This window comes from Eulemur rufifrons, chromosome 20, assembly GCF_041146395.1.
Source record: "Eulemur rufifrons isolate Redbay chromosome 20, OSU_ERuf_1, whole genome shotgun sequence".
Lineage (NCBI taxonomy): Eukaryota > Metazoa > Chordata > Mammalia > Primates > Lemuridae > Eulemur > Eulemur rufifrons.
Genome location: NC_091002.1, coordinates 15,151,838 through 15,222,937, shown reverse-complemented (window position 1 = coordinate 15,222,937; position 71,100 = coordinate 15,151,838). Strand labels below are relative to the sequence as shown.

At 43.4% G+C, this 71,100-nt stretch overlaps 2 protein-coding genes across 5 annotated transcripts; both read left to right on the top strand.

Annotated features, from left to right (window-relative positions):
- The first annotated feature begins 31,117 nt into the window (after nt 1-31,117).
- Nucleotides 31,118-52,667, top strand: YWHAB (tyrosine 3-monooxygenase/tryptophan 5-monooxygenase activation protein beta). 4 transcript variants are annotated; one of them, XM_069495481.1, is made up of 7 exons: nt 31,118-31,300; nt 33,101-33,195; nt 45,382-45,684; nt 47,861-47,984; nt 49,157-49,320; nt 50,176-50,271; nt 50,548-52,667. In XM_069495481.1, exons 3-7 carry the CDS (start codon nt 45,385-45,387, stop codon nt 50,602-50,604), a joined length of 741 nt encoding a protein of 246 aa, XP_069351582.1. In that variant the 5' UTR covers nt 31,118-31,300; nt 33,101-33,195; nt 45,382-45,384; the 3' UTR covers nt 50,605-52,667. The 4 variants fall into 4 exon arrangements, with proteins under 4 accessions (XP_069351582.1, XP_069351581.1, XP_069351583.1 ...); XM_069495480.1 differs by having other exon boundaries at nt 45,371-45,684; nt 50,548-52,635; XM_069495482.1 differs by lacking the exon at nt 33,101-33,195.
- Nucleotides 52,668-54,183: 1,516 nt separating this feature from the next.
- On the top strand, nt 54,184-70,331 carry PABPC1L (poly(A) binding protein cytoplasmic 1 like). The gene is made up of 8 exons (XM_069495802.1): nt 54,184-54,376; nt 56,293-56,486; nt 60,212-60,327; nt 61,669-61,808; nt 61,961-62,055; nt 64,291-64,428; nt 66,072-66,167; nt 70,311-70,331. Exons 1-8 carry the CDS (start codon nt 54,184-54,186, stop codon nt 70,329-70,331), a joined length of 993 nt encoding a protein of 330 aa, XP_069351903.1.
- Nucleotides 70,332-71,100: the final 769 nt, after the last annotated feature.

Below are 71,100 nucleotides of genomic sequence, written 5' to 3'. Positions count from 1 at the left end.
AAAAGATGTGACTAAGCAAATTTCCAAATGAAGCAAAACAAATGGCCACTACGAAAAAATAAAATGTTTAGCCTCACTAGAAAGCAAAACAATAATAAGGGATGTTATTTTTCCTTGTCTGATTGGCAAGGTTTCCTTTTTTTTCTTTTTTTTCCTTCTCTTTCCTTCCTTCCTTGTTTCCTTCCTCCCATCCTTCCTTCCTTCCCTTCTCTCTCTCTCTCTCTCTCTCTCACCCTCTTTCTTTCCTTCTCAGGGGACTCATCCTCCAGGGAGGGTAAAGGCACTCCCAGGCACAGCTGGTGGCTCTGTGAACTGGTGCGGCTTTCCTGAAGGGCAATTTGGCAGACTATATTTAAAAATCCTAAACACAAGCACTCTTTTTGATCCAGCAATCCTACTTCTAGGAATTTCTTCTAAGGAAATAATTAGAAGTGAACACAAAGATGAATAAGAGCAGCTTAACATTTACTGGGTGTTCACGCCGCACCAGACAATATGCTAGCACTTTACACTTAACTCATTTCGCCCTTACAGCGACATGCCATGTCGTATTACTGAGGCTATTTTTAGGTGGGGAAACTGAGATTCGCAGAGGTGTTGTAAGTTGTTTAAGTTCAAGGAGCCGGTAGGTGACAGGATGAGGCTCAAAGCCTGATCTCTTTAACTCTAAAACCCGTGCTCTGAACTACGTTGCTATCCCACCCTCCGGAAACTGTGTGTAAAAAAGATGCTCATCACATAGTACTATTTAAAATAGCAAAAATTCACAAATAACTTAAATGTGCAAGAATTGAGGAATAACTTAAATAAAGGATATAGAATCATATGATAAAATGCACAGTACTTACAAATAAGCTCTGAAAGAACAATGACCTGGGGAAATATTCATAGTATAGTAAGTGAAAAAACATGATGTGTAACAGTTATGACCCATTTTAATTTTAAAACTGTATATATACTATTTTTATGAAGTTCAAAAATAGGAAAGACTAGTCTGTCATGATCAAGGGGAAAGGGAACGTTGATTAAGGTCGGTTGGGAACCTGCTGGGGTGCTGCAAATGTTCTATATCTTGGGGCACATGGGTGCAAACATACATAAAAATGAATCCAGTTGTAGAGTTAAAATTTGTGTGCTTTATGTAAGTTTACATAAGTCATATCTCACTGAAAAATACTTACATTAAAAATTCATTTTTAAATGAAAAAGCCCTGGAAAAGAAGAACAGAAAAATGTTAGCAATAATTGTTTTTTGTTTGTCTGCTTGTTTAATTTGGGAAGCCAGAAAAGAAAGTAATCATTGCTAAGCATAGTTTTCATTTTATTCTTTATGCTATTCCGTGTTTTCTTTCTTTCTTTCTTTTTTACAATGAGCCTCTATAATCGTTATAATTAGAAAAAAAATGATGTCAAGGTCTTTGGCGGGGCAGTGGGGGTAGGGGGCGGAGGAAAGAATATGCACGTAAGAGCCAGGCTGTAGTCCGCACCTGGAAGCCTAGAGGTGCATAGAGCTATTCAAGCTCTCCGGTCCTGGGCACTGACCTAAGTCTGGTCTTGTAGGCAGGACATCAGAGTTCCAAGGATAGAGAGAATGGAGAAGAGAAGCCCAGTGCTCAGCCCTGCTTGGAAGTTAAAGGTGAATGAGAGGCCCTGAGTAGCCTTAGATGGACTGGAAGCCACCCACCCAAGACAAATTCCTCCGACTTTAAAATCTAGCTGGGCAAATGCTGCACAGAGCCATCCTGGTCACAGCAACAACTCATTGTTAAGCTGCCAGTTGGATGCCTTGTTGCTCACTGGTGATGACATCAGGCCTCCAGGGAGCACATTGGCTGTCAATCAAAAGCCCTTTCTGGCAGCAATGAGCCATCTCTGCCACCTCTCTCTTTTAAAGGGACAGCTTCTGCCTGGGGACAGGAGCCAGGAGAGGGCCACCTTGGTTCTTTCTTTCCACTTAGAGTCTAATTCCAGGGCAGTGCAGAAATTAGGGAGATGCAAGGCAGGTTACTGTGGGTGCTTTCTGAAATCCCAGCTTCAGCTCACTTATGATAATAAAATCTTGTCAAGAACTGGATTGAAATAAAGAATTTGGATGTGAAAAAGCTTTGGTATATAAAATCATTGGTAAATAGCAAATAGGTTTAAATATACAATGAGGGAAAATAACAGAATTAGCTGATTCTTTCCATCTTTCTTACTAAGAAACACCAATTTTTATTGGGGCCATCAAATGTGCCTGGTTAAAAAAATAATTCCACATTCCCTAGCTTCTTTTGCAGCTAAGGGTGGCATATAACACAGTTATGGCCCTTGAGATATAGACCAGGAATTTGCAGAAAACTTTCCTTTCCTGATATAGTCATTTTCTCCTTTTCCCTGGATGGAACAAGAACATGACAGCTGGAGCTGCAGCAACTGTTTTGCAATCATGAGGAAAATCCCAGGAGAATTACATAGAACCCCAACCCTAGCATCTTTGAAACACTGGTTTGAACCAGTGATTGCAAGTGCCTAACTCTTAACTACTTGTTTATTTCAGCCACTGACTGCTGAGGCTTTCTGTAACTCATGGGTAAAAGCAATCTTTAACTGATCCACCCAACAATGTAAAAAATCATATAACTAATACAAAATGGGAAGTTTGGGGAGAAAAGATGGAACAGTTTCATTACATGTAGTCATCATCAGTTAGATAACCATATATATCTAAAATCGATATATATGGTTAAAAACAATGATGGTTACAACTTCAATGTTTTCCAGAGGGATCTTCTTAAAGAGCTAATATCTTTCTTTTGGTAGAAAAATAGCTATCCAAAATTCACAAATTCTTTCTTTACTTTCATTCTTAAAATTCCATCAAATCCAAGTAAAATAAATAAAATATCCTGCAAAAATTAAGAAGAGCATTATAACATGGAACAATTTTTATAAAAATTATTTCTAATCTATCTGTACACATGCATGGAAAGATATTTGGAATTATGTTCATCTCATTTGAATTATGCTCATTTCAAGGCTTTTTGTTTTTGTTTTTAAACCTTTTTTTTTTTTTTTTTTTGAGACAGAGTCTCACTCTGTTGCCCAGGCTAGAGTGCTGAGGCATCAGCCCAGCTCACAGCAACCTCAAACTCCTGGGCTCAAGTGATCCCACTGTCTCAGCCTCCCAAGTAGCTGGGACTACAGGCATGCGCCACCATGCCTGGCTAATTTTTTCTATATATATTTTAGTTGGCCAGATAATTTCTTTCTGTTTTTAGTAGAGACGGGGTCTCGCTCTTGCTAAGGCTGGTCTCGAACTCCTGACCTCGAGTGATCCACCCTCCTCGGCCTCCCAGAGTGCTAGGATTACAGGCATGAGCCACCGAAAGCCCAGCCTTGTTTTTAAACTTTTAATTTTGAAATGACTGTAGATCTACAGAAGAGTTGCAGAGATAGTACAGAAAGTTCCCATTTGCCCTTCACCCAACTTCTTCTAATTTAACATCTTACATAATCATGCTACATTTATAAAAATTAAGAAATTAACTTGGTAATTGGTATGATACTATTAACTACACTACATATTTCATTCATATTTTCCAGTTCTTCCACTGATGTCCTTTTTATGTTCCAGTTTCCAAACAAGGCTCCCACGTTGCATTTGGACGTCACGTCTCCTTAGTCTCCTCTGGCCTGTGACAGTTTCTTGGTCTTTCATAGCTTTGACACTTTTGAAGGGTAGTGGTCAGGTGTTTTGTAGAATGTCCCTCCATTTGGGCTCGTCTGGTATTTTCTCATGATCCAGCTGAGGTGGTGGGTTTGGGGAAGAATACCACAGAAGTCGTGTACCCTCCTTTTCACTTTATGTCGGGGGTACGTGATGTCTACATGACTTATCACTGGTGAGGTTGACCTTAATCATCTGACTTTTTTTTACTTTATTCTTTGTACTTTTACAGATTGCTTTAATTCTTTATAATGAGCACGTGAAAGGAGTGAACTCCATAAATGTGAGGGTTAAATTTTTTATTTGGAAGAGAGAACTGATGTCCAAGGCTTGGCTGGAAGAGGGGAGAGAAGATAAGTATAGCTGCAACATCAATGTTTAATGGGCCTGGAGGCTAGCCAGGGTGGCAGGGAAAGATGGAGATGACTACGAGATTTATGTAACTGCTAGGGGCGCAAAGAACGAGGGCCTCATACAGATATTTTTAATAGATTTCCCTTTAGCCCACAGCCCTGGGTGAGAGTTCGTGCTCCTCCACTAGCCTAGTTGGAAATAGTGTGACAGAGGAGAGCTGATTCTGCTGGAAAAGTGAGTGGGTACAGGAGCTAACATTGACTAAGCACCATCGATGTTCCAGGTGCTTCACCTCATTCATTTAATCTTCACAACTCTGCTAGCTAAGTAGCATGAGCATCTCCATTTTATGGGGAAACCGAGACTCAGAGAAGTGAAGTGACTTGCCCAAAGCCACAGTGCCAGTTAACCATCCAATATCTACCAGTCAATGTACTGGGTAGGCACAGGAAAGCCACTGTTTGAATCTAGATCTCTGTGACACCAAACCTATATTGTTTCTCTTTCAGTTTACACTGCCTGCTTCCCAGGAAGGATAGTGAGCAGGCACAGGAATTCCAATCACGGGGAAAGATGCTGAGTTCCCGCAACGGCAGCCTCACGGGATTTTTCATATTCTGCATAATCTCTTTGTCTCCTCATGGATCACAGAGTCACCTGGCGTGAATCCCAGGGTCGGGATCCCACTACCCTCTGGGTGACTTGGACAACTACCCTCTGTAATCAGATAGGGACGAGGGATTGGGGTAGTTAGGACAGCCTTTCCCCAGCCCCTTCTTGGCAGGATGCTGGGATGCAGGGAGAAAGAAAAAAAGAGATGGAGAGAGGGCAGAGGAAAATAGGGAGGGGGGAGAGAGAAACTGCTTGGCTTTAGATTTCTTCTTCCTGTTACCCCTAAGGCCAGCTCCCGTTTTGCCTCTTCTAAGGATGGACTTGAGCCAAAGAAAAACCCCTTTTTATTAAAGCTAGTTCACGTTTGGCTTCTGTAACTTGAAACCAACGTGGGCATCATTTACTATTGAGTGGTAACCATGCCGATGAAGATTTTTACGGTGACAGCGACAGAGATGGAGATGTTAGAAGTAGTAATGGTCATGGTGGTGATGCTGCTGCTGCGGCCACTGCCAGCATCAATCTTGATTGAATTGGTGGCGGCAACGGCAGCAGTGACGGTAATCGGGGTGGCGGCAGCGGTGGTGCTTTTGAGAGTGATGATGAATCTGGCAAAGGTGCCAGTTATTGGAGAGACTAAAGATCAAAATCCCTATTTCTTCAAAGTTTGTCTCTTTCTTTTATGCTTTGTGTTTCTACAATGGCCCTGGGGAGCGAAACGACTTAGAATTTCATCTTGTCAAGACCCGTGGATGAAAGCCTGACTGAAGAGTCGCAATACATTCATTTCACCGGTGAAGTCCTGCTGTGTGTATTTTTTTTTTTTTTAAACAATGCACACATTCCCTGGGGCTGTCATTTTTTCTGTTTGCCACGATATGTCATGGTTCTCTGTGCAATGTAGGAGCGTGATGACTTCAGACTTCTCAACACATCAAACCTGTGAGCAGAGTTTAACACGCCAACGTTGTGCCAGGAAGCCCTGAAGACTGCTGGGATGGATCCACCCTGCATCGACGTGGGCTTGTTGTTTTCAGCGAAAACGCGTGAGTATCAGGGCAGAGCGCATGTGCCTGTGAGTAAGCAGTCAGCGTGCCGGCGGGGTGTGTCAGGTGAGAGCCTGTAGCTTGTGCGTCTGTTTCTCTCTCCCAGTGTCTGCCTGGATCTCCTCCTTTTCCTCTTTCTCCCTCCCCAGAGTGAGGCAGGGAGGTAGGAGCGATGCTCACATTCCACTCCCAGCACCCACCACACTATAGTTTCAACAAAATAGCTCTTATCCTAGAGGTATTCTCGGACGAATGCAAAGTCCATTCATTCATTCAATTAATACGTCTTCAGCATCAACAATAAGCCATGCACTCATCTAGGTGCTAGAGATATAAGGTGGGGGAAAGACAAAAATCCCTGACGTCCCACAGCTGACATTCTAGTGGATTTCAACATGGCTCATTCTTATCACGTGGATGTGGATAAGAAGGTTCCCCATATCATCATTGCTTCTCTCTGTGACAAAATTATTAACTTTCACTAAAGTGTGGTATTAGGCCTGAATGGCAGGACAAAGTAGCTGGTTTAGAATTTTATTTAAAAAACTAAACTGTGAACAAAGTGCTTTCAGAGGCTGAGGATGCCAAGCGTTAAGCAGAAAAGGCAGAGGCATCCTGGTGTGCCCCTTCTGGTGGATTCTAGCTGTTGTTATGATTGTGATTAGTATTGAGGAAACTGAGGCTTAAAGAGGTTAATTGACTTGACCACGGACATTGTAAAGGGCAGAGCTAAGATTTTACCTAAGGTTAGTCTGATCCCAGAACCTGTGCCCCTGACCAGTTCTATACCCTCTGCACTGAACAGTTTTTTTCTTTTCTTTTTCTTCTTCTTCTTCTTTTTTTTTTTAACCCTCCAACATCCTCTCACCATTATTCAGGTACTAGAAGCCTCAGTTGCTTCCAGTAAACGACTCTTTCCAATGTCATCCAGAAAAACTGCCAGTCAAGGCATCCTGCCCTCCTTCAAATGAGGAATGGTTCGTGACCCAAACTATGTCATTCCAATGCTCATTTCTGCCACCCAGGCCTGCTGGAATTATGGCTATTTTTGCTTCCAAGTTGGTTTTCAGCCTTGCCTATGATTCTGTGAGCCTTCCCATATTCTTCCAACAAACGATCTTTTCCTCCAGTTACACACTTTTGTTGCATGCAACCAAATAACTGAACTGACACAGTTAAACCCTTTGAGTCCCAGTTTGGACTCCAAGGAAGTTTTGTCATCTGCTAACTAGAAAGAATAGCACCCACCTCACAGGAAGGAGATCTTGTGTACTTGCACCAAGCCTTGCCAACATCCCTGGTTTCTAGCCCCTTCTTCAGACTCTAACCTTCCAGGAGAAGCTTCCCTATTCTGCACCGGGGCTGCCAGACATGCAGATGCTGCACACTCAGCAAAAGAGGTGGAGGAGCCTGAGCTATATTGAGCTTTCCTGAGAACACATGGAAGCAGCCTCCTGTGCTCTGGCTGCCCAAGGTAATTAACAGTATTCTTGTTCAGAGCATGGATGGAACAGGTGATGGCTCAGCAAGTTCAGAATCACAGCCACAGCCAAACCCTCCACCCCCAGGTCTATTTTTGGGTCACCACAGATGCTTATTAAGGCCACATATCAGGATTACAGGGCAGAGAAGAGACTTTTCTTGGAGAACTTATCAGTTAGGATTGCACTGAGTTGCATAGAACAAATCTGACCAAATAAAGCTTCATTTTCTCACCTGACAAGAAGCCTGGAGGTAGGCAGGCCAGGCTGGTACAGTGGCGCAAAGAAATCCTTAAGGACCGAAGCTCTTTCTGTCTTCCTGCTCTGCTATCCTTAGCAGCTGGCTCTCACCCTCATAGTCACAAAATGGCTGCCTCATTTCCAGAAATCTTGCCTACATTCCAGGCAGGATTAAAAGCAAAGGCAAAGAGGAAAAGGCTTGTGCCTGCTGAGTTTTCCCACCCATTTGCATGAGGAAGACAAGAGATTCCCAGGAAGCCCTATCCATTTTTCCACTTACATCTCATTGGTCAGAACTGGGTGAGAGGACCATCCCCGGCCGCAAGGGAGTGTGGGAAGGTATTTTCAACTGGGCACATTGTCATTTAAACAAAATTAGGATTCTGTTACTGAGTAAGAAGGGGAGTGTATACACTGGTTAAGTCACTGGTAGTCTCTGTCACAGAAAGTGAGAGGGAGAATGGGTCATCCTTTGAGGACTGCCTCTGAGGGGCGGAGTCACAGGTTCTCAGGAACACAAGAGATGGACCCATTTCCAGAGCCCCTAGTGTGGACAGTTAATTCCTTTTTCCATGTAACCTAACATATTTACATGTTTGGGATGAGGACATTGATATTTTTCGGGGGCTGTTATTGTGCCTACCACATAAGCCAAAGACCAAGAGAGGCTAAATAATTTTCCCATGGTTATATGGCTAGAAAATGGCAGAGCCAGACTCTGAATGCAGACGGTCTGGTTACAGCACTCACACTGTTAACCACTGCACTGTATTTCCTTATCTCGTTGTCCCTCCTCAGCAACCCTACAGTGAGGTAGGTATTAGTGTGACCATCATGTGCATTTTACAGTTGAAGACATTACGACTCTTAGGGATGACATGGCTTGCCCAGAATCTACACAGCTCATGGAAAGCAGAGGAACCAGGTTAGTCGGGCTCAGATAAGAGAGAGACCCCAAACAAAAGAAACTGGCTGATCTGAGGGTGAGACTGTCATCCTTAAACCATGATTTCAAATATTTTTATTCACCCAACAGCTCTTCCCCACATATCCCTCAGTACTAGATTGCTTCCTTTCCTTTCTTCAGACCTCTTCTCAAATGTCAGCTGCCCAGGGACACCCTGACCACTCTATCCAAAATGGAGAGTTCTCATGTCCCTCTATCCTCTTGTCTCATCTTCTCTTATGGCTTGTCATGATTGTGCAATGTGTTGTTTATTTCTGGCACCTGTGCTACAATGAATGCTTCATGGGAGCAGGGGCCGTGTCTGTTCTGTGTGCTGCCCTGTTCCCGCACACCAGGCCCCCATAAATACTTTTAGTCTGAAAGGAATAACGACTTAATCCAGTCCCAACAGGCTCATCAATGGACTTTAGAATAAGCAAATGCTATTAGCTCATCTACTTTAGATATTGGGGCTCTTGAGATTTCAGTTGAACAAAAGGCTTTCACAGATATAAAGGTTGGATGACATGAGATTCTCCATGCTTTCTAGACTTGGTTCGTCACCAAAATTATAAGGGAAGTTTGTTTAAAATGCCAATACCCAGTGCCTAGTGAAATAAAAAATTCTCATTTAGTAGGTCTGGGGAGGGGTCCAGACACCAGTATTTTTTCAAAGCTCTTCAGGTGATGTCACTGTGCCTCCCATGTTTCAGATTCACAGCCCTGGACCTCCTAAAATGGAATCCCTGGAACAGAGGTTTTCAGCCTTGACAGAGCTCTGGAAAATACTGATGTTGGAGTCCCACCTCTAGAGATTTTGATGTAATTAGACTGGGTGAGGCCTGGGCATTGGATTTTTCATTTTAGTTATAGTTCTGAGCTCCAGAATTTCTATGTGGTTCCATACATTGTTTTCCTTATTTCCTTCTGTTCCTTGTCCATGGTTTCCTTTAGCTCTTTGAGCACATTAAGCTGATTTAAAGTTTTTGGCTAGTAAGTCCAATGTCTGGGATTCCTCAGGGATAATTTCTGTCAATTTATTGTGCTCCTTTGAACTATACTTTCCTCTTTCTTTGTATGTCTGTTGATTTCTTTTTTTTTCCCCCTTTTTTTGCTGAAAATTAGACATTTGAATATAGTAGTGCCCCTTTATCCATGGTTTTGCTTTCTGAGGCTTTAGTTACCTGCAGACCACTGTGGTCTGAAAATATTAAATGGAAAATTCCAGAAATAAACAATTCATAAGTTTTAAATTGCACACCATTCTGAGTAGTATGATGAAACCTCATCCTGCCCTGTCATCCTGCCCTGCCCCATGCAGGACATAAATCATCCCTTTGTCTAGTGTATTCATGCTGCATACACTACCTGCCTGTTAGTCAGTTAGTAGCTGCCTTGGTTATCAGATTGACTTGCAGTATTGCAGTGTTTGTGTTCAAGTTACCCTTATTTTACTTAACAATGGCCCCAAAGTGCAAAATTAGTGATGCTGGCAATTCAGATATGCCAAAGAGAAGCCATAAAGTACTTCCTTTAAGGGAGAAGGTGAAAGTTCTTGACCTAATAAGGAAAGAAAAAAAAAATCATATGCTGAAGTTGCTATGATTTATGATAAGAACAAATCTTCTATCAATGAAATTGTGAAGGAAAAAGAAATCCATGCTAATTTTGCTGTTGTACCTCAAACTGCAAAAGTTATGGTGACGGTGAGTGAAAAGTGTTTAGTTAAGATGGAAAAGGCATTAAATTTGCAAGTGGAAGACATGAAAAGAAATGTGTTCCAATTGATAGCAGTCAGGTTCAGTACTATCTGAGGTTTCATACATCCACTGGGGTCTTGGAACGTATCCTCTGTGGATAAGGGGGGACTACTGTATTATAATGTGGTAACTCTGAGAATAAGATTCTCTCCCTTCCCCAGAGTTTGCTGATTTTGATTGTTAAGGCTGTAGTTATCCATTTGTTTCGTGACTCTGCTAAATATTTCGCAAAGACTGTATTCCTTGTTGCATGTGGTCAGCGAAGTCTCTGTTCCTTTAGCTCATTCGTGTTCAGCTAATGTTTTGGTGGAGATCCCCTTGAACATCAGGAGGCAAAAACAAACAACACAACAAAGCAAAACACACCTCTTTCAGTCTTTGTAGACTGGCTCTGTGCTGGGGCACTCCTTCAGCACTAAGCCAAGCTGTTTACAACCCTTAGACTTCACTTCCTGCTTGCACAGAGCTGATTTTAAGTTGCTTTTTCTCGATTCAGCATTCACTTGGTTGCTGTACACCTTGGACAGTTTTCCAGAGTTCTGACAAAGTTGGTTCTGATAGTTTCTGCTTATTTCTTCAGTGTTTCTGTGGAAGGGCTTGAAGAGCCTGCTCTGCCATTTTGTTCCTGGGGGGCATAGGATTTCTAAAAGTTTCTCTGTGGATCCCACATGCAGCCACGGTTGACACCCACTGCCCTCAGAGTGAAATCTTGGCATCCCTGCTTTCAACAAGCTCCTCAGGTGATTCTGATGTAGCCAGTCCAAGCTTTGGGAGCCTGCAGATTAACTAACCCCTAGATCTGACCTTAGGGAGTCCACCTTCCGCGGATTTGCATTTGAATTCTGTTATCTTCCATTGGTTCCGGGAGCAGGACAGGATTAAGAGGTCAACCTTCCCATGAATGGCTCTCCACTCTCCCTGATGGCTGCCCACATGGTCCCTCCCCATGGAGACACCTAGTGGTGAGTGACTGCATTTGCGGTTCAAGGAGAGGAATTGGTTCATTGCTCCTGTTTGCTTCACAAAGGAATCAGAATGGAAATAAAGCAGGAGCAGGATGCATTAGATTCCTGCCTCTGAGTATGACAGTTCAATTGAAGTTTTTCAGTAGTAAATCTCTGTGGGGACTTCGTATCTGAGCCGCTTGCACCTGAGCTAGGTACCCCCAAATTACCAAGACTTCCAGCTATACAAGCTTTCAGATAAATAAATGCAGCTAAGAGGGTGAAGGCTGCTCGGTGCAGCTAAACTCTATGGGTTGCCCCCTCACAGAGATGACATTCTTGAAAAGTAAGTAGTTCTGGGATGACCAAGAAATGTCTTCCTGTCTCACAATGTGTGATCATGGACAAGGCTTTTATTATCTGAGTCTGTTTCCTTACCTGTATGGTGAAAATAATTAACCTGCCTCAATTCCTATTAGTGATATAGGAAATAATCACAATGTATTGTTTAGTAACAAAATAAAAAATAAAATAATAAAAATAAATGTACAGTTTGATCCTATTTTGTTTAAAATTATTTATCTATATATCTTTATACATATATTTATCCTTATATAAGTTATGTGTGTATATATATTTATGTCTATATGCATGGGCTGCTGTCTGGAATGGTGTTCATCAAACAGGTAGTGGGTTGGGGATGATTTCTGTGTCCTCTTTGCACTTCTCTAACTTGCTTATGATGTGCGCACAGTATTTTTACAAAAGAAAACTGGAAAAAAAAAAAAGAAAACTGGACTTTTGGGTCAAGAGGGCTGATTGAGCACATCTATTCATCTCTCCTGTCTCTAAGTATCCCACCAAAATGCCAAAGTAAGCATATTTCATAATTCTAATGAAAGCTATCAAAATAATAATAAGACCTACCTCTGGCTGGGTGCAGTGGCTCACACTTGTAATCCTAGCACTCTGGGAGGCCGAGGTGGGAGGATTATTTGAGCTCAGGAGTTCGAGACCAGCCTGAGCAAGAGCAAGACCCCGTCTCTACTAAAAATAGAAAGAAATTAGCTGGACAACTAAAAACATATAGGAAAACTTAGCCAGGCATGGTGGCGCATGCCTGTAGTCCCAGTTACTCGGGAGGCTGAGGCAGAAGGATTGCTTAAGCCCAGGAGTTTGAGGTTGCTGTGAGCTAGGCTGACGCCATGGCACACAGGGCTTGATAATTATTATCTGCGTTCCCCATCCTCTTATAGCTCTAAAATGAACACTATCATAGACGTTCTTAACCATTCTTGTGCCATGCCATGGGCCCTTTTGCAATCCGATGGAGCTTAAGGATGCCTTCTCAGCATAATATTTTTAAAAGAATAAAATCCTATACCTAGAATTACAAAAGAAATCATTTATATTGAAATATAGTTATCAAAATATTTGAAAAGCAAATCCGTCATAGAGTAACATGTGTGCTTCTATGTTACAAGATTTAGCAGCATATCTAATAAGGACCATAATTTCAAAGTTATGATGAACATAAATGCTATTTTGAAATAACTTCAACAATAGCAATGGGATAGGAAAATGCCTGATTTCTACTGGTGATGAAGTCACAATACTTACTACAGTTTGCTGCTTATGTTCATAATTGAAGGAAATGCTCAATTTAAGTTGAACTTTGTGAAAGTAGACTGGTTTTTCTCATCCAACTTGATGAATATCCTTATTTAGTAAAATATATGTTTCCATCTATCTTTGCCTAAGTCTGTTTATCTGTTTGTTCCCTTTCTTATGTGTTTTAGGCTTTCCTCAAATCTACGATGATCCTTGACTGTCTGCTCATATTGAAGGATGAGACTTACACTAGAATGTATTGGCAGCTGTATACATGTGACGAAGGTTTATTAACTGTGACCTTTGGTGTGACTATCCATTAGGGAGCCCCCAAGGTCAGGACCTTTAGGTCTTTCCCTCTGAGCTGGTCAAATTCTCAGGAAAGACTCTTCGACCTTATATTCAGGAGAGAATAATGCTCCCTTAGTATAATCCTGTGCAGTTTTTGGTTTTATGGGTTTTTTTAACCTACAAGTCTCATTATTTGTTCAGGCCTATTCAAGGTCAGCCTTCTGGAGTCTGGGTTGGGAAAGGAGCCTGAGAAGAAGGGGCTGAGCAGGGCACCTCTACCCTCCTCACATGACCTTCCACTTACTCCCTCTGCTTTCAGCGTGGCGCCCCTACCTGCCGTGGTGCTCGGCGTCTCCCGATCCAGATACCCTTTCTCTTGCTCTCTACAGCTGCGATGTCCAATATAGTAGCTTCAGGTCACACACAGCTATCTAAATTTAATTAAAATAAAATAAATTTTCAGTTCCTCAAGTCACATTTCAAGTGCTTAATAGCCACACAAGTGGCCATTAAGTGGTTGGCTACTGCATTGGATAGCGTGTAACATTCCCATCGCTGCAAAGAGTTCTATTGAACAGTGTTGCTTTAGAGCAGGGGTTGGCAAGTTTTTTCAGTAAAGGGCCAGATAGTAAATATTTTTGGCTCTGCACGCCATATGGACTCCACTGCATCTACTCCACTATGTCACTGTAGCATGAAAGCAGCCTCAGACAATACATGGAACACGTGTTGGAACACATGGCTGTGTTGCAGTAGAACTTTATTTATGGACACTGAAATCTGAATTTCATATCGTTTTCATGTGTCATAAAATATTATTCCCTTTTTGATTTTTTCGAACCATTTAAGAATGTGAAACTATTCTTAGCTTGCAGGCTGTATAGGCAGCAGGCTGGATTTGGCCCATGGACCATAGTTTGCTGACCCTTGTCCTAGTGCATTGCCTTTCAAAAAAAAAAAAATCCCTGTACTGTTATTATAGTGGGTTCAGAGAAGAAGTAGAGGTTAAGGTGTGCAATCTTCTTTTTTTTTTTTAACCTAGAAATCTGATTATCTATTCAGGGCTTGTTTTCTCCCTGCACTTTAGGATCATGAGCACAGAACCCCATCTTTCTTATTCACTGGTCCTCCACCAGGTGTCCAGCACAATGCTTGTAGATCATGCTGAATGATCAAATGCGCACCAAACCACCTTCTGTGCATAATTTGACTTTTCACTTAGATCTGCCTTCAGGAAAGAATGTGCTGGTCATGTTGCCGATGAGAATATTCCTGTCTGCTTAACAATTATATTTCTTGTCATTAATGAGCACATTGACATTCTGATTTTCCACCTGAGTCCCATGAGCTTGGTAAATGTAATTCCACCTCTGAGAGCAGACATCAGCTCCTAAGCCTGTGTAGAATCAAACAAGTCTTGGTTACAGAAGTGTACGTTGTACTTGAGTTTGATAACAAGACTTGTAAGAGAGGGGAATTAATCTGGAGGACATAAGTACTTGTAGAATTTTAAATGCTTCACTGAAATTGCCCTCTCAGCAAGATAAGGAAGAGTTTATACAGAATGTTAACATTGCTGTGGCTGTAGGAGGACAGTACGCAAGGGCACTGTTGGAAACCGGTTGGGTGGGGCAAAAGCCACAGGTTAGATTAAAACTACAGATGTTCCTGGAGAGTGGTTACCTCTGGGGGTTACTGACTGGGAGGGGGCATGAGGGAGCCTTCTGACATATTAGGAATGTTCTATATCTTGATCTGGTGGTGGTATCACAGGTATATACATGTGCACAATTTTATTCAGCTGTGCTTACAAGATATGGCACTTTACTGTATGTAAGTTCTTCCTTAACTTAAAAAAAAAGAAATTAATCATTAAGGAAAAAATGAGATATCACCTCACACTCATTAGGATGGCTACTATTAAAAAAACAAAAAATTGGCTGGACGTGGTGACTCATACCTGTAATTCCAGCACTTTGGGAGGCCGAGTTGGGAGGATCACTTGAGACCAGGAGTTTGAGACCAGTCTGGGCAACAGAGTGAGACCCCATCTCTATAAAAAATTATATGGGTATAGTGGTGAGCTCCTGTAGCCCCAGCTATTTGGGAGGCTGAGGCAGGAGGATTGCTTGAGTCCAGGAGTTTGAGGCTGCAGTGATCTACGATCACACCACTGTACTCCAGCCTGGGCAACAGAGTGAGACTCCATCTCTAAAAAATAAAAGATAAAAATAAATGTTGTAGAGGATGTAGAGAAATTGAAACCTTTGGACACTGTTGGGAATGTAAAGTGATACAACCACTATGGAAAACAGAATGTCGGTTCCTAAAAAATTAAAAATAGAAATACCATATGATACAGAAATTCCACTTCTGGGTATATACTCAAAAGAATTGAAAACAGAGTTTCAAAGAGACATTTATACACCAATGTTCATAGCAGCATTATTCATAATAGCCAAAGATGGAAGCAACCCAGTGTCCATTTATGAATGAATTGATAAACAAAGTGTAATACATACATACAATAGAATATTATTCAGCCTTAAAAAGAAATCAAATTCTGACACATGCTACAACATGGATGAACCTTAAGCACATTATGCTAAGTGAAATAAACTAGTCACAAAAACACAAATACTGTATGATTCTACTTATATACAAAGTACCTAGAGTAGTCAAATTCATAGAGACAGAAAGTAGAATGGGGCTTGTCAGGAGCTGGGGAGAGAAGAATGGGGAGACATTGTTTAATAGGTACAAAGTTTCAGTTTTGCAAGGTGAAAAGAGTTTTTTGGACAGATGGTGGTGTTCGTAGCACAAAAATGCAAATGTACCTAATACTACTGAACTGTATACTTTAAAATGGTTAAGATGGTATTATATGTATTTTACTATAATTTTTAAAAAGTAAGAAACAACAAATATATAATTTTTTCCTGATTATTGCAGTTACTGATTCCTTCCCCACGTTTAATAATATTTAACAAGACACTTGGCTTTCTGAGAGATATAACTGTGGGACTACACAGATTGTATAGACAATCTTTCAACCATAAGACTAGTAACAGTTTAACTAGTTAAGTTATAAAACATGTTTGTTAAAGAAAATTTTATCTGGTCACTTAAATTGTAAAAAGCAGAGACTGACCAGTTTTGTGTGGTTATTTTTGCCCAATAAAAAATGTGTAAATTCTTCACTGGGCAGAGAGCATTTCGGAATATACAGTCATGCTGGGGCCTCACAGTGGTTGGTACTATAGAGATGTAAGTTGTCTTTGATAGATCAGATCCAACCACCACTGCAAGCTTGGTTTCTCCCACACCTGCAAGACTGAGAGTGAGGCTTGAGCAAATACACCGTTATAAGGAAGTTCAACCTAAGAGGTGTCTTGGGAGACAAGCACACAGCCATAGCCGTAATCCTCGACCCTGTTGAACTTCTATGTCTACAGTAAATATGGACTACTATCTTTTCTTTTCTTTTTTTTTTTTTTTTGAGACAGGTTCTTGCTCTGTCACCCAGGCTAGAGTGCAGTAGCATCATCGTAGCTCACTGCAACCTCAAATACCTGGGCTCAAGCTATCGTCCTGCCTCAGCCTCCCAAGTAGTTGGGACTACAGGCATGTGCTACCATGCCCAGCTAATTTTTCTATTTTTTTTTTTTTTTTTTTTTTGAGACAGAGTCTCACTCTGTTGCCCAGGCTAGAGTGAGTGCTGTGGCGTCAGCCTAGCTCACAGCAACCTCAAACTCCTGGGCTCAAGGGATCCTCCTGTCTCAGCCTCCCGAGTAGTTGGGACTACAGGCATGAACCACCATGCCCGGCTAATTTTTTCTATATATATTTTTAGCTGTCCATATAATTTCTTTCTATTTTTTAGTAGAGGTGGGGTCTCGCTCTTGCTCAGGCTGGTCTCGAACTCCTGAGCTCAAACGATCCGCCCACCTCGGCCTCCCAGAGTGCTAGGATTACAGGCGTGAGCCACCGCGCCCGGCCTAATTTTTCTATTTTTTATAGAAACAAGGGTCTCACTCTTCCTCAGGCTGGTCTCGAACTCCTGGCCTCAAGTGATCCTCCCACCTCAGCCTCCCAGAGGGCTGGGATTACAGGTGTGAGCCACCGTGCCCCGCCAGGATTACTTCTTTAATGAAAAAAATTATGCATATTTCTAATCAAGCACTTACATAGTGTTTGCTATGTACCATTCACTTCCTTAGTATTTTATAAATATTAATTTCTTTAACCTTCATAAAAACCCTAAGAGGTAGGCACTGATATTGCCATCATTCCATTCCACAAATGAGGAAGTTGAGGCACAGACCTGTTAAGTAAGTGGCAGAGCTGGGACTTGAACCCAGCCAGTTGGCTCCTGTACCTGTGTCCTCAACCATTCTGCTGCTGCCAAGAAAGGCAGGATGTATGTCTTGATGTTGGGAATGTCTTAGTTTGTTCGTGTTGCCATAAGAAAACACCTGAGGCCGGGCGCGGTGGCTCACGCCTGTAATCCTAGCACTCTGGGAGGCCGAGGTGGGCGGATCGTTTGAGCTCAGGAGTTCAAGACCAGCCTGAGCAAGAGCGAGACCCCATCTCTACTAAAAATAGAAAGAAATTATATGGACAGCTAAAAATATATATAGAAAAAATTAGCTGGGCATGGTGGCGCATGCCTGTAGTCCCAGCTACTTGGGAGGCTGAGACAGGAGGATTGCTTGAGCTCAGGAGTTTGAGGTTGCTGTGAGCTAGGCTGACGCCACGGCACTCACTCTAGCCTGGGCAACAGAGTGAGACGCTGTCTCAAAAAAAAAAAAAAAAAAAAAAAAAAAAAAAAAAAAAAAAGAAAAGAAAACACCTGAGACTCTGTAATTTATAAAGAACAGAAATGTATTTTTTCACAGTTCTGGGGACTGGGAAGTCCAAGATCAAGGTGCCAGCAGATGCAGTGTCTGGTGAAGGCTGCTCTCTGCCTCCATGATGGCACCTTATTGCTGTATCTTCATATGGCAGAAGGGGGCAAGAAGGGACTAATGTGTCCTCACATGGCAGAAGAGATGGAAGGGCAAAAGGGGCCCAGCTAGTTCCCTCAAGCCCTTTTACAAGGGCACTAATCCCATTCATGCGGTCAGAGTCTTCGTAACTTAATCATCTCCTAACAGCCCACCTCTTAACATTATCACATTGGGCCTTAGGTTCCCACGTATGAATTTGTGGGGAGGACACATACATTCAAACCGTATCAGGAAGATAATTCCTTTGAGTTTCCTTTCTCCTTTTTCTCTCTCCTTCCCTGACTCTTTCTAGTCTTCCATTTCAAGGAGGAGAAATTGTGCAGTTCTGATCTGGACTGGTCAGATCCCACATTATAGATTTTTTTTTCTGGAATGATTTTACAGAGAGTTAAAAGGTCTCTAGAAGTGATTTTCAGACTTTCAGATTTTCCAGATTTATAATTTTGCCTTAAAAATGTTAGGCAAAGGCTGCTACGTTTAGTCATCATGGAGTAATAGAGACTAGATTTACCCTCCATTAAACAATTAGGAAAACAGGCAAAATTATATGAAACAACAGTTTTCATCTATTGGACAATAGACAGTGGAGGACTATGATTCTTGAGAGAAAGGAAATAAATGAGATGAGCCTCATGATTGCCCCTTACGACATGAAAAGTTTTCAGAATGCAGCTCAGAGTAGGAAAACCCAAACAAAGCCCAGGGAGGCCCAGGTGGCTAGAATTTATAGGGAAGCGTGTTGGAGAGGCGTTGAGAGCTCTCACCTTCAGAGATCTCCATGGGGTCTCCTCCTGAGTCTTTGTTTTTTTTTTTTTTTTTGAGACAGAGTCTCACTCTGTTGCCCAGGCTAGAGTGAGTGCCGTGGCGTCAGCCTAGCTCACAGCAACCTCAAACTCCTGGGCTCAAGCGATCCTCCTGTCTCAGCCTCCCGAGTAGCTGGGACTACAGGTGCTCAGCGAATTTTTTTTCTAATTTTAGTAGAGACAAGGTTTCATTCTTGCTCAGGCAGGTAGTGAACTCCTGAGCTCAAGAGATCCTCTCGCCTCAGCCTCCCAAAGTGCTAGGATTACTGGTGTGAGCCACCGTGCCCAGCCTGGAAACACTTCTTAACCTACCAGGGTCACATGGAGTCCCCATAAGGGGACCCACCTAAGCAATGACGCTAAATTCTCCCTAGATTACCGGCTATTCCGAACTTGCCTTTAAAAAAAAAAAAAAAAACTTAAAGGCAAGATTAAAGTGAACCCAAATGATTCCAAGTAACTTAACTGTGTTTCAAAACAAAGTTCAACATTATTTAAAGAATGCAACAAAATCCAGCATCCAACAACATAAAATTTACAATGTTCCACGCTATGAATTAGATTGTGCCCCTCCTAAAAATCACATGTTGAAGTCCTAACTCCGAAGGCAATGGTAATAGGAGACAGGGCCTTTGGGGAGGTAATTGGGTCATGAGTGTATAGCCCTCATGATGAGATCAATGCTCACATAAGAAGAGACATGAGTGAGATCTCTCTCTCTCTCTCAACCATGTGAAGATACAGTGAGAAGAAAGCCATCCACAAGACAGGAAGAGAACCTTCATCAGAACCCAACCATTTTGGCACCCTGATTTTGGACTCCCAGTCTCTACAACTGTGAGAAATATTAATAAATGTATGTTGTTTAAACTACACAGGTTACAGCATTTTGTTATAGCAGCCCTATTTCAACATATGAATCTGGGGGGGTTGCAAACATTCAGAGCATCCATAGCACTATTGTTCATATTGAAGGAGAAAATCAAAATGATTAACTGGTAGCATCAGATAGTGGGATTGGAGCTATGAAATGGGGGTGGGGGATGACTCCATTTTCACAGTAGCTCTCCTATGCTATTTAACGTTCATCATGTATATAAACTACTTTGATGAAAGTTTTTAACATTGTGTTTCAAATAATGTAGTCTTTGAGGTCACACACACAAGCTTTACCACATTGGGCAAGTTGCCATTGCTTAACTTCCCTGGGCTTCAGCTTCCTTTTCTATAAAGTAGGGTGATCTCTCCACTCCCTGGCCTTTTATGAGGATTAAGTGGAATTGTGTATGGCGAGAGTTTGGCAGAGCGCCTGGCACACAGCACATGCTGGCGAGATGGACAAGACCCAAATTGATGTCAGGTCCAGATCCATCCTGTGCAGGAGAGATTCAGGCCTTGAGTCCTGATGGAGAAGCAGAGACCTCAGGTTCTCAGAGACTCTCCAACCTACCTGCTTGTGACTGTTGAGCACGTGTGGCCCAGTCTTACCCACTGATTCTTGCAGAATCAGTCTGCAAGACCAGGCCTACAACCAGCTCCTGACTTCCAGCCCAGGGCCCTGCTGGCCACCCCTGCCGCCTCTGAATCATCAACTGCACTTGGCTCTGGACGTAGAGAAAAGAGAGCAATTGCAAAGAATTGAAACATTCTCTCCTGTGCAAGTTGTTTCTTTCTATGCTGGCAAGTCCAAGGTGTTCTGATAAAGGTCAAAAGTATTTATTTTCTTGAATACTCTGGAGGTGAGTCTGTGACACAGATGAGGGGAAGGGAGGGCGAGGAAAGGAGAAAGGGGAGGAGGAATGTTGCCAACTTTGATAGCTGAAAGGGCTTCTTTCTATCACAGGAAATGTTTGGGGGGCATAGAAACAACATCTGGTTTTCTATCAAAAATAGCAGAAATTATAATCGGGAAAATTAAGTTGTTGAACAGACCAATGCTGCGGTCAAGGCCACTCTCTTACTTATGCCCAACTGAGCTTTGCCAGCCCACTGGTCCCCTGACCCGCCCAGCTCCCCTGTGCTGTTCCCTCTGACTGCACCGCCAACCCCAGTGTCTTGGCCTGCCTGAGGCCTCCTCTAGGGCTCCTTCACAACGACCCTCCAGCTCTTCTTCCATGCACCAAACCACATCTTTCTGTTTTTGCACTTATCAAGCTGCGTGGAAATTGCCCTATACTCCTCTATCTCTCCCAGTGGACTGGAGTTCATACACTGGACCCTCGGGCTCAGGTCCGGCATTCAGATAGAATCACAATTTTTTTGGCCTGCACCATTTGGGCCCACATGATATTTTTAAATTGTTAGCATTCATTGCCAAAAACTGAAAATCAAGATATTTCACATAAAAATCCAGATTTCTAAGGCTGGGTGCAGTGGCTCAAGCTTGTAATCTTAGCACTCTGGGAGGCCAAGACAGGAGGATTGCTTGAGGAGTTCGAGACCAGCCTGAGCAAGAGCAAGACCCGATTTCTACAAAAAATAGAAAAATTAGCTGGGTGTTGTGGTGTGTGTCTGTAGTTCTGGCTCCTTGGGAAGCTGAAGCAGGAGGATCACTTGAGCCCAGGAATTTGAGGTTGCAGTGAACTGTGATGATGCCTCTGCACTCTACCCAGGGCTACAGAGCAAGGCTCTGTCTCAAAAAGAAAAAAATAAAATAAAATAAAAGTCTGGATTTCTGTCTTCTCTCGACAAACTGGAAATCCAACATGGATCCACTTCTCAGCCCTCTTGGCAGCAGCCCTTTTTGCAGAAAGCATGCCTTTTCCATTTCTCCTCAGTCCCCACTCCCTATCGTCTCCCTGACATTAGAGCCTCATGTCAAGAGCCATTTATCATCACTCTTGCAGTGTTGTTTTTTCTTACAAGAGATTAAATAAGAAAGTGAAATATTCCTTTTACTCATGTTCCTTCCTCACACCTGGCCCACTTCTGTCATTTACATGACCAGACTAGACTCTGTAGGTCCCTGGGAACTCCTTGAAAACAGATACAGTGCTATGTGTCTCTTGGTGGCTCCAACAGCCAGCATGGCGCCTGGCTCAGAGTCGATCTCCTGTAATGAATGCACCTCTTTTTGTTTTTTTGAGACAGAGTCTTGCCTTATTTCCTGGGCTAGAGTGCCGTGGCATCAGCCCAGCTCACAGCAACCTCAAACTCCTGGGCTCAAGTGATCCTCCTGCCTCAGCCTCCCGAGTAGCTGGGACTACAGGCACATGCCACCACACCAGGTTAATTGTTTTCTATTTTTAGTTGCCCAGCTAATTTTTTTTTTCTATTTTTAGTAGAGACAGGGTCTCGAACTCCCTACCTCAAGCAATCCTCCCGCCTTGGCCTCCCAGAGTGCTAGGATTACAGGCATGAGCCACTGTGCCCAGCTGAATGCAACTCTTGTTACTCGAAGAGAACCTCTTCATAAATTCTTTCATCTTCTTAATCATCCATTCAACCAACATTGTCTGAATTTGTGTGTCCATTTTCCTTCCTTAGTATTCTCTTTCTTTGGTGTTCTGGTTCCTCTTGAAACCCCAAATAATCAAAACCCCTCCCTAAATTGCCATTTCAGGTACCTCTTAAAAAACCTTGCTCTCAGTAGTTACATAAGACAGATCATAAAGAACCATTAATTGGCAGTGATAGTATTAATATTAGTAATAAGTAGCTATTGTTTATCGAAAACTTCCCATGTACCAGGAACTTTACATAGATTTCCTCATTCAAGCTTTACAACAACCCTGTGAGTCCTCATATTAGTCAGGGCTGTCAGTTGCAGGTTGCAGATAGGAAAAAACCCATAAACTCTCAAATGTCTTAAGCCAAAAAGTTCATAAAACTGAAAAATCAAATCTGGTATTCATTAAACTATTATGTGGCTGACATAATTCTAAGAATTTGACATTCCTTTAATCCTATAAATAATATTTTGAGGATGGTACTAACATTATTTCCATTTTGCAGATAGGGAAACTTGGGTACTGAGATTTCTACAATTTTACTGTGGTCATTCCCATCATAAGTCATTCTTTTTTGCTTCCCAGTATCTGAATCCCCTTCCTATGTTTAAGGAAATTGGACTTCATGGAACCCAGAGTTGAATTCCACAGGGGAGTCAGAAAATGCTATTTGACCACTTCCCCAGCCTCCCTTGCATCAAGTACATGAGTGTGTGACTTAGGCTTTGCCAATTAGGTGTTTCTGCTGTGGACTTGGATTTGCAAACTCATATGGAGAATGTTCTCTGGCAGGTGTGGTGGGAGCAGCAAGATCCTGTGACAACAATGGCATTGGGGTTACGGGCAGTATTGGGAGTCCAGAGCTGGAGGGTCAGCAGTGTTCCCCAGGACAATTCTGGTTGTCAATGGGAATGTAGACACCATTCCTCATTGTTCATCCTCTGAGTTTGGTTCCTTAGTGATTCTATGATCTACCCCATATGCTCTCAACACATTCCTTCACTGCCCTACTTCCCTCAGTCATTTTCTGTTGTTTACTAATTATAGTAGCAAAACTAGATTTTGAACCTAAATAGGCTGCCCCCTACAGTTTATACTTTTAGTCAGTATGCTATGTTGTTTCTGGAAGTATCCTTCACCTTCAGGCACAGTTGGCTCTAGGGCCTTAAATGATATTATTGAGTCACTCTATCTTTTTCTCTCAACTCTCCTCTCCTGTATGTTGGCTCTACCTTTTTTTTTTTTTTTTTGAGACAGAGTCTTGCTTTGTTGCCCGGGCTAGAGTGAGTGCTGTGGCATCAGCCTAGCTCACAGCAACCTCAAACTCCTGGACTTAAGTGATCCTCCTGCCTCAGCCTCCTGAGTAGCTGGGACTACAGGCATGCGCCATCATGCCCGGCTAATTTTTTCTATATATATTTTTTAGTTGGCCAGATAATTTCTTTCTATTTTTAGTAGAGACAGGGTCTCGCTCTTGCTCAGGCTGGTCTCGAACTCCTGAGCTCAAACAATCTACCTGCCTTGGCCTCCCAGAGTGCTAGGATTACAGGCGTGAGCCACCGCACCCGGCCTGTTGGCTCTACTTTTAATCACACTTTCCTCTTTCAAAGGCAAGATGGCCAGCAGCAACTCTAGGCTTATATTCCCACCAGCTCAGAACCAAAGCAGAGAAAAAGAGCTCCTCTTTCCCAATAGTTTCAGGAAAAGTCTTTGACCTGATTCTTATTGGCTCAGGTTGAGTTATTGACATACCTCTAAACCAATCACTGTGGGAAGGGTGGGCAGTGAGATAAACTGATTGGCCAAGCCGATATCACGGGTTCACCACCATACCCAGCGGCGTTCTCTCCCAAATCAAATAGATTGAGGTGGGAGTGGCGTGGGGTGATTCCCCAAAGAGAAATCAGGGGAAAGGATGCTGGGCAGACAAAAATAAAAACTACCTACTACATCTCTGCTTTTAAAGCGGAAGAAACTGAGGCTCAGAGAGCTTAACTAATTTGTTTAGTGTCACACAGCCAGGGGGAGGAGTTACAATTTGCCTGGCTCAGCTTTTGTTATTGCTTTTCCCATATGGCTTGCAATAGTGTTCTTGATTTTTTTCCCCCACTTTCCTGGTTTAGATGCTCACTATAAAAAAATTTAAATATATAAAGTTATATGGAAGAAAGTAAAATGCTTTGAAAACTTATCACCATATGATGATTACTGCTAACATCTTGGTGAGCATCTTTCATGCATGTCTTTACACACAAATGGGCAACAGAAGTAAACTTTTGCGTAAATCAGAACAAATAATAAACATTCTTTTAATCAAGGGCACCCTTTTTAACGTGATTTTTTTTCTTACCTATCCCTTTCCCATCCTCCATTAACCTCCCTTACTCCATACCTTCTGGCTCAAGATAATCCATGTTAACAATTGACGTGTATCTTTGCAGACTTTTCTCCAAACCGATACAATTGTACACACACACCTACATCGAAATCCTGCTCTTAATTCCTGCAATAGTCATTTTAACATGGTTGTATTTTGGGCACCAGAGAGTGGTTGTTAAGAGAGGGAACTTTCACCCATGGGGGTAGCCCTTCTTGACACCTCTAAAATTTCACTGCTGAGGTGACCTTCAGGTGAGCTCATCCCCTCTCAGTTCTGGAGTGGGCATGAGTAGGTGTGCGCACCCTCTGTCCTCGCCATAGAAAGAGACCTCTCCTGGTTTCCAGGTATGCTTGCCCGCCTGTCCACAAAGCTCAACAACCTGCAAAATTACTTCTATCTAGAATTCTGGAATCCAGACCAGCTGACCTTTCTTCCCCAAAAGCCCTTCAACATCTTCTCTCTGTTCCCTTTATGGGTTTTTTTTTTCTTTTGCCTGCTCAGCAATTTTAAGCAGTCCAGGGACTAAATGCTCTGTCCTCAGATCAATAGCCCTGCAGATGGTCTCTGGGATGCACCTCGGCTGCTCCTGCAGTAGAATTGTTTGCTTTCTGACTCAGTTTCACTCAAATTATGCTGCTTGTGCTTCATTAAGTCAGTCTCCTTCCACGGTATGAGTTGGCACCAACCAAGAACCAGAAACAGATCATTGGCTAGAACTTGTCTTATTCATATCTTGACAGTATAGCTCTCCAGCAGGGGCTTAGAATTTTATTTATTTCCTTTTTTTTTTTTTTTTTCTTTTTTTTGTTTCTTAGTCACCATCCTGTTTTAGAAGGGATTTGAAGCTGCTCTTTGGCTGGAAGAAGTGCTCAGTAAGCATTTGTTGGAAAAGGGATGAAGAATAGATGATGGAATAATCAGCATTTGGAAAATGGTTGGCGAAGGAGAATCAAATGAGATAATGCATGTGAACTGATACGCAGTCTGTGAATAGTGAAAATTGTTACTGACCGGGACAGGACTGCAGCCTTATCCGCGGGCGCCATCTTCCGGAAGTACATTAGCACAATGGGTCCATTTCTGTTTCAGTGGGGCATGAGGGCACCGCCTTCTCTGGAAATACGGGCAAGGAGCTGAAGAAAAAGGGGAGAATAAATTTCAGGAAAATCTCTCCATCTCCTCTGTCCTGAATCTCCCAGTTACTGTACCAAGACTATTATTTTTAATACAATACTAGTACTAACATTTTAGCACTTGTTTTGAGCACCTGCAGCTAGATACTGTGCTATGTGCTATACAAGCAATATTTCTCTCCTCATGCTCACAGTGTGAGAAGCAGATACCATAAGTCCTCACTTAATGTCATCCCCAGTTTCTTGGAAACTGTGACTTTAAGTGAAATGATGTATAATAAAACCAATTTTTTTCTCATCAACATTATAATGAAATGACTTTATTTGAGGATCAGCTGTAGGTCGTTTTGCTTAAACAGTGGCCATGCCTGCCACCCAGCTGCAATAACCAATGAATTTTGGTCATTCATGCTGAAATAATATATGAAATTATTTTATGGGTTCCAAACCATTAACAAAGAAGTAAAATGCAATGTTCCACTGGCTGGGCAAGTGGTTGGTGATGAATTCCTTGGCATCCTCAAATAAGAAATGGAAGAACTGAGAGCAGTTCTGTCCAGTGGCAGGTCAACTTCTAAATATACACAAATACAGCAGTGAAATGAGAATTCAGAAATGGACCTATGGGAATGTATTTGTATGTGTTTGTATTGCTCAGTGTTCTTTGGAAAAAAAGAACCAAAAAGATATATAGATATATGAGGAGATTTATTATAGGAATTGGCTCATGCAATTATGGAGGCCAAGAAGTCCCATAATTTGACATCTGTCAGGAAAGCTGGTGGTGTCAGTCTGCATCTGAATGCCTGAGAACCAGTGGAGCCAATAGTATAACTCCCATTTTTAATTTGCATTGGCCTACTTATTAGTGAAGTTAAGCATTTTTTTCTCTTCCATCTGTATATATATTTTGTTCCCTTTTCTTTCTTTTTTTTTTTTTAAATAGGTTGTCTTTTTCCTAACAATCTGGATAGAACCTTTTTTGTAAATCTTATCTCACCATGTGTCACTTGTCTTTTATCTTTGCTTTGTCATAAGGAGGTTTAAAATGTTGGCATAATAATTAAAACAATCTTTTCCTTTATGGTTTTTGTACTGTGTCTTAAGGAGAGCCTTGCCTACTCTCAGGTGATCGATATATTCTTCTATATTTTTCCTAAGACTTTTAATCTTATAATTATTAATAAAATTGTTTTCCCAAATGGATAGCCAGTTGTCACAGTAGCATTTACTAAATAGTCTATTATTTCCCTATTATTTGAAATAACATTTTAATACGTAATTGTAATGGTTTATTTTAGGCATCCACTTGACTGGGCCAAGGAATGCCCAGATCATTTGTAAAGCATTTTTTCTGGGTGTGTCTGTGAGGTTTTTTTTTTTTTTTTGAAGACAGGGTCTCACTCTGTTGCCAGGGTTAGAGTGCAGTGGTGTCTTCATAGCTCACTGCAACCTCAAACGCCTGGGCTCAAGTGATCCTCCTCCGTGAGCCTCCCAAGTAGCTGGAACTATAGGCATGTGCCAGCCTGCCCAGCTAAAAATCCTCACTCTCTTTTTGAGCTGAAACTTCCAAAATTCCTCAACAGGAACTCTCTTTCATTGCTGGTAAGAATGCAAAATGGTACAGGCCTTTTGGAAAACAGTCTGGTAGTTTCTTAACAAAGCTAAGCATAGTATTAACATGTGATCTAACAGTCACACTCCTAGGTATTTACTCCAATGAGTTGGAAACTTATGTCCACATGAAAACGTGTACACAGATGTTTATAGCAGTTTTATTCATAATCATCAAAAACTGGATCAAGATGTTTCCTTCAACAGGTCTATTGGTTTCCTAGGGCTGCCATAACAAAATGCCACAAACTAGGTGGCTTAAAATCACAGAAATTTATTCTCTCACAATTGTGGAAGCTAGAAATCTGCAATCAATGTGTCAGCAGGGCCTGCTTCCTCTGAGACTCTGGGTAGAATCCTTCATGCCTCTTCCTAGTTTCTGGTGTGGCTGTTGATCCTTGGTGTTCCTTATGTTGCAGCTGCGTCACTTCAATCTCTGCCTCTGTCATCACACGGCATGCTCCATGTGTGTCTGTCCTCACACGACATTTTCCTTCTTCTTAAGAAAGTCGTGTTGGAGTAGGGCCCACTCTAATGACCTCATTTTAACTTGATTACATCTGAAAAGACCCTTTTCCAGTAAGGTCACATTCACAGATACCAAGAGGTAGGACTTCAACATATCTTTTTGGAGGACACAAGTCAATCCTTAAGAACAAGTGAATGAATAACAAATTGTGGTACATTCACATCATAGAATATTATAATATTAAGTGATAAAATTAGTGAGCTACCAAGCCATCAAAAGACATGAAGGAAACTTAAATCATATAGCTCCATGAAAGAATCCAGTCAGAAAAGACTACGTACTATATGATCCAACTATATGACACTCTGGGACAGGCAAAACTATACAGAGTGTACATAGTGGTTGCCAAAGGTTAGGGGTTAGGGGAGGGAGTGAGCGATAAACAGTTGAAACACGGGATTTTAGGGCAGTGAAACTCTTCTTTATGATACTTCAATGGTAGATACGTGACATTAGGCATTTGTCAAAACCCAGAACTATGCAACACAAAGAATGAACCCTAATGTAAACTATGTACTTTAGTTAATAATAATGGTTTTTTTTTTTTTTAGACAGAGTCTTACTCTGTTGCCCGGGCTAGAGTGCCATGGCGTCAGCCTAGCTCACAGCAACCTCAACTCCCTGGGCTCAAGCAATCCTACTGCTTCAGCCTCCCAAGTAGCTGGACTACGGCATGCACCACCATGCCTGGCTAATTTTATATATATATACATATATATATATATATTTTAGTTGTCCAGCTAATTTCTTTCTATTTTTTTTAGTAGAGACGGAGTCTTGCTCTTGTTGAGGCTGGTGTCGAACTCCTGAGCTCAAACGATCTGCCCGCCTCGGCCTCCCAGAGTGCTAGGATTACAGCCGTGAGCCACCATGCCTGGCCGATAATAATGTATTAATATTGGCTCATCAGTTGTAACAAATGTACCACTCTAATACATGGTCTCGCCTTTTTAAGGTTCTTGCTCTGTTGCATGGGCTAGTGTACAGTGGCATTATCATAGCTCACTGTAACCTTGAACTCCTGGGCTCAAGAGATCCTCCTGCTTCAGCCTCCAAAATAGCTAGGTCTAAACCAGGACACCTAATTTTTTTTTTTTTTTTTTTTTAGAGATGGGGTCTTGCTATACTGCCTAGGCTGGTCTTGAACTCTTGGCCTCAAGTGATCCTCCTTTCTTGGCTTTTCAAAGTGTTGGGATTATGGGTGTGAGGCACCATGCCTACCCAAGATATTAGTAATAGGGGAAACTGTGTATGGGAGGCAGAGCGGACCATGGAAACTCTCTGTATTATCTGGTCAATTTTTCTGTAAACCTAAAACTGTTCTAAAAAAATAAAATCTATTAATTTAAAAAAATTCATTGCAGAATCTAAGTCTCAAGTAACCTCTTTCAGGAAGTTTTTTCTGCTCTCACCACACTCCCAGGAAGGGTTAGCTGCCCTTCTCCAAGCTCCCAGAATACCTTGCACATATGTATATTCCTACAGTTGCATCTACCACATTGTATTTTAATGTTTTTGTGTCTCTGTCAGTTAACAGCTGTGGTTTGCTGACCCCTGGCCTAGAATGCAGAGATGGTGAAAGAAGCTAATATATGCAACTCTTTAGCAGGCAACTGAGGGATGCCTGAAAAATGGCACTTTGGTTCCCTCAATGCACTGATGATGTCATTTGTGGTGTAATCATTATGAGCCCTGTGAACCACTTGGCTATTTTCTGGATGGGGGTATAGGACACAGTCATGTCACATTAAGGCTTATTTCAACCTGAGTAGTCTCTGGATTACTGGTCTTTTGTCCTCATGGGGAAGTTTTTGCACTAGGAAACTTCTGTAGGATTCAAATCCAGTGGTTTTGATTCAAATCCATACTGTTTACATTACACAATCTCAATCCAGCTCAACTCAAAAGGTGGTGTAATACAGGGGTCACTGGCACAAATGCCTATACGACAGATAACATAAATGAGGAAAGGAGACTGGTTGGGAAGGGACCCTGACACTTTGGCAAATCCATGTCCAATCTATAGTAGGCAGCCACCTCTTGGCTTCAGCCAATTATATCCATACAGAAATGTGGACAGTTTTGCCGGTGAAGGCAGAGATGCAGATTCCTGTTCACATAGAAATCTCTCAGTTTAAGAATAAATGTTGGCAACTAAGTCAAACTGTTTAGAAATATTGGAGATGGCATATTGGGAGGATAAGAAGTCATCCAATTGAACTGGGGTATTATTATGGGGGAGAAAAAGCAGGTAATAGCTGAAGGATAAAGGCACCTTCTGGAGAACCCTGATTGTCACACTCAAGGATATAGTTCTCTAGGTCTGAGTGATCACCAAAGGATTTAAGCAAGAATAGGACAAGATTGGAATGGTATTTTTAAAAGATCACTTGGCAGTTGATGGAGGCAGGGCTGAGAATAGAGTGGTGAATTAGAAGCCTAGCATTAAGTTAAGTAAGGGTAAAGGAGAGATGACAAAGGCCCATTTACTTTGTTCTTTCTCCTACAGGACTGTAAACTGTCTTGTTCATTGCTGTCTCCAGCACTAAGCAGAAAGCCTGCTCAACATTTGTTGAAAGAATAAATGAAAGGGAAGGAATGAAAGTGAGACGCATTTTGAAGGACTGGGTTTAAGAGTTAGCGTTCCATTCCTGATACTTCATGTAGCCTCTTTAGTCTACGAAAGGAGAAAATAGTAAGTACCTTGAAGGATTCCAAAAAGATTAAAGAACAATTTGGGATGTGCAATCTCTGTTCTTCCCTAGGTCCAGTAGTCCCAAAGTACACAGCAAAAGGGGACTGACCTCGGCCTCGAACCCAGGGAGGATTACTTCCGGGGTGGGGTGGTAAGCGACGACCCTCGGAATCCAGCCCAAACACACAGGGCAAGCCCCAAACCAAGCCTCACCCCTGTTCTCCCTGTTCCGGCACACCCCACTTCTTGATCACCATCTCCAGCCCCGCCCTCTCGCCTCCCACCTCCTCTTCCCGCTCCCCGTCCCCATTTCCTTCCCTTCGCCCGCCCCTTCCTGGCTCCCTCCCCCGGCCGGGCCTCCTGCGTCCGCCGCCTCACAGCCCTCAGCTCTTCCTCCTCCCTTCCGTAAGCGCCCCTCTCAGGCGGCTGGGGCAGCCCCGTGCCTCGCTTACCCAATGAGGAGACAGCGCAGGGCGGGGCGAGGCTGGGACCGGAGCGGAAGTGGTGGCCGGAGCGGAAGTGGAGCTGCCGCCACCGCCGCCGCCGATCCCGGAGCCGGGGTAGCTGCCGCCGCCACCGCCACTGCAGTCACTGCAGCCGCCGTCACCGCCTGAGGAGCGGGCTTGGGAAGGAAGCGGTTACTGCGCTCGGAGCTTCGCTTGGAAGCGTCTTTGCCCCCTGCAGCCCTCCCACGGTGAGTGCGGCGCGGGGCCCACCTGGGGCCCCTGGGGGCCCAAGCTCGAAACCCCTCTCTGGCCGCTGCGACTACGGCGGCCCAGCGTGCGGGCCCCGGGGTATAGCGGCGCGCTGCCTCCTGAGCCCAGCGCGGACGCCTGCGGCGCGGGCCTGGCCTAGCCGCGGCCCCTCCCTGTTTCCGGGGCCGGGCCCTTCGCCTCTTGGAGAGGCCCGGGCCTCCCTCGCCGCCTGCGGCCCTGCCTGGCGGGCGGGGTGCGGCTCCGTACTGCGCTGGAAAGGACAGTGGGGCCTTGGACCCCGGATCCTCTTCCTCACTCCCTAGTTATGATCCTCATGCAACCCTTCCCTGCGCCTTGCTTGGCGAGAATCCTCCCTTTTAGCCCTGTCACCCGTGCTCCGTGCTTTGCGGTTTCCAAAAATTAAAATTTAGCCAAATGGGGTGAGTTCTCGAGCCCCTGTTTCACTCCCCCTAAGGGAATAAGGGTTTAACCTTGGGAGACAGCAGGGGGGAAACCCCCTCCCACTTTGCAGTAAAGCCATTTCATCATCCTTTGCTGGTTATGGAACCTGGCAGGACCCAAGATTCCCTAGGAAGAATAGGATTGGGGTTTGAATCAAGAAAATGAATGTGTTGGAACCGGTTATTGAGTCAGGCCGGATACCCAGGAAAAAAGAATATCAGAAGCTGAGAATCGGAGTATTTTCCCACGATATTTACCGTCATTTAATGCCAGAATCTTTTGTGTCCTTGCCCCAAATTCCCCCATACTGTGTGTTAGCACGTTTTTCGGTCTGAAATTTGCCTGGGGGCCACCTTGGTGGTGGGGAAGGGGTGGTAGTGATTTGGATTCGTTTGCTTCAGAAGATGAATATATCTTTGTCTTTTGCAAATGGAGAGCTCACATGTAATGGGGTTTTCAAAGGTGGCAGCATTGGTAAAACAATTTGCCAACCTTTCTGCAAAAATGCGTGTTTCTTGTCATCACCTTCACTACATTTCTCTTTGGTAAGGCTAGATAGCATCAGGCTCTGATTTTACTTGCCTTGTGTGGGAGATGGAATTTGGCAAGGTGATGTTATGAACATATAAAAGCAGCCTGCCACAGGAGCCAAAACAGAAAGGTGAAGCAGTTACAAGAACATGAAAATTGTCTGCATTTTCACTCTGTCTCAATTGTTTTTATGAAGCCACACACATATGCAGTTTATAGAACTGGACACTGGCTTTTTGCATTTTCATGTTGGGAATGTATAAGTATTACTTGGTTCTTAATGAATTTCTTCTTGACTGCTTCGAGTGCACCCCGTTTCTTACTTAGGGATGTCTCAGTTGTCTGAGCCTTTATTTTTCTTGGATGCACCATCCTTAGCAGCACACAGTGTGGTGAGTGTAAAGCCTGTCAGTTTTACTGGACCTAAGTTAGAAATTTAAGTGTGGCCTTCAAAATGGAAGGTTAATAATCCAGTAGCAACTGCTAAATTATTTTCCTTGCCTCTCCTTTCAGTGAGATAAGAAACCATTCACCCATCTTGTAGATGAAGTCTTTATGAGAAATGAGGTGATTTGGTCTAGACTGTAGACTTAGTTCTCAGATTGAATATCCTCATTCATCAGTAGCAAATATTTATGGACTGTCAGCTCCTGGAGTATGACTCCTACCCTATAATCTTCTGCACATTTCCCATCATGCAGTGCTTGTATTACATTGAAGCCATTTTAGAATTGGAGCTCTATAGATCAGGGAGGCAGCCTCTATAAAACCAGGCTGAGCAAATTCCCGTCGTGATGGTTCTCTAGGCAGAGTCTCCAGAGATTTGGGCCACTACAAAAAGTGCATTTTGCCCATTTGGCTGTGGATACAGAAGCAGGAAGAGCACCGGACTTGGAATCAGGTAAATTTGGTTCAGATCCTACCTGCAGTATTTTCTGTGTAGTCTTCAGCATGTTAATCAATCTCTGGTTCTTAGTTTCCTTATTGCTAGAGTTGTCATGAGGCCTTTTTACAAATTTCAAATTGTTAAATATAAGCTTTTGGTTTTATTATTTTTTAATCAGAGTTGATTATTAATGGCTTTTTTCCTCCAGTTACATTCTGATGAGACCCAACTCTGCTTTGTACACATGTTGCTTTCAAAAAAAGATATATTATTATAGAACTTTATTCTGCATATGGCAAATCCTATCTTTTTGAGTCATTTTCTCATCTGTGCAGTGCAAATAGTAATGTAGTCTTTGCATTGTGACAAACTCAATAATTAAGCATCTGGGATATAGTCAATGTTTAATAGATGTTACTTGGCTATATGCATGGATATATAGATTAGACATATATGTGCTATATATAATGCTATATAGTATGGACACATATAGAATCCATCCACTTGTGATTTATTCACCAGCTGGTGAGGTAATATCAGACAATTAGTTTATTATAATAGTAATTACTGCTTACAGCACATACTGTATGCAAAGCCTTGTTTTAAGTACTTCACACATATTAACTTGGTCATCGTAACAACCAGTGAGAGGTAAGACTGCTAGCCCCATTTTACAGATGTGGAAACTGAGGCTCAGAAATGAATAATTTCCCCAACATCTCTCTCTTTCATAATTTCCCCAGTCTCTCTCTCTCTCACACACACACACACACGCACACAACACAAGGTAAGTGCCAGAAGCAGGAATCAAAGCCAAGTGGTCTGGTTCTAAGGAATTCTACTTGTGGTGGAACAATACAAGTATTTTTTTATGTGAACACCATTTAGTACTTAATTTTTCTTTACACGTGTCCTATTAAAGTAAATATGTTTGAACAGGAATTTTAGCTATTTTTGAAGATAGACATAATGTAATTTAGCGGGGGGAATATATTCATTCTGGCCTGTAGGGATAGTATTGCTAGTGTACATCAGGAAGCAAGCTTGTGAAAAATCTAGTTTTTCTAGTATTTGCTTCATACCAGGGAGAAAGTTCATCAGTTACTTTGTGGCACACAATCCTAGGTTCTTCATCTAATAGAATTTGGTCATGATCATTACTATTTTTTGTCTATCATACTACTTTTTCTGTAGATTTTTAGATTTTCCATGATTTGTTGGGGAGGAGGAAATGAGGGAATATATCTATGTAAGTAGAGAGAAAATTCTAAGTTATGTCATGCTGTTATGTTACCTGCTCTTTCAGTGTCAACAAACTAAGCAGTTTCCTTTAAATGAGAATATCTTAGAGAATGGACTAAAATTTCCTTGTAAAAGGACTTCTAAGATCCTTGGATCCTGTGTTTTTCTAGGGAAAGATGACAATTAGGGAGCAAGAAATTATGATTATAGAATAGCAACTTGTATGCTTTAGAGCCATCTTGATCTCTACATGAATATGATCCTAGTAGTCATCTCTATGTCTTGATGGAGAAACTAATAGTTGGAGCTGGATTCTGAGAGAATTTTTCTAAGGGGAAAATGAAAGAAGGAAAAATATTCTAAAAGAGCTTTCTATTTCGTGGTATGTATGCTGAAAGCCAATTGTACTACTGTTTTCTCTGCTAAAAGGTCTTCTAATAGAGGTATAGTTGTGTGTTTCTAACACTTGTAATAAGATAAAAATTATCTATGGCCTCATGAGAACAAGTCATTCCCAGCAGAGTTTAGAATAGTTGACTTTTTAAAAACTCTGGCCAGTTCTTTATTATGTAAGTTTTTCCTGTACTGGTTATTTTGCTGTTTTCCCATAAGAGACCCAACAAGAAAAGTTATTTCTGAATGGCCTTGACCGGAACAAAGAGATTGAAGGCTACAGTAAAATAGATATGAGCCCTGTTTATTGTTACTGTTTGCCCTCAGCTGAGAGCCTTACCTTGAGCCTTGTTTGACAGTTTGATGAGTTTTTGGCATATGTTTTTATGCTGTTTTTAACTCCTTGATTTTATTTTGATTTTTAAAGATAGATAAATTAGCTTAAACAGACCAGTTGTAAAATCTCACTGTAATAACCTCATATGGTTCTTCAAAAAATTGACAATTCTATCTTTTCCTTAAGTAAGCATTGGGAATCGTAATTGATCTTTAGGAGATAGTGCTGCATATAGGAAAGAGCATTAATTTTAAAATTAATGTTGGTTTAGATCCCAGATCTGTCATACATAGCTGTGTGACCCTGAGTGAGTTACTCTTTGCCTCTATAAAAGAGGACAATGTCACCTACTACATAGGATACTTAGGATCAAATGAGTTGATATAAATCCCTAAGTGCTTTGCACGTTTGGGCAGACCATAGATGGTGGATATTTTTGTTGTTTACTAAACCAGTTAGGTGGTTTGGCTTTTTGTGTAGCTCACTGATTAGACTTTTGAGTGGAGGAGATGGACAGAAAGTATCCCAAAGGCTTGTTGAAACTCAGTTTGAATCTATAAATATAATGATTGGTAGCTGCAAAAAGCAAAGTGTCATTTCCTGATTGGAGCTGAGATGGCTTTTTTCAAAAAGTGGTCTAAGACTATAAATACAGTTTGTATTTTATAGGTCAGATGTATCTACCTATTTCTTTCCACGTAGAAAGTAACAGCTTGTTCACTTTTCAAAAATGCATCAGCTGATCGAGTAGTTGGATATTCAGTGGGGCATTGTGTTACACATTGGGTGTCCAAAGATAAGAGTTTGGACTCCCACCTTAAACTCACACTCCAGTGTGGGAGCCAACAAAGATTTACAGTAAACTGTGATGACTGCTGTTTTAGAAATAGGCATAGGTAAATTGACGTGTGCCTTTCTTTTAAAAGTCTTTAAAGAAGGCAGTGTAGGTTTAAAAGAAATGAGGTACATAGTAAGTGTCCCTTCACTGGCTGACCATTTGTTAACTTTGTGTGGAATATAACTGTGGCTGCCATTTATTTGAGTGCTTACAGTGTGCAAGAGACTGTACAAAATGTTTTGCATCATGAACAGATGTATTCCTTACAAGAACCCTAGTAAGTAGATTTGCCCATCTTACGGATGAGAAAACAGACTCACAGAGGTCAGGTGTCCTGTGGACTTTACAGATGACTATACCAAGGCTCAGAGAAGAGTAATTTTCCCTGGTAAATTGGTACTGGGTAGCTTCATTATGTTGGGCCCAAAACTTCTGAAACCTATTCACAAGGTCAACGAGCTGGGCTGTCTTTTTAGATTGATCACTTAAGCCGAGAAATCAATTTATTGTTATAGCTGCTGTTGATTCACATGTATGCCCTTGGGTGTGTCACTTAACACCTTCTTCGTTTTAAGTTTAATCTTGGCTAATTCTACATAATTAGCAATGATATTCAACAACTGATGGGGAAGAGGGAAGGGATTTTGAAAGAGATGTAGTTTCCCACCACAATTCACTGTTCACTGGACATAGTGCTAATGACTTTGTATTTCAGATATGCTGTGTTTTGGTTTCTAACAAAGAACCTGCAAATGTTTGAATGGAATTAAATGTATTACAGGGCTCTACATTTTGTGTGTAGAATGGCACACAGACATTTTTTGGCGTGGGCGTTTTTCAGTGAGTAGTTTTCTTTGAGAGCCAGGAGTACTTAACTTTTTCTGGATAACACCCACTAGCCACCTGGTACTGACTTTCTCAGTCCCTCCTGCAGTAGCTAGGCATCTGTTTTTCCTTCAGCAGAGTGACTCCAGAACTGTAACTTCTACTTTATGGTGCTGTGGATGCTCTATCTGGCATGGTATATGTATGAATGCAATTTAGAATTTGCAGTCAGTTCCTCACCCCATTGAAACTTTTGAGTCTAGATTTTAAGATGTTCTTGTCAGTTTCCTCTTTTGGGCTTGGTAATTCTCATTTCTTTATAAACTTTGGCCTTTGATTTCTATTTCATCTAGAAAAACATACATGCACTTTATTCACATATCTGGTTTTCCTGTCACCACCTGGAGTTCCCTTTTTCTTTCCTATGCAGAGCTCTACCATCCTATAGAATGAATCAGGACTTAGCTACTCTTAAACTAAACCTCTTCTCTCTAATTCTAGCTGCTTGCTTTTCCAAGAAGCATTGTAACCCTGTCTTCTTATGTTCCTTTGATTAGAGGGCCCATACTTCTTATATTTCTCTTTTGAATTCCTGTCAGTGGGTAATCCAAAGAGTTCCTGGAAATACTGGTGGGTTTTTCATTTTGCATTTACTTCAACACACATTGGGTTATATGCATTACTTTTTTATGAAGAAGCTTAGGAGTAAGAATATTTGCCTATGAGCCTTTATTCTGACTAGCACTAGTAGCCATCTTACATTATTTTATTCGATAGCTATTAATATCTCCTTTTAACATTGAGGAAACTGAAATGCAGAGAGGTTATAATATGGAAATATGGAAAAATCACTCAACTTCTCTTTAGAAGCTCAGATTTGTTGTATGTAGGGCTTTCCTGAAAACAGATCCCACCATGTTTTATAAGGAGCTTGAGTAATTTGTGATGTATGATAGGTAATGAAATGCCCATTTTAAATTTCTAACAAAGTATTAAACGCAAAGCTTATCGTTTTTAGAATTGAGCATGTTCTTTTCCTTGAAAACAAAACATAGCTGAAAGTTAGTGTCTCAAAGGGTCACAGCTATCATTTTCAACTCTTTTCTGTCTTTGCAATGCCTTTTTTTTTTTTTTTTTATGGATTAGCAATGGATAGTCCTTTTTTTGGGTCCTTATCCGTGGATGTCTAGTCTGATCACTGGGAAATGACTTTTCAGTATTTTGACTCTGACTGAAAAATGTTCCCTAGGCAAAGAATTGAGTTACTAGGGCTAGGTTGGTTCATAGATACTCTTGTTTTAGCATTTATTTTCTGATTTAGGGTTTTGTTTATTTGAAGAAAATCCTATTACAATGTTATCCACCCAGAGATACACTGGAGAGATAACTACTGTTAATCATTTCATGTTAACCATTCTGTTCATGTGTATGTTCTTTGGGGGATATTTAACAAAAAATGAGCTACCTTCCCCCATCCTCCATTGCTCTTACATAAATCTTTCCAGGTCATTAAATCCCTTCTTTTGATGGTCATGTAATCTTGTATAATCAATCTTTTTTAACCATTCCCTATTACTGGATATTTAGATTGTTTCCAGTTTTCCACTAAGCAATTGCTGCTCTTACTGGCAAATGTTTCCCAGTCCTCTGACTTGCTGCATCCAGTGGCTTAGAACAGATTGACAGCCATCATCATCATGTGGGTGTGCTTGAGAACTCCTGTTTTCAAGCACGTCAGTGTCTTCCTGAAATATGCCCACCACTAGGAAAGTCTGTTGGCTCACTGCAGGTCAAACTCCCTGCAGCCTCTGATGAGTCTGTCTGCTCTGGTATCTTGACTCCGCTGTGGTGGTACCATGCCTGATGACGAGACTAATCTGTTAAAAGCTCTTTAGGAGGCAAATAAAGGCTCGCTTGCCGATATTTTTTTTGGGTGGGACCATATTTCAAAGTCCCTGTAGAAAAGTAAGCCTTGATTATAAACCATCACTATTTGTCATCTCTAGAAAATTCAACTAGGAACTAATGAGTAAGAGTCAGTTATAGTTAACATGTATGTCCATTTTGAGGACACTGAGAGGTGGTCTTATCTAGGAATGTTAACATTATAACATATTTGCTTCCTGTACAAGGTTAATTAGACTTTTGCTGTTTCTTTTCATGGGCTTGTATATTAAAAAAGAAAAAATCCAGGCTCACATTTTGTAGCTAAAACAGTGATGTGTAGGTACTGTGACAGAAATAATAGTACTTCACATTTATTTTTGCACTATGCATTTTTAAAGAAAGATTTCCATATTTACTATTCTTTTTTTTTTTGAGACAGAGTCTTGCTTTGTTGCCTTGGCTAGAGTGAGTGCCGTGGCATCAGCCTAGCTCACAGCAACCTCAAACTCCTGGGCTTAAGCGATCCTACTGCCTCAGCCTCCCGAGTAGCTGGGACTACAGGCATGCACCACCATGCCCGGCTAATTTTTTCTATATATATTTTAGTTGTCCATATAATTTCTTTCTATTTTTAGTAGAGACGGGGGTCTCGCTCTTGCTCAGGCTGGTCTCGAACTCCTGACCTTGAGCAATCCACCGCCTCGGCCTCCCAGAGTGCTAGGATTATAGGCGTGAGCCACCGCGCCCGGCCCATATTTACTATTCTTTAATTCCCTGCCCCTCATCTTCACAGCAGCTCTTCTGAGATGCATACTGTTATCTGCATTTTATAGCTTGGAAGGCTGACATTTAACAAGCTCACATGGCTGTGTAGGGGCACATTGCACTCTGACATGTAGTGCTTTTGCCTTTCTGCTATACCACATATAAGTAGCCTATGTTCCTTGGGTTCTTCCAGTAATGATTTGTTGAAAAACTTAACAGATTATTCATTTGAGCCTGTGCTTTGTGCTTAGCACAGTTTTAGGCATTAATGTGAAACAAATGTGAAGCTTTCTTTTGAGGGCACACACATGTGAGACTAAATGGTACAGTACTCATCATCTGTACCTTAAAAAGGACGTACAAGGAGCCCTAGACTTTGTAATAGGCTACAAGTGTATTTGGAGTCATAAGCAGGGTCGATCAGTGTGGGCTGGGGCAGTTGGGGTTGGAGGGGGAGCTTTCTAGCCCCAGGTGTATGAATAGGGTTTGCATAGGCAGGTAGTAAATAGGAGAGCATTCTAAATGAAGGGAACTACAAAAGCAGTTTCGGGCATAATTGAGCATGGTGTTTATAGGGCATGAGGTGGTGTCCAGTCTAAGAGAAAGGTACGTGTTGAGGAGGAGTGTATGAGAAAGCCTAACAGGTAAGGAGGAGACAAGTCATGAAGAATTTTTTTTTTTTTAAGAGACAAGGTCTCATTCTTTCACCCAGGCTGGAGTGCAGTGGTGTGATAGCTCACTGCAGCCTCGAATGCCTGGGCTTCAGCCTCTCAAGTAGCTGGGACTACAGGTACACGCTACCACACCAAGCTAGCTTTTATTTTTTGGTACAGATAAGAGTCTTGCTATCTTGCCCAGGCTGGTCTCAAACTCCTGGCCTCAAGAGATCCTCCTGCCTTGAGCTTCCAAAGTGTTAAGATTACAGATGTGAGCCACCGTGCCCAGCCCAAGTCATGAAGAACTTTGAAAGCCAAGGTAGAGTTTGGACTTGATGGAGTAGCCAAAAGGCAGTCATTGGCAGTTACTAAGTAACAGTGAAGGCATGGCCAAAGAGGTAGTTTAGGAAGAGGAATTTTGAAGGCTGGAGAAGTACTCAAGGAATGAGGTACAAAAGTAACGAGGATTGAATATGCTCTGAGAATAGGTGTTTTGAATTATTTGAGAAAAGAGAGAACTTTACCAAATTTGTGGTTTTATTCTTTCATTTCAGGATCTGTTCATTCATTCAGCAGATGTTCGTACCAATTATGTGCATGACGCTGTGGGAGATACGCCCTAAAGGAGTTTATGGTGTAGGAATGGACTCGAGATATTATACAAATAATTTTAGTACTGAAGAAATGTGATAATACATTAAGACAGATATAGATGAAATGCGTTGTGAGAATATTTTCATCTAAGTGCTGTCCAATAGAAATAGAATGCGAACCACATGTATTAAATTTTTCTGGAAGCTACATTTAAAAAGTAATAAAAAGGCCAGGCATGGTGGCTCACAGCTGTAATCTCAGCACTTTGGGAGGCTGATATAGGAGGATTGCTTGAGCCCAGGAGTTCGAGGTTACAGTGAGCTATGATCATACATACCACTGCACTCCAGCCTGGGTGACAGAGTGAGCAAGACCCTGTCTCAAAAATAAATGAATAAGTAGATAGGAAAAAAAAACCCAAGTGAAATTAATTTTAACAACTTGGTAATTAACCCATTATATCCAAGATATTATGATTTCAACTTGTGGCCCTGGCCACATTTCAAGTGAATAGCCACATATGACTAGTGGCTTAAGAAAGGCTTCGTGGAGGAAGATGGCATTTGAGCCTTGCTGTGAATTTTGTATGCAGAGTAAATGGGAAAAGCCATTCCAGGTAGAGGGAATGGCTTAGTGAGCAAAGACAGAAAAGCACTTTGTATGTGAGAAAATCATTTTGGCAGAAGCTCGTATGTGGAAGGCATGTTGTGGGAAAAGTCTGGGAAGATAGCTTGGCAAGCTTTCACTGACAGAGGAGGAAATCTGACTCTACTCTCCGCAGCAGGAAACTTTAAAGAATTCTGAGCAGGAAGTGACTTGATCGGAGCTTCAAGAAAATAAAATGGGTCTCATAGCAAAGACGTGAAGGAGGCTGGAGATAATGAGTGACTGAAAGCCGTGGGACTAAGGCGAGATTATGGATGGAGGTTTATTATAGACATAGAAATAGGAACAATTTAATTTCTCCTTTGCTGCCTTCCTCCAAACTGCTGGGTGTTGTGTAACCCATTTCCTGTTGAAATTGGTCTAGCTGCTTCAAAATCCACATTATATAAGTCAAAAGTTATGTAAGCAGTAGCCATCAGGATGTTTAGCTATGGATTTTGTTTTTTGCAAATTGTTCCTGTGTGTGTGTGTTTAATTAAAATTTTTGAAACATAGATATATGGATACAGACTTTTTTAAGGCATGCATTCAGTCTTACTGTATCATGATGGTTCTCAATTCCCAAAAACTCTTGCAATGATCTTACAGAAGCTTAAAATAGCCCCAAATCAGAAAGGCTACATGTTATTTTGGGAAATAGGGAATGGACATTTGAGAGGTCCCGGTGAGCTCAGGATTATTTGGAGAAGTATGATTTAACTTTTAATGCTTGAGAGACAGGAGGATGGTACTTACTATAAATTGGGGGCCTGGTTAGGCCAAAGAGTTTCATGGCATCCTTTAGCAATGTCAATCTTGTGTATTTCTCTATTACTCCAGTATAACTGCATGAGGTGGCTTGACTCTGAATTGGCTTTTAGCCAGCCCTTTGTTATTTGGAATCTTTCATAGGTGGAGTTGCACAGGTAGTTTTTTGAACTTTGAAGTGGGCCTCTAAGGGACTTGTAACTTTGAATTAGCCTACAGACTAGAAATTTTCTAAAGTTCGTTGAGTCATTGAAAATTGGCTTCTCTCTGCTGTGCTTGGCACTTTTAGGAATAATGAAGTAGGGTTATTTAATGATGGAGATACTGTCCTGACCTCAAAGACTTTATGGTCAAGAAAGTTGGACACACTGAGAGAGTATCCACAGAGGGGGTTGGTTCCAGGACCTCAGCGGATACCAAAATTCAAAGAATGCGCTCAAGTCCCTGATATAAATGGCATAGTATTTTCATGTAACCTATGCATGTCCTTTCATGTACCTTTAAACGGTCTACAAGATTACCTGTGATACCTAATACAATGTAAATAGTTGTTATACTGTATTTTTAATTTTTGTATTCTTGATTTTTATTTTTAGAATATTTTCTACCCACACTTGGTTGAATCTGTGGATGTGGAGCCCGTGGATATGGAGGGCCGACTATTGTATATAATTTCAAGATGATGAAGTGTTTTTGATGTACTTGTATTAGGGTAGACTAGGTTGTATTATGGTAACAGCCCCAGTATCTCAATGGCTTAACCCAACGAAAGTGTCTTTTTTTCACCCTGCACATCCAGTGAGGTCTGTAGGAATCTGTACTGTACAGTCACTCAGGGACTCAGGCTGGCAGAAACTCCACAGTTGCATGACTGTACCATCTAGAATACATGGCCTTCTAGGTGGCTGCTCTAAGAGAAGAGAGTTTAGGGAACCACACATGGGACTTTCAGTTTTAATTTCTTTTTTTCTTTTTTTTTTGAGACAGAGTCTCGCTCTGTTGCCCTGGCTAGAGTGCCGTGGCATCAGCCTAGCTCACAGCAACCTCAAACTCCTGGGCCCAAGCAATCCTTCTGCCTCAGCCTCCCGAGTAGCTGGGACCACAGGCATGTGCCACCATGCCCGGCTAATTTTTTCTATATATTTTTAGCTGTCCAGATCATTTCTTTCTATTTTTAGTAGAGAAGGGGTCTCGCTCTTGCTCAGGCTGGTCTCAAACTCCTGACCTTGAGCGATCCTCCCGCCTTGGCCTCCCAGAGTGCTAGGTTTACAGGTGTGAGCCACCACGCCCAGCCAGGACTTTCAGTTTTAGCCTGGAAGTAGCATCATTTCTGCTTATGCTTCATTGGACAGAACTACCATATGGCTCCTCCTAACTGCTGGGGTTGGGGTGGGCTTCTGAGAAATAAAGGGGAGCAAATGGAATATTTCTTGGGAATTACTGTCTCTGCCTTAGTTTCATTGTAGTGTTGAGTGAAGGTGTCAGGTGGATCAGGGTGAGACTCACTTCACTCAATGTAAGCTTACAATTAGTGAGCCTTACATAGGACACAGCTCAGAATGTGATTTAGTTAGATAATAAGCTATAGGAGAAAGATCGATTTTTTTTTCTGTATTGCCTAGATTTTGAAAAGTGTATCTTGTATCATTGTACTCCATCTAATAAAATATCTTTATGTGATAGGACCCTGTGTATAGAATTTCTCTCTTGGAAATACAGAAATAACTTTTGAGGCAAAACCATTTTTTCAGTAGAAGTTATACTTTCTTTGCTATTTTTAAATTATCATTTTCAGAGTCTTAAATTGTGATACCATGTAGTATAGTAATGAAAGAATTTGTTTTAAAAGTGCTGACATTCCCACTACTATTTAAGTAGTTTTTCATCCTTTTATACCTCAAGATATTAGCCTAATTTTACACTATGCAACATAGGTAGATAAATTGAAATTTAAACCAACTCTTTTTCTTTAGTAAATAACTTTCTAGCTACACATTAACCAAAAATTACTACACTCTATGAATGATGATTATTATAGTGGCAAATTGACTAAGGTGAGGTGAGTAATATAATTCACTGGTTGGTTTATGTAAAGGATTTGATAAATTGGTAAACTGAAGTCACTAAGATTTTTGTCCATTTCAGAAAAACTTTTAAATGAACTCAGTTACAGTTCAGATGAATTCATGTATGGTTTGAAGTTCTATTACAGTGCATCTTGCTGTACTCTCCTATCTCTTGCAACCTATACTATATACAAAATTAGTGCCTGATGTTTACGTACAATGTTTTAAACTTTTCAAAGTGCTTTCACATATATTAGGTCATTTGTTCCTCCTAACAACCCCGTTAAGAGAGTTGGGAATCAGTAAAGAAATGGAAGCTCTCAGGTTAAGTGATTTAACCAAAGTCCTACGTCTTGTAAGTAGCAGAGCTAGGTAGGGCCCAAGGCCCCCTGCCCTTCATTTATGCTCTTCCTCTGCAGTGTGTCCTTATAACAAAGTTAGCAAACTGCAAAAAATGTGATAGTAATGGCTCCCATTTTTCAGGTGTCTGCTGCTTGATGGGCACTGCCAAATGGATCATTTAAAATCATATCTTTTGCTTCAAGATTGATGAAAGCAGTCATCCTACTTAAAGTATTTCCCCCTATACTTCGGGAAAAAACAGGTTTGGTCAAACCAGATAATTCCTTATAGGACAGTGAAGAGAGCACTTCCTATAATAATGGGAGGGAATTAGACAGATTAAAAAAAGAAAAACAGACAATTATTGAGAGAATTAAAGGACATACAGTTAGCATAAACTTCTAAAGAAATAGTTATTAAGCAGTCTGTGTTGGGGAGGCGAATTAAGATAGTGGATGAAAACAAAAGCAGAGCCAGATGGATTGAGTTTGAGTTCTGGCTCTCTAACATCTGGTTGCAGTGTTGCTCTGGGTATATCAGTTGCCTTCTCTGAACCTTCATTTCTTCACTCCTAAGAAAAGGGAGGGGGTTGTTGTAAACATACCTACCTTGTAGGACTGTTGGGAAACTTAATTGACTAAAATAATAAAAAGGCCTTAACAAAGTACTTGGCCTTTAAGTGCTCAATACACGGTCACTGTTGTTGATGGCATTTGGAACTAGATGTTTCTCATTCAGTATGCTTCTTTCCAGATGGGTTGGAAGAAGATTCACACATATGTTTCCCGGGCCCTGAAGCCTGACATTTGCTTTCTCTTTCTTTTTCTCCTAGTCTTGTTCTAGGGAATGACCATGGATAAGAGTGAGCTGGTGCAGAAAGCCAAACTCGCCGAGCAGGCTGAGCGCTACGATGATATGGCTGCAGCCATGAAGGCGGTCACAGAACAGGGGCATGAACTCTCCAACGAAGAGAGAAACCTGCTCTCTGTGGCCTACAAGAACGTGGTAGGCGCCCGCCGTTCTTCCTGGCGTGTCATCTCCAGCATTGAACAGAAAACAGAGAGGAATGAGAAGAAGCAGCAGATGGGGAAAGAGTACCGTGAGAAGATTGAGGCAGAACTGCAGGACATCTGCAACGACGTTCTGGTAAGAGGCCAGTGCTTCTGTTTTAAACAATGATTTCTACATAATATTAATTTAATATACAAATGCAGACTCTCAAGCAGCTTACGAGAGGTGCCTGAATATACTGGAAAGCTGCAAGTCACTTGCAACTAATTTTTAAGCATATGATGTGATTTTTCTCACTTTTTGCATGATCGGAGATTGTTTATCACTTAAGGGGTATTTTCCTCTCTTTATCAAAAAGACCTGTGAAAAAGAGGAGCATTTATTCAACACCCCTCCATCTTTTCTTTTAAAAATCGAGGTCACATAGATAGGATTCTAGCTAGATGCAGCCGCAGATAGGCTGTTCTGTATATGTCTGAGTAGTGATGTCATCTCCAGTACGATCCAAAACCTGAGCTGTCTCTCAGCCTCTCCTCAGTCATGCCCTCACAGTGTCCTGTTTTTGTCTGAAACTTAGGCGCCTCCAGCAGGTTCAGCATGCATTCCAAAGCCAAATGAAAAGTGGTTTGGGGATTCTCCTCTCCTGTGCTTTACATAAGCCTTAGTCAGATGATTGCTTCCCTCCAGCCAGTTTGGAGTTGAATGGGAGGGGCTCATATCCTAGAGCAAATCATGAGTGTATTGTCTTTCCCTCACATCCTGAGCCCACTGGGAACTTTTTTTTTCTTCCAGGTGAAATCAGGTAAAAATGAGGGCTGCTTTGAAGGGAAAAGGAATTCACACTTGTGGATCTACCTCCTCCCCTGCTGGTTGCCTCTCCGAATTACTGCCCATGACACCTTTCTTTTGAAAACCAGTACAAAGCTTGTCAGCCATCAGGCAGTACTCCTCATCCCTAAACCATAAGGAGTTACACCCTGTCTGTCTGCAGAGAATATTAAAACAACTGCTGCCCCTTGCATCTTCTCACTTTGATTAAATCCCCTCATAACTAAGCTTTGCATTGAGCTCCTCTTTTTATTAAACTCATAGTGTAAGAGTGACATGACTAAATTTGTTGCCTGTTGGTAATTTGGGGGTTTGTTAATGGTGCACTAATTCCTGAATGTTAGGTACATCTGGTATTCAGATGAAGTATGGCATGCATTCCAAGGGCAAGAAAGTTCCATAATTCCTGAAATGTAGACCAGCTTTTAAGAGCAACTGAAAGAATGTGAAGAAGAGCATGGTACTTACTGCCTCTTAACCAGTTTTTCAGGATGCCACATTCTAAAACAACTCTTCGAAAATATTGCTCTGTATACGAAGCTTGGACTCCTTCAGAACTACTTTTGTTGTAAGCATAAATGTTTAAAGGAATTTATTATTAATAATATTAGCTACTCTTTGAGTGCTTACTACGTGCCAGGCAACGTGTTAAGCGCTTTATGTACCTTGGCTCATTTGTCCTCATAACTACCCTAGATGATGGCTTTTGTGATCCCCGTTGTATAGCTGAGGAACTGAGGCTCAGGGTAATTAGGTAATTTATCCAGGGTCATACAGATACAGATCATAAGTGGCAAAAGAGGGATTTCTATCCAGGTTGGGTTGATTCTAAACTTAGTTCCTGGCAGTTTTGTTCTATTATCACTTTTTTCCTTCAAAAATTGACAGTTTTTTTTCCCCTCTAATTATAGGCATAATACATGTTTATGAGTTTTGTTTTTTTTTTAAAAAGGAAGGAGGGGGAACAGGGCAGAAGAATATAAATAAGAAAGTAAAATCACTTCTAATCCTATCACCCAGAGAACCATTATTAACATGATTCTTCCAGGCTTTTCCTTTATGTATTTGTGTGCATGTACACATATATAACATACATATTTTTTTATATTAAAATAGGATTCTTGTGGCATTGATAATCTGCTTTTTTTCCACTCATTTCTTTTAATAGTCTTTCTGTGTTACCTGTGTAGTTCTGCATCACCATTTTTCAGGCCTACATAGCATTTCATTGTATGGCTGTACTTTAACCCTTATGGATGGTCAGAGTGATATTTAACAGAAGAATACAGGCATCTGCTGTTATGACCTGGACTAACCAACATTTAGAAGCTTGGGTGGAAAATAGAGGTTTTTGTTGTTTTTTTTTTGTTGTTAATGTTCTAAAAAATTATCTACAAATGCTAGTGTGAATCTCTAATCTCAAACATAGTTTTAACATCTTGTAAATAATTCTAAATTCTTAATAATGTGCATCATATTTTAGGAGCTGTTGGACAAATATCTCATTCCCAATGCTACACAACCAGAAAGTAAGGTGTTCTACTTGAAAATGAAAGGAGATTATTTTAGGTATCTTTCTGAGGTGGCATCTGGAGACAATAAGCAAAGTAAGTAATATTTTTAAAAAGAAATTTGATCAATAGTGGAGCTAATCTTCTTTCATGGGAGCAAAGTTTTTGCTTTGTTCACCATAGACACTAACATCACAGCACTCAGAATTTAAAAGACCACAGCATTGTGATAAACAGGGTCATGGGAGTTGGCAAAATATATCTAAGGGGCAAACATGGAGACATTAAATGTCTGGTGTAGAGTGCATTTATTTATTGATTGATTGAGACAGAGTCTTGCTCTGTTGCCTGGGCTAGAGTGCTGTGGCGTCAGCGTAGCTCACAGCAACCTCAAACTCCTGGGCTCAAGCCATCCTCCTGCCTCAGCCTCCCGGGTAGCTGGGACTACAGGCGTGCACCACCATGCCCGGCTAATTTTTTCTAGATATATCTTTAGTTGTCCAGCTAATTTTCTTTCTATTTTTAGTAGAGACGGGGTCTCACTCTTGCTCAGGCTGGTCTCGAACTCCTGACCTTGAGCAATCCTCCCGCCTTGGCCTCCCAGAGTGCTAGGATTACAGGCATGAGCCACCACGCCTGGCCTAAAGAGACCTTTATCTTTATCTTGAGGATTATTTGGTAGCCATCTTTTTTAGAGGTGAAACTTTAAAATATTTGATAATATGAAACTACTGTAGTGAAGCATTTCTTTTATCATGTATTATTGTGATGGTGATAACCATAGCTACACTTTGTTAAGTGCCTGCTATGTGCCAAGTACTTTAGAATCTCATGTATTCCTCCCCCAACCATAGAGTTTAGGTGGCAGTCTGCCCATTTTTCCGGTAAGGAAACCAAGGCTTGTGGGGGTTTTTACTTGCCCCAAGCCACAGACTTAGTGAATAGGAGTTGGGAATTCAGGTTTGAGTGTAATGACTCTACAGCCCAGGATTTTCCCACTAGAGCAGACGGTTTTCCACATTCTATCTATTTCTTAACTACTTCAGCAGACTTTGCTGTAATCATCTTTATTTCTCTCCAAAGCATTTAATGCACTTCTTGGCTTAGAATAAATATTTAACAAATGTTTAATTGAATGGTAGAGACACCTCATTTGATAGGTCACATGTGCTCCTGCCTAGTTTGGTAAAATAATTTGATGGTGGATCCAGTGTGTGATGCAACCTATGAAAGAACTCAACCTTTAATATTTTTCATCTTTCTTATAGCCACCGTGTCGAACTCCCAGCAGGCTTACCAGGAAGCGTTTGAAATTAGTAAGAAAGAAATGCAGCCTACACACCCAATTCGACTTGGCCTGGCACTTAATTTCTCAGTCTTTTACTATGAGATTCTAAACTCTCCTGAAAAGGCCTGCAGCCTGGCAAAAACGGTGAGAAAGACCCTGTGTGGTTTCTGATCATAGTAAAACGATGCTTTTTGAAAGAGTTTCTGGGGGTGAGAGCATATCTTTTATATAATGAATACAGACCTTTCACTCTTTGATTCCTTCTCAAAACCTCTTACTGGTTTTTGTTTCATTTTGTTTTGTTTGATTACGGTTTTGGGGGGGTGGTTTTAGAAGATTCCAGATGAACATAGTTCATTGTTTCTTATCAAGCTTTGGCCCTTGGTTATGTATCGTCATCCTTCAATCAAGATTTGAGGTTATGGCTGTAAAAAGAAAGAAATCAGATCACATTCTCCCTGTGTGCTGGATTATCCGTATCTTCTTCTTTTGGCCTCTTCTAAATATTTTTGTAGTCTCTTATGCATACTGTTATTTAAATTTTTTTTTAATTTGGAAAAGTTGTCTGAAATGAATTCTCAAAGTTCCATCACTTAATCAAATCAGATGTGAGCTTCACCATTCTCCCTTTATCCCTGTATCCAGACCTTTTCAGTTTTAGTAAAAAACATTGTTTAATTAAAAAAAGAGGATTGCTAGAAATGTCTTTGGTAATTAAAACATGTGAATTTGCCTAGGATGACTGTACTAGGGTTAACAGTAATATTGCTTACATGTTAGGTACAGCAAAGTTCTTATCCAGGAATTTCTGTCATCGTCGGTGCTTTATAAATATGCATTATATGTTTGCTGGAACAACGAGCAAACAAGGTAATAATAGCCTAGATTCCCCCCAAAATACTGTACGAAAAGAGAAATTATATTCACTTAGCAGAAAAAGGTGGCCTAAACTAGCTCCAGAGAAATTGTGAATTCTTGGCTAACGGCTCTTTGTTTTAGGCATTTGATGAAGCGATTGCTGAATTAGATACACTGAATGAAGAGTCTTACAAAGACAGCACCCTGATCATGCAGTTGCTTAGGGACAATCTCACTGTAAGTACCACTTCTAGAGGGTTTCTAGTCTTTTTCCTACTCACCTACTTAATAATTCACTGTTGCCCAAAATTCAAGAGAGGATTTGTACCCTGTTAAATATAGTTAATGTTTTAAATTGTTAAATTGGTCATAAATGACTGCGAAAGTTTTGACATTTGCAGTCATCACTGTCTGCAGTACCACAGGAAGAATTTTGAACAGTTGAGCAATACCTCCCTGGGTTAGTTTTAGTAACCCTACTTTGATTATAGCTTTTTTTTCTTTCTTTTACAGCTGTGGACGTCGGAAAACCAGGGAGACGAAGGAGATGCTGGGGAGGGAGAGAACTAATGTCTGTTGTGCTTCGTGATCTGTTCGGTGACACTCTGTACCCTCCACATATATCCCTTTGTGCGATAAAAAAAAAAAAATCGTACGTCGACTTTCGATTTTTCACAGCCTCAGCCTATCAAAAATGGTTCATGGGATACACAGCCGGTATTTGTATCTAAAACTCAGATTGGTCATATAAATGCCACGGCATTCTGAAGTTTTGATTTTGATTAACATTGACAGGATTACTGTGTGTTTAATTTTTTTTAAACTGAACACTGTGATTATGGGGTTTTGTAACTTAGCAGAACTCTTACTGGTAGAAAAAAATAGATCTGAATTATGTGTAACATTTTGGAAAGTTTAATCTGATATCAAAATAGTCACTGAAATACAATTCCATTGTAAAGTTGTACAGAAAGTTATAGAGATTATATTGTGAGGCTGGGACGCGGACTGAGACACCTATCATTTGGCATTCGAGTTGAATGGTAATTCACAGTAATTCTGCCTGTAGTTCGGGGGTTATAGACACTTTACAGGTCTGGGCTATTGCCAGTCTAAAGTTCATGACCACAGATGTCCACAGTGTCTTCCCCTGAGGAAACTCGAAGCCTGAAATTGAAATTCTTTGTGGCAGATAACTGGCTTATGACACCTTGAAAAGTTCTAGTGCTCCTATAACACACCTGACTGAACCCGAACCCCCTTTCCTGCAGCAATATGTTACCAATTTGCAACTTGTGCTTCAGTAGTGAAATCTGTTTTCATTGTTAACACTGAGCTAAAGAAGGAAAATAAGCCGTGTATTTTATGAATGGCCTTATCTGTTTTCTGGATAATACTTTAAGAATCATGTTCTGAGTCAGGCACAGTGGCATGCGCCTGTAGTCCCAGCTATTCAGGAGGTTAAGGCAGGAGGATCATTTGAGCCCAGGAGTATGAGGCTGTAGTACGCTGCGAGTGCACTTGTGAATAGCCACTGCACACCAGCCTGGGAAATACAGCAAGAGATCTCGTCTCTAAAAAAAAAAAATAATAATAATTTTCTGTAGAGATCGCCTTTCATTTGAGGAGTACTCAGTCTTTGGATTCTTCCTAGCTCTAGGCTTTTAAATTTTGAAATCTAAACATTCTTTCCCATTGTCCTATTAGACTGTTAACTTTGGTTTTCTCTTCTCTCTTTAAATTTCTGTCCTTCTGTTTCATTACTTTTTTTCTTTTTGAATTCTATCTTTATCTTTTGTTCACCGTTTAATACTGTATATGGGCAGGGGTTAGAGACATTGATGAGCAAGCCTTGCTTTAAAGAGAAGAGCTTCCGGCACCATAGTTCTGTCTTCCTCCAGTTCTGAACACGGTTGTTGGTCTTCAGTCATACCAAGATCTGAATCAAAAAAGTATTTTTAAATTTCCATGATTTCTCCCTTGATTGCAGCCTGCCCTGACCCTGATAATGCCTGTTAGTACCTGTCACCAGATCTCCCAAGTGTACTCCTCCAGCTCAGTTCTCAGACGAGTTTAAGCAAGACCCTGTAATGCAGGGAAGTTGCGTGGACACTGCAATGGAGAGAATCAAGCATAGACAGGCCTATCGGTCTCACAGTATCACCCCTCTACCTTTAACATTCCACGTAGCTGTAGAGTCCATCTGTTTGTCCATCTGCTGAAATGAGACAAGAAAAATTCATGCACTGATTTAAAACAAACCAAAAAAAGAAAAAAAAAAATCCCTCTCTCCTTTCTAGCTGAACAAAAATGTGCAGTTAATACTTGGCGCTTGAAAATGCAGTAGTGAATGTGGAACCAAGCCTGTGTGTATATCTGGTAGCTCTTTCTTGCTTTGTTTTTCCTTACCAGTATTCTGCCTAACGTTTGCTTCTGTGATGGTTATATTGCCTAGCAAGCACACCCGTGGTTGTGAAAATAGTATAGCAAAAAAGAAAATTCCCCGGTTATTGATGTACTAGATTTGTGTATGTCTTTTAAACAGTTCTAGTTTCACCTTACACAGAATAATCAGGAAAAGTGTAAAAATTCAAAAGTGAAATAAAAAATTTTATCAGTTAGTTGCCTGTGAATTGATGTGTCACCACCATCTCTCACTATTCTGATCACACTTATTTTTGGCTCTCTCTTTTCTTTAACAATAGGCAAACAACTTATTTCATCCTTTACAGGAGGTCAAGGTGCGGGAATGGGAAGACATTACCATTGATTAGACAGCCACTTTGCATCCATCACTTGATGCCTGTCCACCTTCCACAGCAAACCATCCAGCTGTTAGGTCCTCTTTTGTGGCTTCTAAGATTTGGTGTGGACAATTGTTTTACATTGTATTCAAACCTCCCACGTTTTTTAACCCTGAGTTATAACCAAGCCCATGATGGTTATACTGATCTCTGGTCATCCGCCCTAACACTCTCTGACAGCCTGCAGCACTGTTTTGTCATGGGATTTACCCTCTTCTGAAAACTTCTACACTACCACAAGGAGAGAAAAAAAAGTTAGGAGACAAGGGTCTTTTTTGAACCCCAAATTATAGTTCGTTGGTGTTTCCTTGCTGCTGTGAGGCTGGACATTCAGACCAGCTCCTGCCTGGTTTGGGAGCTGTTCCACCTGTCAAAGCCCACCTGCTGCTTGCACCAGGGAAACCACGAGAGTCCCTATGAGAGGCAAAGTGTAGTATTGATCCACAGTGGATTCGGTTTTTTGGATTTTGGTTTTTAATGGCCCCATGCCACAGATAGATCGAGGCTGCAAGCTCAGATTGAGTCTTGTTGCTCTGTTTAGGGTCACCTCGGCCTTGTGCTGCTGTTGGGTCCCTACTGTTCCCATATAGGCTGGGTCACAAGTAACTCCATGAACCTTTCTGGTGGAATGCAGGTGGAATGGCTTAGTCAATAGACAGGTCTTGACAATTTGTAAGAGCCAGTGTCAAGGAAAGCTTTAGTGGTCTTGAATTCTCATGGAGCCTTCCATCCCAAGGCACAAAGCCATTTTCATCTTCGTGCAGATGTTGGACTGGATCAGGGTGTTTTGGAAAACATTCTCAACACAAGCTTTGAAACAGGGAGTACGGTTGGGAATTGTCCCATTTGTATGTGAAATGCACAAAAAGCACGGTCTCTTTTAATCCTTGCCAAGAGGTAGTCGTTTCCATTTTACCGAGATAGTAAACGAGTCCAGAAAGGCAATGACCTACTCTGGAATTAGAACCCAATTTGCGGTCCCACTGCTGGGAGTTCTCAGCTCCACCCACTTCTCTGCAGCCCTACCCTAGGCCAGATCGAGGGCTTTTCTCCGCCTCTCGGGGTGGGGTCAGAGATTCCCCCACCTGCGGCTTCTAGATCACTTTGGCCCCAGGTGGGGTGTAGGCTCCGGAACGGTCCCGGGGCGGGGCTCCTGAGCGTGCCCACAATTGGCGCGCTGAGCCCCGGGGGCGGTAAAGGGAAGGGGTCGGCCGCTGGGGAGGGAGAGTCCCGGAGCTGCCCTGGGTGTGCGCCCGCCGCTTCCGAGGCTCCGGCCTGGGTGAGCGCGGGCCGCTCGGTGACCCGGCTCCTCGTTTCCCCCGGTAGTCCCGGCCCCCTGCCCACCATGAACGCCAGCAGCTCGGGCTACCCCCTCGCCTCGCTCTACGTGGGCGATCTGCACCCCGATGTGACTGAGGCCATGCTCTATGAGAAGTTCTCGCCTGCCGGCCCCATCCTGTCCATCCGCGTGTGCCGCGACGTGGCCACCCGGCGCTCGCTGGGGTACGCCTACATCAACTTCCAGCAGCCCGCCGACGGTGAGCCCCCGGGGGAGCGGGAGATGGACAGGACCACCGACGACGGACAGACGGACAGCCAGCAGAGAGACAAGCGAGACGGCATCCGGGACTGAGCCGCCCTCGCTTTCATCTAACATTTTGCAGCCAGGGAAACTGAGGCCCAAAGATTGAGGGCGTTGGCAGGGGCCGATCTCTGAGATGGGAATTGGCAATTGCTGTGCAGCTTGCCGGTATTGCTCCACTTCACAGAGGAGAGAGATTAAGGCCGAGTGAAAACAGCGAAGGGCTTTAGGTCGGGCAGGCCTGGGATAGACACACGGCAGCTGTGTTTGGGCGAGTTATGCAACCATTCTGAGCTTCAGAAGCCTGTCTGGAGAATGGGGGTCTTGCCTGCCTTGTAGAGTGTTTGTAAGGATAAGAGAGTCAAAGCACCTGGTGAGGAAGCCAAGCGAGCCGGGTCCTGGGCTCTGGGCTCTCTGGGCAGTGTGCCGTGAGATCGACACCTGGTGCCCCTCCCCCCCATTTTCTCACAGCTGACAGGGTTGATTAGAGCTTGTCAGATGAGTATGTCTGCACTTCTGTTGAGAGTGGAGAGACTAAAGATTAGGGCAGCAGGTTTTGCTGGAGCTCTGCCTTGAGGGCGTGAGCTTGGGCACCTCAGTCATCTGTAAAATGGGGCTAAGACTTATTCCCCAGTAACATAAAGAATGGAGAACTGATGTCTAGGAAGTAACTCCTGTTCATTTGGCACATTGTAAGTGCCTTTAAGTGATAACCTAAGAAAAACAATAGTAGCTTGTAACCTTCTGGTATAAGACTCCAGAAACTTAACCAAAAAGGCCTGCCCCAGCCAGGTCCACAGAGGGCGCCCTTACTCCAGGTCTCCTGGGTGGATGGGGAGGTTCCCTGGGCTGGGAGTTTGCTGGGGGATGGGTTTTTCTGCAAAGCCCTTTCCCCATAGGTGACTGAGCTGGATTCCAGGGTGCCTTCCCCTTGCCCCACCTCCTGCTTCTTCCCATCTTCCTCCAAGCCCTGCGAGTGAAGCAGGACCTGACCTTTTTGCCCCACTTCATGATGGGAAAACTGAGCTGCAGAGAGAAGGGCTTTGCCCCTGGGTGTTTATGGGAGGACCCCATGGAGAACCCAGGCTTCCTGAAACTTGCTCCCTGTGTTCCCCGCAGCCCCTCCATGCCGTTGAGACTGGCAGAGTCCCTAAAGCAGGGGGTGCACGTTACCTGGGAGGGAATAGGCCATAGCGGTTGCAGGAGGATGGGCATAGGCTACTGTTTTCAGCACAACTGTTTACCAAACACCTGTTTTGTATCAGGCACAAAGTACAAACAAGGCCCCTTGCATGCCTCATTTAACTTTCAATCTGTCCGACAACCTGGAGGTAGGTGGTATATCTCCCTTTGTTAGGTGTGGAAAAATAGGTAACATCGTCATCCCCACTTTACAGGGGAGGAACAGGCTCAGAGAGGTGATGTTCACTTCCCCCAGAGCCAGAGTGATTGGGATGGAATCTCAACTCTGCTCTTCAGCACCTCTGAGCTTAAATTTCCTCAAACTGCTTCATCCCTGGTCATAGGAACATTCTTAGCTATTCAATGTGCTTTCCAGGCTAGAATAAACCTGGCTCTGCCACTGAGTTTTCACCTTTCTGAGCCTCAATGTTTCCATCTGTAAAATGGGAATAGGAATCCCTGCTCATATGAGATCACAGCTAGAAGGTGGGCAGAACACCAGGCACACTAATTCTCTCACTTCATCCCTCCTGAGCCTTCAGGCTCCTATCTCAGGTGGGACTCAGACAATGACTTCCTTCCCTGGCACCCCCTCCCCCACCCCCAGCCCCGCTCCTAATTAAGCACCTTAGCAGGGTCAGGGTAAGAAAATCCCCTTAACTTGCTCCTTTCTCTCCTCCTCCTGTCCAGCGGAGCGGGCACTGGACACAATGAACTTTGAGGTGATCAAAGGCCAGCCCATCCGCATGATGTGGTCCCAGCGAGACCCAGGACTTCGCAAGTCAGGTGTGGGCAACATCTTCATCAAGAACCTAGAGGACTCCATCGACAACAAGGCTTTATATGATACCTTCTCCACCTTTGGGAACATCCTCTCTTGCAAGGTGGGTGTGCCTCTTTGGGGGGATCAGTGTCAACCGCCTGTCTCACAGAGGGATGCCAAGTAACACCTCACTTTACAGTTTACAAGGTCCTTTCAGTAAAGCTGCAGGTATAGCAAGCACTTGAATGGTAGCTGTTCTTTCAGTGTGATCTTCCATGAACTATCAGAGGTTACCTGTGTGTGGGTCAGCTCTTGCAGTGTCGCCACCCCAAACTTAGTGGCTATCAACAACAACCATGTAGTTAGCTCACAATGCTGCAGTTGGCAATTTGGGCTGGGTTCAGCTGGACATTTCTTCTGGTCTTGGCTGGGCTCCCTCTTACGCCTGCTAAAAGCTAGATGGGAGCTCTCGGTGGGCATGTGAGGGAGCGGCTGGCTGCCAGATGGAGCGTCTTGGCTTTCCTCCCTGTGGTTTTTCATCCTCTAGCAGACTCACCCAGGCTTTTCTCATGGCAAAGGCAGGGACCCAGAAGACAGAGCGGAAGCTCCCCATGCCTCTTGAGACCTAAACTCAGAACTGGAACACTATCACTTCCACTGCGTTGGATTGGCCAAAGCAAATCACAAGGCCGGGCCACATTCAGAATGAGAGGGCAGTAGAAATGATAGGATGAAGGGTGAAGGCCATCATTTGGGGCCACCACAGCAATTAATGGACCAAATCTTATTTCTAAGATTTCTCTTATACTATAAGTTCCATGAAAGAGTAGTGATCCTGTTCTTAGTTACTGTTGTATCTCAGTGCTTTGAATAAGATGTGACACGTATTAGGTGCTTCATAAATATTTGAGTATCATCATTTGAAAAGGGCTCTGATTATTTCTTTGACTTTGAGGATGCTGAGGATCCGAGGCCATACCATAGTAGGTCTGTGCCTTGACCAGAGGGCTTAAACCTGGATATTCTGCCTCTAGATTTTATGAGGATGGTTACCCTGTATCCTTTGGGTGTATGCCCCTTCTGGAGAGCACGGGGAATTTTGGTGACCACTGTGTTAGAACTTTTATTGAGGGCTACTTTTATGCCAGACACAATGCTTAAGTTCTCAAATAGGACTCACAACCTCCCCGTGGATAAGGGACTGTCTCTGTGGCTCAGAGGAGCAGGCTTAAGAAGTGCAGTAATGTGCTAATAATTCCCTGTGGCAGAGAAACAAGGCTGTTCCCTGTCTTTGAGAATCAGTGGAAGACAGAGACTCTTAACTGTGTGGTAAGTTCCTACAAAAGTAATGGCAGATTAGGCCGGGCGCGGTGGCTCACGCCTGTAATCCTAGCACTCTGGGAGGCCGAGGTGGGCGGATCGTTTGAGCTCAGGAGTTCGAGACCAGCCTGAGCAAGAGCGAGACCCCATCTCTACTAAAAATAGAAAGAAATTATATGGACAGCTAAAAATATATATAGAAAAAATTAGCCGGGCATGGTGGTGCATGCCTGTAGTCCCAGCTACTCGGGAGGCTGAGGCAGGAGGATCCCTTGAGCTCAGGAGTTTGAGGTTGCTGTGAGCTAGGCTGACGCCACGGCACTCACTCTAGCCTGGGCAACAGAGAGAGACTCTGTCTCAAAAAAAAAAAAAAAAAAAAAGTAATGGCAGATTGATCAAGTACTTTCTGTGTGTTAGGTTTTTTCCTCACCTGTGTAGTCCTTAAAAGAGACCTGGCACATTAAGCATCTAAGTGATAACTATAATAATTAAGAAATTCCTTCTGCTGGCTGACCTTGGACTAGTTGCTTATTTACATTTTCCTTCCTGGGGCTCAGAGGTTAAGAATTGCTTGGAGGAGTTCTCATGGCAAATATAACAAGGTAAGTGTGTGATGCTGTTAGCAGGTGCTTGACCTAGTCAACATGATTAAGTCTGAATGGAGGCCGGGCGCGGTGGCTCATGCCTGTAATCCTAGCACTCTGGGAGGCCGAGGTGGGTGGATCGCTTGAGGTCAGGAGTTTGAGACCAGCCTGAGCAAGAGCGAGACACCCCTCCCCCCCCCCCCCCCCCCCCGTTCTCTACTAAAATAGAAAGAAATGATCTGGCCAACCAAAAATATATCTAGAAAAAATTAGCCGGGCATGGTGGCGCATGCCTGTGGTCCCAGCTACTCCGGAGGCTGAGGCAGGAGGATCGCTTGAGCCCAGGAGTGTGAGGTTGCTGTGAGTTAGGCTGACGCCACGGCACTCACTCTAGCCCAGGCAACAGAGTGAGACTCTGTCTCAAAAAAAAAAAAAAAAATGTCTGCATGGAAGAGTAAGGGCTTGAGTTGACAGTGGAGGGACCCTGTTTGGGGCTGGAGAGGTAGAGAGGTGCAGGTGAGGCGTGGATTTGGAAGCAGTATTTGTGCAGGGCCCACCGGAGAGCCTCAAATGCCAAGTTGATATAGTTCTGTGGATGGAAGCTACTAGAGATTAAAGGGACATGGTCAGAATTACATTTTAGAAAGAGCATCCCAGCGGTCAGTGCGCAGCCGGGAGGGGAGGTGGTGGTGGTCGTCTAGGCAGAAAAGGCCACGTAGCTGAGCTGAGGCTGTGGCTGCAGGGATGAGCGGGGCCACGGTGCCCTTGAAACAGGGTCAGGGGTCTTTCTGCTCAACAAGAGGGAGGGGAACTATGTGAACCAGAGGGTCTTTCCCTGTTCTTAAACTCTGTCCTTCTGCAATAACTTGAATTGGGAGGGTTATGGGATGGGAACAGGATGTTTGTGCATCTTTTTTTTTTTTTTTTTTTTTTTTTTTTTTTTGAGACAGAGTCTCACTCTGTTGCCCAGGCTAGAGTGAGTGCCGTGGCGTCAGCCTAGCTCACAGCAACCTCAAACTCCCGGGCTCAAGCGATCCTCCTGCCTCTGCCTCCCAAGTAGCTGGGACTACAGGCATGCGCCACCATGCCCGGCTAATTTTTTCTATATATATTTTTAGCTGTCCATATAATTTCTTTCTATTTTTAGTAGAGATGGGGTCTCGCTCTTGCTCAGGCTGGTCTCGAACTCCTGAGCTCAAACGATCCGCCCACCTCGGCCTCCCAGAGTGCTAGGATTACAGGCGTGAGCCACCGCGCCCGGCCTTGTGCATCTTTTTAAAAATTGAAACAAGCCTATTGTTGAAATAACACATGAATTGGTAAAGTTTAAACAATGTGGAAGGGAAGAAAGTGAAAAAGAAGGCTCGCTCTCTCCTAGCCCTGGTCCCCAGAAATAATCATTATGAACAGTTTTGTGTGTGTCTGTTTCAAAGCTTCCAATGCATAGATGCTCACTTTAACCCAAATGGACTTTTTAATTCACTTAACAATATATCTTACAGATAGCTATCAGCCATGTCATACACCACATTCTCTTCAACTGTGCACATACACAGGCCGGTACGAATGTATTGTAATCTATTTAACTGGTTTCCCCTTGATGGACACAGGTTGTTTCTAGTTTGCTGTTAGAAACAAGGATGCAAGTGTAGGGGGTTGAATCTTATCCTTTTGCCCATCACCTTAAGACAATTAAAAGCTAATCTGTGGTTTAGATGAAACCTATGTTCATTTGAGGACATTCTTCCTCGTTAGTCTGTTATCTTAGGCAAGTGGATGGCTCGCTCTGAGCTTTAGTTTCCCATCTCTAACGTGGGCTACTGTGTGGTGTAGGGTTGTCCTCGGAGCAAGCATGCAGGTGCAGGTCATCCTCACCTTGGCCGTGCTTTTCTGCCTGAGCCCTCTGTCCATGCTTTCCCCGTCCTCCTTCCCTGTGGCCCAGGTGGCGTGTGACGAGCATGGCTCCCGGGGCTTCGGCTTTGTTCATTTTGAGACCCACGAAGCGGCACAGAACGCCATCAGCACCATGAATGGGATGCTGCTGAACGACCGCAAAGTGTGAGTGCTGGGCCCAGGGGAGGGGCTGAGGCCGTGGGGACAGAAGCGTGGCGCGGCAGGCAGTCTTCCTCAAAGCGTAAACTCAGACAAGTCGCTAGGTTTCTCAGGGACTCTCTTCCGGCACATAAAAATGGAGCTGAGGCTAGGCATAGAGGATTGTTCTGAGTAGTAAAGAGAGCAATGATTTTGAAATTCTGGAGGAAACAGCTAATGGCCATGTCGTTAATCAACTCAGTTGCATCTGTCTTCCAGCCTTCGCGGTATGACTGTGAATTTTATTTCTTAAACTTTTTGTGGTGTTTCATGAGATTTGGGGGTAGAAAGAAAAGTAGGTGTATGCTTAGCCTGCCCTCTTCATACAGTTAAGCTTGGTATCACCCCCACTTCACAGATGGGAAAATTGAGCTGTGGATGCTGGAGAGAATCCGCCGCCGGCTGTTCCCCTCCCCAAGTTTTGATTCTGCCCATCTTATGGCCCAGCCCCGTGGTCAGGGCCTGGGAGTGAAGGTGGCTTTGAGCTGGGAGAGGTCCTGAGAGTCATTTTTGTTCAGGGTTTCTGAGGGGAGGGGCCTGTGCACCTGCCCAGTTAATCTGGTGGGCTTTCCCAATTCTCAGAGAGGTGCCTACATTTGGCTATAGTTTATTCAAGTTTACCTTCGCCACTCAGTCTTCTTCAATTTTTGGTGCCTGCCGCCACTCGTTTGTGCCAAATATGCCATAGATGCCACCAGAATTTCTTATGCTTGGTTTTTTTTTCCCCTCATCTAGGATATTTTCCTAGATGTGTTTACCTGAACTTGGAAATTACAGCTTTTAAAATTAATGTTGTATTTAAGTGGTTTCACTCCATTCTCCACCCCCATGGTGAGACTGGCATTGACCGTGTCTAATCTGCTTACCCCTGCTTCTCCAGTACACTCAGTACATGTTAAATAAATAAGCAAAGCCCAGCGACTTGGATTTGATCCCCAGTTTTACAGGAATGAACACTGAGGCTCAGAGAGGTTAAATAACTTACCCAGGGTCACACAGCTAGGCAGTTGCAGAGCAAGGGTCCAATCCCAAGTTCTTATCTCCTGTACTCTCTCCTGTCTAGTACATAGCAGTAGTTCTGTATGCATTTGTCACAAGAAAGAAGTTTTAACCTCATGCTGGGGGCAAGCTCTGGGACATCGCATCCTGGCTGTTGGAGGTGGTTGGGCCTTGGGTATATCCTAAGCAGTGCTGCTCACCAGTCTCCTGATGAGGGACACGGAGGCCTTGGTGAAGGGCAGCAGTTGGGCCTGGGTTGGGAACGGGGGTGGCCAATGGCTGCAGCTGCCTACCTTGTCGTGTCCACAGTTTTGTTGGCCAGTTCAAGTCCCGACGGGAGCGGGAGGCGGAGCTGGGGGCGCGGGCCATGGAGTTCACGAACATCTATGTGAAGAACCTCCAAGCGGATGTGGATGAGCACGGCCTGCAGGAGCTCTTCTCCCAGTTTGGTGGGCGTGTTCCCGAGGGAGGAGGGGGTCGCTATTTCTCCTCTTCTCCTCCAGGTCTGGCAGGGAGGAGGGGCCCTTCTGAGGACGTGGTCAGGGAGGGAACATCTTGGGATTTCCCAAGCTCGGCTTTAAGCGAGGTTGGTCCTTCCCAGGAAAGATGCTGAGTGTGAAGGTGATGAGGGACAACAGTGGCCACTCCCGGGGCTTTGGCTTTGTCAACTTTGAGAAGCATGAAGAAGCCCAGAAGGTAGGAGCCTCCCCACAGCTCTGTTCCGGGGAGGGGGCACCGAGCCAGGACCGGGAAGAAGGGAGATCGGCTGCGGGCTCCGGCTGTCCCTCCCCAGCCTGGGCAGGAGGCAGGGCCCCTCCTGCCTGTGGTGCAAAGGCCAAAGGCTTCATCCTTCTTTGGTTGCTTCTAAGACCTGAGGTCCACACAATTGAATATTTAGCTGGGAAGCAAAAGTCATCATTTTATGTAAAGATATTTGTTAGTGAACTGACCACTTGAAAAATCAGTTCCCCTTCAAACATTTCTCCTAACACCAGCGTCTGATCCTAACCATTGAGTCAATGTATATACTTGAGTCTGACTTCTTTTTTTTTTTTTTTTTTTTTTTTTTTTTTTGAGACAGAGTCTCACTCTGTTGCCCAGGCTAGAGTGAGTGCCGTGGCATCAGCCTAGCTCACAGCAACCTCAAACTCCTGAGCTCAAGCGATCCTCCTGTCTCAGCCTCCCGAGTAGCTGGGACTACAGGCATGTGCCACCATGCCCGGCTAATTTTTTCTATATATATTTTTAGCTGTCCATATAATTTCTTTCTATTTTTAGTAGAGGTGGGGTCTCGCTCTTGCTCAGGCTGGTCTCGAACTCCTGAGCTCAAACGATCCGCCCACCTCGGCCTCCCAGAGTGCTAGGATTACAGGCGTGAGCCACCGCGCCCGGCCGAGTCTGACTTCTGATGATTTTTGCAGATAAGTCAATGAAAATTCAGTCCAGTGTAAATGGATTGCAGAGAAAAGTTGCATATCTTGCAGAAGATGCAGGATTTTACGCAGTGGCGCTTAGGATCTAGCAGGCTTAGGCCAGTTAACTGAGGAAAAGAAAAATCAACAAGGGTTGGTAAGACACAAATGTTTCCAAAAGAATGAATTAAAGCCCTCACAAATGACATGTAGCTACTATTTTATTTATTTTTATTTTTATTTATTTTTTGAGACAGGGTCTCTATTACCCAGGCTAGAGTGCAGTGGTGTCATCATAGCTCACTGCAACCTTGTAATCCTGGGCTCAAGTGATCCTCCTGCCTCAGCATCCTGAGTGGCTGGGACCATAGGTGTGTGCCACCACACCTGGCTAATTTTTTTTTTTTTTTTTTTTGAGACAGTCTTCCTCTGTCACCCTGGGTAGAGTGCAGTGGCATCATCATAGCTCACTGCAATCTCAAACTCTTGAGCTCAAGCGATCCTCCTGCCTCATCCTCCCTGTAGCTGGAACTACAAGTGCTCGCCACTGCGCCCAGTTAATTTTTTCCAGTTTTGGTAGAAATGGAGTCTCACTCTTGCCCAGGCTGGTCTTGAATTCCTCAGCTCAAGCGATCCTCCCGCCTTGGCCTCCCAGAGTGTTAGGATTACAGGCGTGAGCCACTGTGACAGGCCAGTTTTTTTTTTTTTTTTTGTAGAAACAGGTCTAGGGGTCTCGCTTTGTTACCCAGGCTGGTCTCAAACTCTGGCCTCAAGCGATTCTCCTACATCAATGTCCCACAGCGCTAGGATTACAGGCTTGAGCCACCATGCCCAGCCTGTATCACTATTTTAGTATCATACAGAGTATTTTCATTGCCCTAAAAATCCTCTGTGTTCTGCCTGTTCATCCCTCCCTGCCCCCTAACTCCTGGCAACCCCTGAACCTTTCACTGGCTCTGTAGTTTTGCCTTTTCTAGAATGTCATGTAGTTGGAATCATAGAGTATGTAGGCTTTGCAGATCAGCTTTTTTCACTTAGTAATATATTTAGATCTTCCCATACTTTAAATGCATATTTAAAACATTTAAATTCTAAATATGGGAAACTTTGCAAATTTCAATTTCACTTTTTAAAGTAGAGACACAATCAATTTTTTTCCCTTTCTTTCTTTCTTTCTTTTTTTAAGCGATGGGTTCTCGCTTTGCTGCCCAGGTCGGAGTGAGTGACCCAACCATAGCTTACTTGCTGTATTCCTGGCTTCAAACAATCCTCGGCCTCCCAAATGCTGGGATCACAGGCATGAGCCACCTCACCCAGCCCCAATTTTTTTAATCTGTGGTTTACTCTGAAATGTTCATATTTTTAAAAAGTGGATATACTTTAAATGGCCTCTATCCTGGTGCTAATACTCTCAGTTGGCATGGATGGCCTGGTTTCCAGGTGTCTCCTCTAGGCCAGGGTGAGGGCCAGGGCCATGGCCAGCTGGTTACCAGGCAGCTGTCCCTCCTTGTCCCCGCAGGCTGTGGTCCACATGAACGGGAAGGACGTGAGCGGGCAGCTGCTGTACGTGGGCCGGGCCCAGAAGCGGGTGGAGCGGCAGAACGAGCTGAAGCGCAGGTTCGAGCAGATGAAGCAGGACCGGCTGACCCGTTACCAGGTGAGGTCAGGCCTCCTGGTGGCAGTCGCTGCTGCGTGAGAGCGGCTGTGTATGGGGGAGGGGTCCCCGAATGTGAGTCCATTCTCTAGTGACCCTACTTCTGGGTATATGGCTCAGGGTAGGGATCGGATGAGCGTGGGATGGTCTCCACGGCCTGATTCATAACAGTGGAGAGACTGTTGGGGTGGAGAGACACCCCAACGGCCCAGCCATAGGGGGTTAGTTGGGGTGCTGTGACCTTTTGGTTGGAATAATCCTTTACACGGGATCAGTTAGCATCTCTAACCCCTGCCCGCTCAGTACCAGCTGCCGCCTCCAGTCATGGACACCCGAAGTGCCCTATGTATTACCAAATGCCCCCAGAGGAAGTCTTACTCCTGGCTGAAATAATTAGGCCAAATATGTCACATCCAAAAGTTGGGATGTCATGCAGCCATTAAAATTAAGTTAATATAGTTAATTAAAATGTATATCATAGATTAGTACAATCTGAACCTCTCTGGGAAATGAACACCTCTAAAACGTTTAGTAAAAGTTCTAGATCCCTCATGGAGAAGGGTATAAATATACATAGTCCCCCCACCCCCACACACTAACATATATACCCAGTAGTTCTTAGTGAGGGGCAGTTTTGTTCCCAGGGGAACATTTGGCACCATCTGGGATTTTCAGGAGTCGTATTTGGGTGACAGGGTGCCACTGGCATCGGCTGGGTGGAGGCCAGGGGTGCTGCCAAACACCCTACAGTGCAAAGGACAACCCCCCGGCAAAGAACCACCTGGCACAAAGTGTCACTAGTGCTGAGGTTGAGAACCTTGTGTGTACACCACCACCCCCAGTTGTGCCTGTCCGTTTTCAGGGGTTTATAGTCTTCCAGCACAAAATACGCATCATGTAATCTAATCCGTGAGAGCCGCATGGTGCACTGCGTAACCGTGTGGTCTCCACTCCGTTGCGCCTTCGCACACTTCTGTGCTTGGGAGGTCCGGAAGGAGGAGGTCAGTGGAGGCAGCTGTCATTCAGGAGTGAGGAGCACAGACTCGAGTGAGACTGCCCGGGTCAGTCCTGTCCCCGCCACGTAGGGGCAGTTTAGTTAACCTGTTCTTGCTTCCGTTTTGTCGTCTGTAAAGTGGGCGTGAACATTGAAAGTGAGCCCTCCTTGTAGGGCTGTTGTGAGGGTTCAAAATTAAAATGTGTGGAAGAGCTTAGAGTGGTGCCTGGCCCCAGCATGGGTGCTATGTCTGGGGCTCCTCAGCTGGTAGGCGTGGAGGGCAGCTGTCACCTGTACTTGGGGTCTGGCCCGGGGCCCAGCCCGCGAGGAGCTCTGCCTCCTGCTGCTCCACGTCGGCCGTCTGGAGAGCTAGCTTGGGGCTGGCCCTGTGCCTCAGGGTGCCCTCTATGACAGGGGGACCACTGCAGGTGTATGACAACTGCCGGGGGACTTCTAGGGATTGTGGGGGCTGCAGCTCCCTGGTGATGGGAAGGCCAGTGATTGGGGTACACAGGTGCTGTGGGAAATGGGAGCAGAAGGCTGGGCTAGCAGGGCTCCCAGTGCCCCTCGGGCCTATGCCGGCCCCCTGCTCTCCCCAGGGCCGTCTGGGGCTCGGAGGGAGGGCACATCTAGCCATGTCCCTTCCTTCTAGGGCGTGAACCTGTATGTGAAGAACCTGGATGACACCATCGATGATGAAAAACTGAGGAAAGAGTTCTCTCCCTATGGAGTGATTACCAGTGCGAAGGTGAGGGCTGGGAACACCTCCGGGGGGACAGCCTTCCCTCTCACCACCCTCTGCCCCCACCATCCTCTTACCGCACAGCTTCCCGGGAGTTTGTGCTGAGCTGCCCCTTTTGGGCCCCTGACCCCATAGGAGCTTGCGGTCCACCTGCAGCCTTGTCTGGGCTGGAAGGGAAGAGGCTAGAAATACAGTCCCAGCCACACAGCTGGACTTGTTGGGGCTCACTGTAACCTTGGTTCAGTCTACAAGCATTTATTGAGCACCTACTGCATGCCAGATTCCAGAAATCCAGGTCTCCATTGACTATTGTTGTCTGCCCTTCACCAATGACATAACCTCTTCCGGGCTTCAGATTTCCCATCTGGAAAATGAGAGGGTTGGGCTGCGTCACTCTTCGTTCATTGTTCTCCATTTATTGAGCACCTACCGTGTGCCCAGCCCTGTTATGCACCTGAGATGTGACAACTGGCTCATCTACTCAGTAGCTCTGTAACCTTGAGCAGGTGTCTTAACTCCTGAGCCTCAGCCATAGGATGGGGGTGTTGGGCTCCCTGAGTGGTCCTCAGCCTTGGCTTCTCATTAGACTCCCCTGGGCAGTTCTTAAGTAGATGCCTGGAGCAGGCGTTGAAAGTAGAACTCTAGGGGTAGGGCTTGGACCTCTTATTTTTAAAAGCTCCCCAGTTGATTTTGAGATGACTCAATGTTTGTTCATTCCGTATTCAAGCACCTGCTGTCTTACCAGGCTCTGTGGGAAACATTGGGAACAAATTAGAGGCAGCCCCTGCCTTTGAAGTAGCTGATAGTCTAGTGAGGAAGTTAGATTCATCCCTACCTTTTGTATTTTGTAAGCCAGGGAGGCAGAGTGGCAGACACTCAGTGGGGCAGGAGGGAGGACTTCCCGGAAGAAGCAGCAGTAGTAGCAGCAGTGTTTGACTTGACTGTGAGCAGGCAGGGAGCTGCGGGTGGGAATGAGGAACTTTCCAAAGAGATCAGTGTGGGTGATGGGACTGGGGACCCTTGTGCGTGACGAGATGATTGGGTTCTGAGAAAGTGGTCTAGGAGTTCTTTTGCCTGTTGAGTCCAATTTTAAATATCCTTCAGGGAGCCTGGTGTTTAGGGAGGGGTGGGAAATAAATGTTCTAAAGCTTTCTGGGTTTAGGTCTTTTTGAAAAATGTGACAGAAAGCTGTGAGACATGTACATTAGTCATCAGTAAAATTGATTAAACACTATAAAAACCTGTGGGCCTCTCACCCAGAAAATGCATATACACTTGTATGGGAATATGGTTGAAAGCTGGGATTTTAAAGTTAATCAGACCTAGATGTACATCCCAGTCCTACCATTACAGAGCTGCAGAGCCTGAGGCAAGTGTTTATCCACCTGTAAAATAAGAGTGACATTAACCACCTCTAGAGATGTCCTAAGAACAATGAAAGAGGCTGTTTAATAGGCCAGTTTATAAAATGGGGATTTTTAAATATAATTTTTTATCTATAAAATTTACATATTTTCTATTTTATATAAAATAGTGATTATGAAAATTAAATGGGTTAATGTATATAAATACTTACACCACTACCAAGTTCGTAGTAAGCTCTGCATAAGTGTTAGCTTTACTAATTTTATCATTATTAACTACCTACTAACAAGTTCTTAACAGGCTGGGTGCAGTGGCTCACGCCTGTAATCCTAGCACTCTGGGAGGTCGAGGCAGGAGGATCACTTGAGCTCAGGAGTTTGTGACCAGCCAGAGCAAGAGCGAGACCCTGTCTCTACTAAAAATAGAAAAAATTAGCCAGACTTTCTGGCACAGGCCTGTAGTCGCAGCAACTCGGGAGGCTGAGGCAGGAGGATCCCTTGAGCCCAGGATTTGGAGGTTGCTGTGAGCCACTCTAGCCCAAGCCATAGAGTGAGACTCTGTCTCAAAAAAAAAAAAAAAAAAAGTTCTTAACAATGACTTTGTGTTAGGACTCCTTTGGCTGTCTGGCAAAGCCCATGAACCCCTTCTAAGACTATTTTTATTTTTATTTTTATTTATTTATTTATTTTTTTTGAGACAGAGTCTCACTCTGTTGCCCAGGCTAGAGTGAGTGCCGTGGCATCAGCCTAGCTCACAGCAACCTCAAACTCCTGAGCTCAAGCGATACTCCTGTCTCAGCCTCCCGAGTAGCTGGGACTACAGGCATGCACCACCATGCCCGGCTAATTTTTTCTAGATATATTTTTAGTTGTCCAGCTAATTTTCTTTCTATTTTTAGTAGAGATGGGGTCTCGCTCTTGCTCAGGCTGGTCTCGAACTCCTGAGCTCAAACGATCCGCCCACCTCGGCCTCCCAGAGTGCTAGGATTACAGGCGTGAGCCACCGCGCCCGGCCTAAGACTATTTTTAAATGCATAAAATAAAATTCATGGAATTATAAAAGCAATTATATTGAAATATAGTGATCAGAATACTAAAGCTATGGCAGTATGTGCTTCTTTATTAATGTAGTAAACCTTAAGATCTAGCAAAATAGCAATTAGCATAAATATTTTTGAGATTAGTAATAAGGTAATATGACAATATTTGATTTTTTTTCATGATAAAATCACAGGTACAACTACTGCTGCTATGATTTTTTTGGCCCATATTCATAATAGGAGGACATGCTAATTTGAAAATAAAAATGTCACTTATTCCTCATCCAAGTTCCTAGACCCCCTGAACTATATTCATGACCTCCCTGAGGGGGATCCGTGGACTCTCTGGTTAAGACCTCTCTCCTAATGGGTAGCAGGATGCAGTCTGAAAATCACTGATTTACGGTATGGGTTCTAACAGGGCAGGTTTTAAAAATAGCTCTAGTCCTTACAGAGTGAATGAGCCAGGCCAGTGTCTTGACTCTAAAAACCCTAAATGCAATGTGGATTGGATCCTAGAAGAGAAAAGGAATATTAGTGGAAAAAAGTGAAATCCCAATGAAGTCTGCAGTTCAGTTAATGGCACTGTAGTTAACTGGAGCTAACAGTATAATAGTTAACAGCATTGTACCAGTGTTAATGTGGTAGTTTTGACAAATGTACCATATTAACATTAAGGGAAGTTGGACGAAAGATATTTAGCAACTCTCTGTACTGTTTTTGTAACTTTTTTGTAAATCTGAAGTTATTCCAAAGTAAAAAGGTTATTTTAATAAAAAGGCTAAGAACCTCTTCCCCAAACACCTGAAGAACTTGGCTACGTACCTTGCAGAGGCAGTAGAGGTTTACCAGAACAGTTGTTGGGTTGAGTCCTGGCTGACGTATTGTCACCAAAAGTTCAGTACTTGTCCCTGAGGCTGAATCAGTGAGGACGAAGAATGAGGACAAGTGATGTGAGGAAAAGGAAAGAGAAGTTTATTAGCCTGCGAACGAGGAGGGTGGTGGACTAGCCTCTCAAAGACCACCGTCCTGTCTCTAAGCAGAAAAACAGGGCTTTTTAAAAGGAGGGTTTTCTGCAGTTGGGCTCAGGTCTCAGTGACTGTGACTGGTGTCATATATTGTGGCTTTGGGCTATTATTGTTGAGCTATAATTGGTGGTTTCAGTTGACCTTATCTCCAGTGATCTTGTGACCCTTAGACAGTTCAGTTGAACCATCTCCTGTGGTTTAAGATACTAGAAAACAAACAGTAAAGAACATTTTTCTGCCCCCTTGATTACTGGACTCGGAAGGAATGCATGTTTTAATTCCCAAAAAGGGTCGGGGGGTTAAAGAGACAACCCATAAAACATTCCATTGCCCTTTTTAAGACCTTTACCTCCATGACCGTACGAGCCCCTGGCTGGGTGACCATGGACAAGTCACTCTCTCTGGAATCTCCCTTACTCACCTATAAAGTGGGCGTCGCAGTACCTCTGGCATCAGGAGGCTGTGCGTGTGCGGTGTGAAGGCACGTGAAGTATCTGGCATGCAGCAGGCCTCAGTAAACGCGGGGTGGCGGTCCATCCCTCCGTCACAGGCTTTGCACGGGCCTGCTCAGTGCTGGGCTGGGCCCCAGGGGAGGGGAGCACAGCTTCGGGAGTCTTCCTTCCCCACCCCCAGCAGCTCTTGTCTTGTCTTGCTTTTAGGTGATGACAGAGGGTGGCCACAGCAAGGGGTTTGGCTTTGTGTGTTTTTCCTCCCCAGAAGAGGCGACAAAGGCCGTGACAGAGATGAACGGGCGTATCGTGGGCACCAAGCCACTATACGTGGCGCTGGCCCAGCGCAAAGAGGAGCGGAAGGCCATCTTGACCAACCAGTACATGCAGCGTCTGTCCACCATGCAGGCCCTGGGCAGCCCCTTCTTGGGATCCTTCCAGCAGCCTGCCAGCTACTTCCTGCCCGCCGTGCCCCAGGTGACAGCCTGCCCACAGCTCCCGCCACATTCGCTCCCAACAGCAGGTAGAGCAGGAAGACTAGAGCTCCACAAGGCAATTGGAGGCTCCCCACTCGCTGCTGCGGAAAATCTGCGAGGCGACTCGCAAGGCAACTCACTAGGCGGCCGTTTCACTGCTGAGCTCTGTTTCCCCATCTTCAAAAGAGAGTTACAGTGTTGCTGTCAAACAGCATTTCCCAGTCAGAGAGATTCGTGAATGCTGTGCGGAAAAAGACTTTCGATGGTCAAATAAGTTTGGGAAATGTTGCATTAAACAAAAAAACCCTCAATTTCTTTACTACATACGTTATTGTACCCTAATATGCCCATATGTATTATGGCATAGAATATATAGCATTTCCCTGACTTAGACGGTCATTTTTTTATCTGATGCCTGTTAACATCTGCCCTGGACGTTAATGTCCTGAGGAGCATGGCTGGGAAGGGACCTCATGGGACTTAGAGGAAGTAGAAAGATGTAAGCCTGTGAAGGCCACCAGGAAGGGAACATTCCTCTCCTTTTAGCAGTTGCTTAAGCAGCCACAAGTTGGAGTAAGACGT

What these genes read in the sequence shown, in the direction of transcription:
- PABPC1L (XM_069495802.1), top strand. Translation starts at nt 54,184, where the DNA reads ATGAACGCCAGCAGCTCGGGCTACCCCCTCGCCTCGCTCTACGTGGGC. An exon ending in CTGCTGAACGACCGCAAAGT is followed by an intron (nt 60,328 to 61,668) that starts GTGAGTGCTGGG and finishes TCGTGTCCACAG; the next exon opens with TTTTGTTGGCCAGTTCAAGT. An exon ending in GGAGCTCTTCTCCCAGTTTG is followed by an intron (nt 61,809 to 61,960) that starts GTGGGCGTGTTC and finishes GGTCCTTCCCAG; the next exon opens with GAAAGATGCTGAGTGTGAAG.
- YWHAB (XM_069495482.1), top strand. Translation starts at nt 45,385, where the DNA reads ATGACCATGGATAAGAGTGAGCTGGTGCAGAAAGCCAAACTCGCCGAG. An exon ending in CCTGCAGCCTGGCAAAAACG is followed by an intron (nt 49,321 to 50,175) that starts GTGAGAAAGACC and finishes TCTTTGTTTTAG; the next exon opens with GCATTTGATGAAGCGATTGC. An exon ending in TGCTTAGGGACAATCTCACT is followed by an intron (nt 50,272 to 50,547) that starts GTAAGTACCACT and finishes TTTCTTTTACAG; the next exon opens with CTGTGGACGTCGGAAAACCA.